Raw genomic sequence first — 72,089 nt, forward strand, 5'->3', positions numbered from 1 at the left:
GAAGCTAAAATTTTTATACTAATTTTTAACCAGAGTTTAGACTATTAAAAACAATTATAACATTATACAGTTTATAGAGTCAAGGCCAAAATACAGAGATATAGGACTTCTGGGAAAAGAAGTTAAAACACGCACAACAGTATAAGGTACTACCTTTACTTTACTTGTATTTAGAATTATTACATTTTAGTTTCTAATCTCTGCATGTAAGACACCATAATAGCTGTTTATTATTTCTTTAGAATGCACAACTTAGATACATTTTTAATTAAAAAAAATTTTTTTTTTAGTTGAGATGACATTAAACTTTAGTCTTTTTACAATAAGGAACAAAATGTAAACCTGAAAGTTTAGTAAATGGTTAGCAAATTTTTATTATTAAACTTAGTAAAACCTTAGTTTAGTTTTAGTTTTTCCTTAGAACTGGAATTTTAAGTCAACTTCAGAGTTGCCACTGTAACAATTTTATATACCAAGTCTTTTTCCTTAGGCAAGCACTAGATATGTTACAGGGCAGGGAGAGGGGCAGCCCAGACCCCCAAACCTGCCTGTTCTAAATAGGTTCTGCCATCAGCTGCATCAACACAAAACATACAAGACTTTAATGGAAGGAACTTTAATACAATTAGGAGACAATACAGGAAAGGCAAATAATTTAGTTTCTAAATTAAGCACCCAAAGTGGGTAAAACTCTGTACCCTCGTGGGTAAAACTCCGTCCAAATGGGATTCGCCCAAGCCAGGCCCCAAAGCCTGCCACAAGTTTAAGGCCTCTTCCAGTGAGGACCCACAGGAAAGGGTTAGAAACAACCAGACAAGCTCGGAAGGAAAAGAGCAAAATTAAAATCAAGATAAAAGTTGCCATTGTCTCCTCCCCACGGGTCTCACCCACATCTGTGTTACCTAGTCCACAACCAAAAGGCAAGCGCAGTTTTTTCATGTGTCTCTAGGCTCCATGGGCCTCCTCCAGGTCTCCTTCTGGATTTTTTTTTTTTTTTTTAATTCTGCTTTTTTTTTTCCCTTTCTTGGGCAGGGAACCTGGAATTTCCCCCTTTCCTGGGGACCACCCTGTTACAGATAGATTGACAAAAGCAAGAAAGAAAAGGAAAAAAAAAAATAGACACCTAATACTATATACATTTTTTTTAGTAACTTGTCCATATGGCTTTAGATGTTACCTTGAATTTTGCAAAGAAGTTTAGTCCTTTACTGGGAGAATATATTGTTTTTTTCCAAGGGGAAAAGACAAGTAGATCAGTCTTCCTGGAACAAGATCTTATCAAGAGAAGTTTAGATAAAAGCCTAGAAGTAAGTTTGTTTGTTAGCATAGGCCAGGTTAATTATTATTTTTTTCGTACAGCACAAGTAAACATATTTAAACAAAGCAAAGCACCAATTTTTTTTTTTAACACTTAAACCTTAAGGCATGTATGCTTTAAACCATTAAATTTTGAATTAGCTTTTGTTTACTACAATTTTAGATCGCAATTTTAAAATTTAGGATTTTTTTTTTTTTTTTATAGGCGCCATTTACAATTAATTCTCCGGAGGCAAAAATTAAGAACAAAGAGATTTCTTAATTTTTATTTGAATTTTTTTTTTTTTTTTTTGCCACATGCACTAATTTTAAGAAACAGTTATTTTTACCAATATTTGCAAAAACACTGAGAAACTACAATTTAGTAAACTTTAGTTTTTTTTTTTTTTTTTTTTAAGGTGGACAAAGGGACAGACTAATTTTTCCACAGCTGGAAGGCAGCAGAGATATACCAGTGATCTCAACACTGGAGAAAATGTCCAGGCAGCTGCTTGTTGAGATCAGAGGCAGCGTTTCTTACCAGCCAGCTGTGGTGACTTTTTAGTCCCCAGTATTTTACTTTTTGCCTTGACTGTGTCCAAAGACAGTGGAGTAGGCATTGCCTGACCCATGGTTACGAACACACAAACGCAACAAAGACAACAAACACCAGGAATAAAACAAAATTAGTTTTTTGTTTTTTTTTTTTGAACTTTCCCCAAAAGGGGGACCTGCCCCAGTGCTGCCCCACAAGGGGTACGGATAACCAATTAGAGGTCCCTGGGTAGAGACAAACACCAAAGTTTTAAGAATAACAAACACACTAAACGAACCAAAAAACAAATTTTTCAAACGGGCCCCATACAAATGCTACCCCAGTGCTGCCCCACAGGGGATAGCCATTCAGGTGGTCCGGGGACGTCTCCCCTGGTCCACGCCAAGACACCTACCAGCGCATCCACTTAAGTGTCTGGCTACCAAAATTACAGGTTTGCAAACAATTCCACAGGTACTGAGTACAAAAAATACAAATACAGGTACTCAGTACTTTTACAGGTTTGCAAACAATTCTACAGGTACTGAGTACAAAAAATACAAATACAGGTACTCAGTACTTTTACAGGTTTGCAAACAATTTTACAGGTACTAAGCACAAAAAATACAAATACAGGTACTCAATACTACAGGTCTGCAGACTCAAACTTCACCACTCACCTGTGCGCTTTAATGGCTCCCTTCAGCCGTTTGGTGGTTGGGGTCTGTGCTAGCCGATCCCGGACGAGCCCCCAAATGTTGTGCCCAAGATCAGCAGACTCGGCGAGCATAGCCTCCAAGAATCCAAGGACAGCTGATGCAAACGCAAAAGGGAGTTTATTACGGGCTCGAGACCGGGCCCTCGACACGCACCGATGCAACGGCAGAGGTCGAGAGCCCCGAATAGAGGAAGCAGGGGTATCTTATTGGGTCGCGAGTGACGCGAACTTTGCAAGAAGCTGGCAATTACTCATTGGCTACTACAAAGGCATTTTGGCGCGTGCGGTTAGTTTCAAACTGATTGGACAGTTAGAGATGCTGTCCCATTTATGGATAGGACTGCCCTTATTGGTGGCTGGGGTGGTCTGCTTTTTCGTCACCAAGTGGAGTGAGGGTTGTGACTGCTGAAACTATCTCCGGAATGCGGCTGGACAAGGACTAACATAGCAAGGTGGAGGATATACAAAATGGCGAAACCTCGGCTAAGCTTGGTTCCACACTTACTGAGAAACACTTTTTGAAATTAGTTAACTCCTCATGTCCTATTTCCATGTTTAGCAAACAATTCTGATCATTTGACTTCATTTAGAGAGTGTATAATTTAGAGAGGAAAATGCTGGTCAGCCTGAGTTGACCTCAGTTTCACTTCAGTAGTTTTCTTCTTGTGAATTAATATTGACAATATGATAGCATTGCTGGAGCATTGCTTCTGTGTGCTTGGTTAAAGGGAGTCTGCCTCAGAACATAGAATCTTCTCCCAGTGTGTACAGAGATGTAGTTTCTGAAAGCAAATGACTAGGGTTCAATTCTTGACTTGTATTTACCTATGTAACTTTGGGCAACATTACCTAGCAACCTACCATGCAATCCTTTATGCCTGTTTTCCTTATTTGTAACATAGAAAATAGTACCTTCCTATGAAAGCAGTTGTAATAATAAAATGAGATAATGTACAGTGCCTGGTACAAAACAACCTCTTAATAGATGTTAGCTTTTAAGATAAAGATCGTTAGATCTCAGGCCAGGATGAAACCATGCCCTGTAGTGACTAATCAAGCTAAATGCTACCTAGTTAATAAATAAGTCTAGCTTCCGTACCTACTGCTTGTCTATGGGTCATCTTGACATTTGAAACAAATTACTAATGCATAGTCGCAGCTATTTACATGTATTAACTTATTCAACACTTTCTTCAAACCTAAGAGGTAGGTACTACTTTTTTTTTAAAGATTTATTTATGCATACAAGAACTGGGGTACAGGCCAGAGGTGTGTGGGGGGGTGAGTGAGTCACCAGAGACAGAATGGGGAACAGAACAGGCGGAATGACTGAAATACACTGCTGAGGGGAGCAGCACGCGAGACAGGAGAGGTCTGCTGCGCCATGTGGGTATCTCCCTGGCTGGGGATCGAACTCGCGCTGCAGTGGCTGCGGATAGCTTCATAGGTTGTGTCTTAACCTCTTCCACCACCAGGGAGGCCCCATAGGTACTATTATTATACCTATTTTACAGATGTGGAAATGAGGCATAGGGAAAATATTTGCCCAAGCGAGTAAATATTGGCTCCCACCCCAGGAACCAGCTTTTATGACTTGTTAAATAGAATACCTCTCCTCAGTTATATCATTAAATTAATGAAGAGGTATTTTACAGTGAGGGATTCAAATCTCATTTTTCTCTCATCTATAATGTAGTTTTTGCTTTCTTAGTGAACTTTGAATTCATCCATAAATGTATCAAGTAGTTATAAAACATGGTGGGTTGCTTTATTATTTGCAAAAAAAAAAAAAAAAAAAATCAAGCCCAAGGTTGTTCATCAGCTATTTCATCGGAGTGATCACAAAACATGCCTGTAGTTGTACTTTTCCCCATCTTCAAGACTGGCTTACGTGCTCTCATATTTCAAAAAACCAGAAGGTGGAGCAATAAATGAATACTGGCACTTCCTCACGAAGTTATTAATGTGTGTAAAGCCGAATAAGCATGCATTTATGAAGGTCCTGGCAGTTGGTATTGTACCTAGGGAACCTGTTGAGGTAATAAACGAACGTTTCTGTGGCTCGTTCAAGAGTTTTTCAGAAGACGCTTACACCAAACAGTAACTGCAGCGCTGAAATGATAACAGAAGCCTCTACTTTTGCAGCTCTTAACGCCTGCAATCGCGAACGTTTGAGCACAGTACCTACCGCAGCTTCCCTACAACGAACCTGCAGACTCGGAACTCTGTTTCTGAAGCTCTCGGTTCCGGGGGGGTGGGGGCGCCCGAGTCGACGAGCACGTGAGCGTGCGCAGAAGCGCTGCACACCCCCGCCCCCCCGCCCACCGCCCCGGCCGGGCAGGCGCGCTGACCCGCACCGCCTTTCTTCGCCTGACAACGGGAAGCGAATGCGCGTCGGGGCGCGTGCGCAGACGCGGCCGGCTGCCGGGGCGGTGGGTTACGCCTGGAGAGCGCATGGGCAGACAAACTGTACGTCCATTTGTCCGGAGCCGAGGGGAGAGTGGGCGCCATCTTCTTCTAGGCTCGCTGAGGGCCCTGCCTGCGCTGCGGAGGCTGACGCGACGGAGTGGCCCCCGCCCCCGGCCTTGTGTGTCCGACGCGGCAGCAGCGGTGTGTGTTTATTGCCAAGTGCGAAGCAGTTACCCTCGGGGCGCCGGGGCCGGGCGCGGGTGGCGGTGGGGCGGCGGGACAGGGAAAGGCGGGGCCGGCGGCCGCGCCAGGAGTTAGCGTAGCTTCTGCCGTTAGGGCCCCCCTTGCCTTGCCAGGCGCCTCCTCGCTCGCTGTCTCCATGTGCTGCGCTGTGTACGCTTCCCAGTCTTCTTGACAGTGGAGCGCTGCAAGGATTGCATAGGTATTTTTTTTTTTTTCCTTTGCTATGTCATCGTAGCCAGGCGTGGTGGAAGAGCACGGAAGGCCGGGCTCGTTAGCGTTGCGGAGGGCCCGAGTGCTCGGCCGGGTCGGGAGCACCTCGCCCGGGGCGATGTAGGGTGGAATATCTGCCCTTGAGGGACGGCGTAACGGAAGGGCGCGGAGGTTGGGCGGTCCAGGTTAATTTGAAGGCTGCTTTCACTGAAGGTCTGGAGACGGCATCGGATCCCACGTAGCAACTTTGGCCTGGCGCGAAGGAAGGAAGCTCTGAGCCCCGGGAGTATGGACAAAAGCTTTGGGCAATAGAAACGCTATCTTCGGATGCTCCCCGTTTGAGGAGGACGGCTGTTATGGGAAACGCTGTGCCTGTGGATGCGTCTTCATTTGCAGTTCCTGTTGGGGACTACGGCTCTCTGTCGACTAGCCTTTGGTTTTTATTTTAATCATCTACGTTATAAAATGCTAAAAGGCACATCATCATAAAAGATAATTGTGGACCGGGGTAGATTATTTCCTGCAGGATAAACGAATGCGTTTAGGGTCTGTACTTCAGCATAACTTGAGTTTTAGGATATTGTCGCATTTTTCTTAACCTCACTAATTCTGGAAAATGACTTGTTAGTCTCTAGTTAATGATACCTATTTAAATTCATTGGTCTTCCCGTTTTCCGCTTACTCTTGCCTTTGCATAATCTTTACTGAGAATGGTGATCACGTGGGATGAATGGTTGGATAAAATCAAAATTAACGTGAGCTTATCAAGTGCTCAAATAAGCCTGTAAGGACCTACTTCCTTTTATTCGTAGGTTGAAAGACCTAATGGATAACTAAAATCATCAACACAGTCACAAAAATAACTTGCATTCATAAGTAGAAAAAATTTAAGTTCAGAGTACTTTGGGGGTGTTTTGGTGTGTTTCTGTGTAATGTTCTAGAGTGGATTTTCTGCGGAATTTGCTTAAGGAAATAACAGGGAGCTATAGGAAAGGCAATCATTTTGAGAGCTGGTCTGTTGTGTAGATAGTTTTCAAGGTGTGTTGTAGAAGGATAAAAGAGGATAAAAGGTACATTAAGGTACTTAAGGGCAAAGAAAGTTTAAGCATTGGTTATATTTAACTCACAAATAGAACAATTATTTTAAATTAGTCTGCTTGAATTGGAATTAATGAGATTTGTACTCATGTACTGGTGAGAATTGTACTACTTAAACATTGCTTTTAAATGTGGTGGCTAGAGAGGATAACTTATTAGAGAGTCTTAGAATTTGACATAAAATTATTCCTTGACACAGTTCAAGGATACATTTATGTAGATACATTTATGTCCACTGGTCAAATTCCTTCTACATATGTTAAAAAATGTGTAGTAGAGGCAAATGAAGGGTGGCTTACACTGCTTTCTAAAAACACATTAAAAGCCAAAAAGGAGCAAAGCAGTTTGCATAGGAAGAGAGCCCTGGAATTTAAATATGAATAATTATTTCAGAAGGCATTAATAGTTTTTATTACAGTATAGCTGGGGATATTGGTTTGTTGAAGGAACTAGGCTTATACTGAGATTCAAAATTTTTTTTTGGTATTTTTTTTAATAGACATTCTTTTAGAACTTCTTTTTGAACAAAATGTACAAAAGGTAAAGAAATTTCCCTTATACCCCAACTTCCATATATGTATCCTGAAAAAATTTTAGTAGTAAACCTCACTAATATTTTTGTTATAAACATAGCATTAATAATAATGCAGATGTGGAATATGCCAAATAATTTATAGATATTAGTTTGTAGTTTGCTATTTTAGTTTGTAGTTTAAAAATTATAATTTATGAGCCTTTTTCAAAGGAAAATAAATCTCGCTGACCTCAAAAGATTATGTGGAGGAGTGTTATGTCTAAGTACTGAGTTGAAACATTTATTTACACATGAACATAAAACTTATAATTATTAATTTAGCAGATCAATTATATGGTAAGACTACATTAATATTATTTTGGATATCTCTGAAAGTGGTAGATGTAAGTTTCTTAAATATTAAGTTGAGATTTTTCAATAGTTAACACGATCATCACCAAATATTCCAATTTAATATATTTTTTCTTTTCTACATTATCACTTGTGTTTCCTCAGTAGAATATAGACAGTTGTTTGAGATGGATTAAAGTTAGTGACATTAAACTTTTGTATTTGAACATTTTTTGTTTGGCTTGAGATAGTTTAATAGTAATTTTTAGGAGTTTATGATAAAATCATGAGTAGTAGTAGCTGAGATTTTTGAATTTTGGGTTATTTTGGTGTTTATTTGCCTTACCTATAATGGATTCAGCAAATTTTGGTTTGATGTGTGGAAGTGTGAGCTGTATAGATAGAACATAAAGTTATATCCAAATGATAGCGATGGCTTGGATTTATTTTTTTTTTAAATAGAAGCATGTTTATTTATTTATTTATTTGTTTGTTTGTTTGTTTGTTTATACATGCACTGGGTACAGTCAGAAGCGCAGGAGGGTGAGAGAACTCACCAGAGCCAGAGCGGGGAGCAGAGCAGGCAGAAGGACCGACACTGCTGAGGGGAGCAGCGGGCGGCAGGAGAGGTCTGCGCGCCATGTGGGACCCTCCTCCGGTGGCGAGCTGCCGGGGATCGAACCGGCGCTGCAGAGGCTGCGGGCAGCTTCGCAACCCAGCGCTCAACCGCTGTGCCACCGGGGAGGCCCGATGGCTTGGATTTACTACTTTAAAAATTGGTTTTTGAATTTGAAGCATTAGAGTTTTGTTTAATTGTAGCATTTCAGTGGTTGCCTTACTTTGATTTTGTCCTGTGCTTGAATAGGAAAGGAGACTGGCAAGTGAGTTATTGCAGGATAAACAAATGCATAAAAGATGTTTAGTCTTTTCACTGGTGGAAGTGATAGGATTTTGGCAATTTTTGATGCTTTCAAATTATGATTTTACTTTTAAAAGATTTTTAAAGTAGATATAACATTTGCATATAGTGGAATACATAGACCTTAAGGATAGAATTCATTCAGCCTTGATAAAATTTATACACTTATGTAACCTCTCCTCCAGTCAAAATATTTAACATTTCCATCACCCCTTTCCTCATAACACTTCCAATCAAGGAATTACAATTTTAGGTAGGTTTTTTCCTTTTTAAAAACAATTTGCAGATGTCTGCTTGGAATATGTGCCTCTTTCTTGCTGAAGGTTGATTAATTTCCCTTGGAACAAAGAAGACTATTTGTAATGCCCATAGTTGTGATTTCTTTCTTATCTTGCCTCACTTTTAATAGGTAATTCTGAAGTGAATATCATAATCTGGCGTTGTTTAAGCTCAATTACAGAGTCCAAGGATTAATTATATTTCATTTTCTTTCCACAGTTAAGTTGCTTTTACAGAATTAACAGGTCTCCAAGAAATTAAAAAAAAAAAAGGTAAGATATCCAGAGCTTAAGGCTTTTCACAGAGACTTGAAAAAAAAAATGTAAAGTAGAATAGTGCATCTAGGTACACATGGATTCTGAACTCTTATGTCTGGTCAGTGATTCATTAGTGGGAGGCAGTTTATTTTGAGCAGAAATTATATACTGACCGTAGATGGCTTTTCTGAATTTGTAAAATTTATTGTGGTTGGTAAAATTCTTTAATACACAAAGCTTTCTTTAAGTTTCAATAGAAGATATGTTTCTAAGTGAGTCTGAAAATAGTTTGGTCTTGTTGTGAAGCAGCACTTGGCAGACTTATAAAGATTTGCTATTTTCGATGCTCATACTGTACGGAATAGGTGATATGAAATGTTTCTTCAAAGTAGTTGGTTTATTTGTATATTTAGAATGGGAATTTTTTTAAAAAGAATTTTTAAGTCAGTTATTTGTGAGCTTATATCTTGCTTTCATTTATAAAAGCTGAAGGTAGGAATCAAGTAATTTAAGCTAAGTTTGGGATAAGGTACTTCAAAAATAAGACTTGCTATTATGTGTACCTTTTTGTCTACAGGTCATTATTGCTGTGGTTTGAGCTCAGCATGGCTGTAGTCATCCGTTTACTGGGGCTTCCTTTTATTGCGGGGCCTGTGGATATTCGCCACTTCTTCACGGGATTGACTATTCCTGATGGAGGAGTGCATATAATTGGAGGGGAAAGAGGGGAGGCTTTTATTATTTTTGCAACAGATGAAGATGCAAGACGTGCCATAAGTCGTTCAGGAAGGTTTATCAAGGATTCATCTATAGAACTCTTTCTTAGTAGTAAGGCAGAAATGCAGAAGACTATAGAAATGAAAAGAACTGATCGCATAGGAAGAAAGCGACCAGGATCTGGGGCATCAGGGGCTGGCAGCTTATCTAATTTTGTTGAGGATATTAAGAAAGAAACAAGTAATTCTGGATATGACTCTTCAGTTAATCAAGATGATGGGTTTCATACCAATGGTACAGGACATGGTGATTTAAGGCCAAGAAAGACACGGCCATTGAAGGCTGAGAATCCTTATTTGTTCCTACGAGGTTTGCCTTACTTAGTAAATGAAGATGATGTACGTGTCTTTTTCTCTGGTTTGTGTGTGGATGGAGTAATTTTCTTAAAACATCATGATGGCCGAAATAATGGTGATGCCATAGTAAAATTTGCTTCGTGTATTGATGCTTCAGGAGGTCTTAAATGTCATAGAAGTTTTATGGGTTCAAGATTCATAGAAGTAATGCAAGGCTCAGAACAACAGTGGATTGAGTTTGGTGGTAATGCAATTAAGGAGGGTGACATTCCTATGAGAAGTGAAGACCATTCTCCACCAAGAGGCGTTAATGATAGGCATTTTGGAAAACAGTCATGTTCAAAATCTCCCAGAAGAACACGTTCTCGTTCTCCTTTTGGATTTTATGTTCACTTAAAAAATCTGTCCCTAGGTATTAACAAAAGAGATTTAAAAAATTTCTTTAGAGATACTGATCTGTCCAGTGAACAGATTAAGTTTTTATATAAAGATGAAAGAAGAACAAGATATGCCTTTGTGATGTTCAAGACGCAAAAAGACTATAACACAGCTCTGGGTTTACATAAGACTGTTTTACAGTATCGCCCAGTTCATATTGATCCAGTTTCTAGAAAACAAGTGCTGAAGCTCATTGCATGTTATGAAAAGAAAAGACCACCATCAATAGGGAAAGAGAGGCTTGGACATGTTTCTCAAAAATATTCTCAAGAAGGCCACTCTGGCCAGAAGCTGTGCATCTATATAAGAAATTTCCCATTCGATGTTACAAAAATTGAAGTGCAGAAGTTCTTTGCAGACTTTTCGCTTGCTGAGGATGACATTTACCTGCTTTATGATGACAAAGGAGTTGGTCTGGGTGAAGCACTGGTGAAATTCAGGACAGAAGAACAGGCCATGAAAGCTGAACGGTTAAACCGACGAAGATTCTTGGGGACAGAGGTATTACTGAGACTTATATCTGAGGCACAAATGCAGGAGTTTGGTGTAAATTTTCCATTGATGTCCAGTGAGAGGATGCAGGGTCATTCGCAGTCATGTGATAGAGAGGACCATTTTCATTCATTTGACTCAAATGATCCACCAGTACACCCAGTTGGCCTTTCTGAAAACTTGAGGCATCAGCAAGAGGACTTGAGACACCTGGATAATTTCAAGCACCCTCAGTCAGACAGGCGCCCTCCAGAAGACTTTAGACATTCCCCAGAGGACTTTAGGTGCCCCTGGGAGGAGGACTTCAGGCGCCCTCGGGAGGAGGACTTCAGGCGCCCTCGAGAGGAGGACTTCAGGCACTCTTGGGAAGAGGACTTCAGGTACTCACCGGAGGAGGACTTCAGGTACTCACCGGAGGAGGACTTCAGGCACCCTCGGGAGGAGGGCTGGAGGCGACCACCTGAGGAGGATTTCAGACGGCCTTCCAAGGAGGACTTCAGGCGACACCTGGAGGATTGGAGGCGGCCTGCCGAGGGAGACTTTAGGCGGCTACCTGAGGAAGATTGGAGGCGGCCTTTTGAGGAGGACTTCCGGCGTCTTCCGCAGGGGGAATGGAGGAGACCACCTGAGGAAGACTTCAGGCGGCCCCCTGAGGAAGACTTAAGGCGTTCCCCCGGGGAGGACTTCAGGCGGCCGGCCCAGGAACACTTCAGGCGCCCACCCCCAGAACACTTCAGGAGGCCGCCCCGGAGCACTTCCGGCGACCTCCCCAAGAGCACTTCCGGCGGCCATTCCCAGAGCATTTTAGGCGACCTCCTCAGGAGCATTTCAGGAGGCCACCACAGGAACATTTCAGGCGACCCCGAGAGGAAGATTTCAGGCACCCACCAGATGAAGATTTCAGGGGTCCTCCTGATGAAGATTTTAGGCACCCTCCTGATGAGGACTTCAGGAGCCCCCAGGAGGAAGATTTTAGATGCCACTCTGATGAGGACTTCAGGAGGCTCCCTGAGGAAGACCTCAGGGAAACTTCAGAGGAAGACCCTAGACTTCCTGACAGTCTTAGACCCCCTGGAGAGTTTCGGAGCCCACCTGATGATTTTAGAAGTCATCGACCCGTTGTGAATTTTGGTCACCCAGAAGGTGGCAAGTTTGATTTTGGAAAGCGTAATATGGGAAGTTTTCCTGAGGGGAGATTTATGCCTGATCCAAAATTAAATAGTTCAAGTAGAGTAACTCCTATTAAGATAATGAATCTTCCATTTAAAGCTAATGTTAATGAAATTCTAGACTTTTTCCATGGTTATAGAATCATACCTGATTCTATTTCAATACAGTATAATGACCAAGGATTACCTACAGGGGAAGCCATTGTTGCTATGATAAACTATAATGAAGCTATGGCTGCTATTAAAGATCTAAATGATAGGCCAGTTGGCCCTCGCAAAGTTAAGTTAATTTTGCTCTAGAGAGCATTTCTAAGTTCAAAATTAACCTCCTCACACAGTATTGATGCAGTAAAATGCATTTGTTATTAAAAGGTGTTTTTTTTTAATTAAATGAAGAAACGATTTTATTTTGATCTGTGAGTAGAACAAATGTAAATATTATGTGAATCTGTTTTCTTTTGCCTGCAAATTGCCGTTCACCTTTTCTAATTTAAAATTATATATATATTTTTCCCTGCGGGTGGGGGAGAGAATTCCCTGAGTTCATTATTTTTGTTGATGCCTCAAGACTTGTGTAAAGTAGAGTTGTATTTGGGGAGGATGAATTTTATATTTGCTTTTGTTTCCATTTGTCGTTTACATCTTTTACTCAAACTATATAAGGAAAATGGTCAGTGACTATTGTTCAGGTTTAGCATTTTTATTGATATTGGCTGCAAATTAATGCCCTCTTCCTTGTCTTGAAATATTACTGTGTTAAGCCTCCTGTTAACTATATATAGTTCAAAATGGACAGACTGTGAACTTAAAAGTTTACGTATGTAAAAAGCTGAGGAGATTCTTAAAGTTTCCATGTTCATAACTTTGCGAAGTTTTATAAAAATAAAAAAGATTGCAACTGAATAGACCAACTAAGTAACTGTACTTGTATTTATATAAAAAGAAAAAAGAATTGCAGCTTCTTTTATGAAGATTTTCAACAACTACATAAAAACAATATTTATGATAGATGGGACCAAATATCCTATAATAATAGTGTAGAGTGTTGTATATACTTCCATGGTTTCCTCAACATCTCATCAACCAAATTTGTAAGATTAACTTAAACTACTTAAGTCAAAGATAAGGATGTAATTATAGGTACGAGGACACTTAAAGGCTTGTGCTGGGAAGAATGTGACAGATGGATATAGTTTATATAGCTAGGAATGATTCACTGATAATTCATATAACGTATATTTTTAATTAGAACAATTTTTAAAATTTGAAACTTTGTACCCATTTAGTTTTTTTTTAAACCCAGTAACTAAATATGATGCTTATGTTGTTGAATTTTGACTTCTTTGCTTCAACATTTAATGTAGACATTTTGTAAATACTGGATTTAATTTTCTGTATCCCTAATGATAATATGGTTAACATTTACTGGGCACTTAACTACATGCCAGAACAGTAATGAGCACTTTACATGCATAATCTCAATCTTGATTCCCCAGGCAGGATAGAGTATTCTTTACCTTTGTTTCACAAATGAGATAATGAAGTTTACATTGGTTAAGTGATTTGCATAAAGACATTGTTTAGTAAATTAGACTAAACAATGGTTTAGACCATTGACTTCATGTTCCTGATTTTGTTTAAAGTGTCACATTAATTTTAGTAAGAACCATGCTAAAAATATTTTTAAGAATGATACCTTCTTACCTCCACTGTTTTAAAAGTAGCATTAAAAAAGATAAATTTACCATGCTGTAGCATTGTTAGTGAAAGACAAAGTAACTTTAAAAGTTTTTATATATCCAGGTTTCTCTTGCATACTAACATTTTGTGTGTGTGTGTATACATAGATATATACTTCTAGTTGAAAATTGTTTATTAAACATGATTTGACTGGTATTTATAGTTTACTTAAAACACAGTTAATTTTTCTCAATGCTGTTATCCAGAAATTTCCCAAAATGAACATATAGGCATAAAATTTGAATTTATATATGGTAGTTTAGTCATTTGATAATAGGATTTTTTCAGAAGTAGGATACTTTGTCAGTACTTAGTCAGTTAGTACTATAAATATTTTGGATTGTTTTCAGTGATTTAAAGAAGCCTAGGAGAAGTCAACCAAAGTTTCTGTGTTTTAATAACATATACTGCTTCCTAGTATAATGAATAAGCTGGTAAATTTGGTTCAAAAAGGCACTTTAATAAGCTTACAAATAACTGGGGAAATGATTAAATGTTTCAAACCAGCAAAATGAACAAATAGGAGTAAATATTCTAAATGCCTAATGATTATATAGATGGTTCATTTGATCAGCCCCTTTAAGGGATATATAGAAGACTTAATGAATTCTTTTCAAATATCAAGCTGATACATATGCTCAAACTAAGCTGGTGTGGGATGATGGTAGAAAAGACCAACAATAGTAAAACACTGGCTTTGTATTTTGGTTTCAAAATGGATGGGTTGACAGGAATATTTTCGTAATCTGTTTAAGATACTTCTTAATTAACTTTTTAAAATCGCTTATATAGGAAGTAGGGTTCTGCTGATGGGAGCCTTTTTTCACATCTTCCAACTTTGTCTTCAGTATAATGTTGATAACTAAAATTGGCCATGGTAGGAGTATTTTACACCACGTAAATTGGCAACTGCAGTGCATTGGGGCATTTTCCACCCGAGAGAACCAGTTTGCCAGCACACTGTCAATTTCAAATACGTAAGAGAATATTGTATTAGATGCTTATATACCCAGCTTTAATAATTATCATTTCATAGCTAGTTTGGCTTCCTACTCCCAGATATATTAGGTATACCAGGGGTATATTGGGTATCTTAATTCCCAGTGGCATTTTAATTATCTTAGAGACAAACTTTTTATCTAGAAGTTACCTGAAGCATAGCATAGATCATGCTTAAAAAATAATTCTATAACCAAGAGATAGGTAAGACTCATTGTATTAGGAGTGCTCTTTTATCCCTTACTGAGAAGGTTGTTAAGAACAATGGCTTTTTTCCCATCTATGCCTATAAAGCAGTGACCCCATCTTTGTATTAAACGTAAGCTGTCATTGAGCTGCATTACATGGTTTATATTTGTGGTCCGTAATTACATATGAATTGACTCACTTTTTTCTCAATAATCCTAAGTATTTTAGAGATTAGAAATGGAGATGTATAGGCTAAATGACAGGTCAGATTGGTTGCTTTTTTACAAGGAAACTAAGTTTTTACATTTTTAATTGTTTACATCTTAAATGGTTATGTAAGTACCCATGTTTAGCCTTGATTTTTTTTTCCTCTGGACTTAACAGTGAAAAAAAATGTGGCTTTTTAAGAAAGTTTGGCAGCCTACATCTGGTCTACAAGAAACTTATGTTTACATTGTTAAAAGTATTATCATGGATAGTATTCTTTTTGTGTTTAGAATATTTCTCTGAGGTTGGCAGAGCATATATTTTATGTCAGAATTATTTGCTGTTTGCTTTACATCTCAGGCACTGTTTTAACTTTACAAATCGGGCAACAGGTGCTCAAAAGGAGTGAATTGCTATAAACAGCAAAAGAAACACCAATATCAAATTTAAATATTGAGAAGATGAAAATGCAATATCAATTTTCTAAGAGTATCCATATTTAGGGTGTTAAGAGTACTGAAATAATCTTATGTCTGTTCTCAGGAAGGAGTGCTTTGTTAAGATCAGAATGATGAGTGACAGTCAAAAAAGCTTTCTAGAAAGTCTTTATTTTTCTGATATAATTGCTTTTTGTGGTTATCCCAAAAAAATTTTATAAATTTCATTATTTTTATATGCCTGACTGGAATCCATGAAACAAAAGTATCAGATATAATGAAATCAGATACTACAATGAATTTTTTTATATTTTCAGGAATAAAAAGTGACTGTATACTCTTAACAGGGGTGACAGTTAAAATTTTTCATGAATTTTTAATGATTTATGGTTTTCCATTTCCATGTTTTCTTTATATTCCATCAAATTAAAACTTTCCAGGAATTGTAGAACCATTTAGCATGGTAGCATTTTAAAACCATAACTAGGCAGAATGTGGCTTTTTTGAATCTAAAATGTACGCTCTTTGTATTTTATGAAACTGATATCCTAGTGTCCCATTACCATAAAGAATGATTATTATGCTTTTTTGCAAAGTAAATTTCTATATACTAATGGTAAAATTTCAGGGTTTCGTAAAAGTGGAAAAATTAAAAAAGGTAAGATGTCTTTTGCTTAAAGCTTTTACAGAATTAAATTTGTATTTAATCAAAAGGACTCTCTAGAATCCTTTTCTGGTGATAAAAGCAGGGTATTTTACTTAAAGGAAGTGGAATTACAAGATTTTGGGTTGTTTGTCACCTACTACTTCAAGTAAATACAGTGCATTGGTATGAAATACTTTTGAAATAGTTAAAAAAAATGGAACACTACAGAACCACATACTACTAGGTAGGATACTGAAATGAATGACTGGAAAAACTTTGTGTATTTTTTAAAACCTTCATTTTTGGTCAGCATGAATTTCCTTTAATTATTTTTCCATTTCCAGTAGAAATTTAATGTATCAAGTCAGTATAAAGTTTTATAATTTAGTAATCCTGAATTCCAAGTCATTCAAGATGAAAATGGAAATATAAGTTTATGTAAGAAAATCAGTTTTCTTCTGTAACGTCTAAGTCGTCTTCATCATCTTCATCATCATCTGCTTGTTGATCCTTTCTTAGTCGACAAGTGGATACCTATTAAAAGTTAACACATTAAAAAATACTTGAAAATATTTTTACATGCTTTGTATCTACTTGTATGCTGTTATAGGAAAAAACAGAACAAATATTTCAGAAAAATGTCCATATGTAACAATTTTTAGTAATGTAAAATTCCCTATGAATTATTGTATTTAAGGTTGAAAACAACCACAAAGTTTTTCATTCATCATGTGTATTTTTTTGAATAAAAATTTGAAATTAACCATTTGATTCTAGTTGAATACCAGTATTTCAAGAACATAAAAGACTTTCAGTACAAAGTATAGTTTCAGTTTATGATTAGTGTGAAAAATGGCCTAACTTAAATAACTGTCACAAAAAAAACAGGTATTTGAGAATCATCAAAGCAATGGCAAAAATAAAATATTTCAACTTGTGCAGCTGTAATACTAAACTTTAAAACTAGTATGATTTAAATGGAATGAGTTAAGAAATTTAGGCTTTAGGTTGTGATATTTATCGCTTGGCTCACCTTGCCTCCATACCTTTTTGAGGGTGAATTATAACTCCAGGGGACATTTGGCAATGCCTGAAGACAGTTTTGATTGTCACAACTGGGCATGTGTGCTAGTGACATCTTTTGGGTAGAGGCTAGACATTTGTGCAACATCTATACAACGCACAAGACAGAACAGTACTTACCCTCCTTCGTCAGGTTATCTGGCCCAAAGTCAATAGTGTTGAGGTTGAGAAACCCTGGGATAATGCCTAAAGTGCTACAAAGATGTTAACTAACTTAGGGTAACATTCTAAATAGTCAAAACTTTGTACTATGATAGTAGTTTGGGATTTATGTGTTAGGAACTTACTGCTGGAATAATAAAAATTTGGTTGAGGGGAGAGATGTATAAATACAAAGCAGTAAATAAATGGCTAGAGGATAACCAAAATAGGTGTTGGGTCAGTTTTACCTCAAAGTTGTATTTTGAAAATATTTGGCTCAAGTTTTAATTCTGATGGCTAGATGAAAGGACACACCTCTCTAGATCAGGAGGAATTGGCCTCCTGTTTATTTATTTATTTATTTGTTTGTTTGTTTTGTTTGTACATGCACTGGGTACAGTCAGAAGTGCGGAAGGGTGAGAGAATTCACCAGAGCCAGAGCAGGGAGCAGAGCAGGCAGAAGGGCCGAAGTACACTGCTGAGGGGAGCAGCGGGCGGCAGGAAAAGTCTGCGCGCCATGTGGGACCCTCCTCCAGTGGCCGGGGAGCAGCCGGGGATCGAACCGGCGTTGCAGAGGCTGCGGGCAGCTTCGTAACCCTGCGCTCAACCGCTGCGCCACCAGGGAGGCCCTGGCCTCCTGTTTTTATAAAGCTTTCTTATAACAGCCGTACTGACTTGTTAATATATTTATTACTACTCTTAGACCACAAAGCTGGTGTTTTCTCTGACTATAGGAAAAGGTTGTTGACCCCTCATTCTGCATACCAGGTAACTCAAGGCTTTTGGATGTAGAGTGAAAAAACAGGGTCATTATCTAAAGTTCTTGATTTATGAAAATATTCAGCATAAACTCGCCTTAGGTATAATTTCCAATAACTCTTAATAGTGGGATTAAACCCTAAGTAGTTTGACTTCATAATCTGTGTTCTTCATGTTATACTAGAGAATAAATATAGATTAGCATTCTTCTATCCTTTCCAACCTCTGTTCCCAAGTACTCTGCTTTAATGTGTATTATAGAAAGGTATAAAAAATTACAGATGCATCTAGTGCACCTGTCAAAGAAGGTAAGAAGAGGGTAAATTAAAGAGGTCATATGATAGAAAGAAATGAACAATTCCAAAGGAGCAGCTCATACTCCTTAGATGTTTGGTTTCTAGCTCACCTGTCCTGTTCCAGATACACACTTAGCTGACAGTGATCTCTGAAGAGGTGACTTAGAATTTGCTCTTACAATATCTAAACGAGATGAATAATCTGGTGGATACAGTGAATTTCGGAATACCTGTTGCAAGGATAAAACATCAAGTATATACTAAGCAGTCAAAAGTAGAAAGTCATGTTCAGTTCACGTCTATTAACACTCTTAAAACACACCCCATAAATAAAACTTCAGTTATAAATTTGAAACAATTAAAAGGTCTTAGTTTAAAAGAGCAAAGTTAAAATATTCTATTTGAACCATGTAAGATGAAGATGGGTCCTGAAACAATCACTTGAGAGGTTTTGCTGGGGAAATACGAAAATTCTTACCTTCAAAGGGAAAGTAGGTCAATACGGAGGCTTTAAATGATACCTTTGATTATTTCTGTTCTGCCTATCCTCAAATTTTACCAATTTAACTGCACTGAAGGACTTTTATACACTATCACATAATAAATTAGAATCACTATAATTTATGGATTCTAATCTCAGGGATCTGGAATACTATTACTTGTCAGTTCTTTTTCCTTAAAGTAGTAGTGTCAAAAATCACCAGTCATCTTTGTCTTCACTGACATTGTCCTGAAACAACATTTCCATAAATGATATTTTTAAACTCTTCATGTTCTGGGGATACTATTTATACTCACAGCTCTGTTCTGCTTTTTAACATCTTAAATATTTTTATTTTTTTTTATTATTTTTTAATCTCAGCAAAAATCCCAGAAATTTTTAATAGAAATATTTAGGCAATTCCAAAATAATATCTTAAATATTTTTAAAGGGTTTTACTTGAACCTATTTTTATAAATTTCTCTGAAAGATCTTATCACAGTGTTTAATGGTCATTCTTCAAACAGTTCTCTATACTCTTGTGATAGTCATTTATGGTCCCAACTATCTTTTGTTTTCCTAGACCTAGTGACTATATTAGATTGACCCTTACAATGTAAGGCCTCCCCATACACATAGTAGATCAAGCCAGAAGCCTGGGTATTCTCCCTAACTTTCTCACCTGATGTATGTCTATTTTAATTTACACATCTCTATTTGTAGCTTATTTAGAATTTCCTTAATAAAGATCAAAACACAATGTTTATTAAAAAAGAAAACAAAACTTTGTGGCTCCTGACTACCCAGAATCCAAATGCCTTTTTTATTTTTTATTTTTTTTAAGATTTTTTATTTATTTATAGAAGCACTGGGTACAGTCAGAAGCATGGGAGGATGAGAGAATTCACCAGAGCCAGAGCGGGGAACAGAACAGACAGACTGACGAAACACTGCTGAGGGGAGCAGCGGGCGCGGCTGGAGATGTATGTCGCGCCATGTGGGGCCGTCGCTGGCAGCCCGGGATTGAACTGGCGCTGCAGAGGTTGCGGGCAGCTTTGCAGCCCAGCGCTCAACCGCTGCACCACCAGGGGAGGCCCTCCAAATGCCTTTAGTAAATCCAAGGCTTGAGATCACCCAAATTTGGGCATCCCTGGTGGCGCAAGGGGTTAAGATGCAACCTATGAAGCTATCTGCAGCCACTGCAGCACGAGTTAGATCCCTGGCCAGGGAGCTACCCACTCACCTCTCCTGACTCGCCTGCTGCTCTCCTCAGCAGTGTATATCAGTCCATCTGCCTGTTCTGTTCCCCACTCTGTCTCTAGTGAATCCCTTCACCCCCCCCACACCTCTGGCCGGTACCCCAGTTCTTGTATGCATAAATAAATAAATCCTTAAAAAAAGATCGCCCAAATTTACCCACCACTTTTTACTTAGAATATTAATTGTGGCCTGTATACCTATATGCAAACCTTACTACACGTGGTTACTCAGCGTGGAACCACAGCAAATTTATTCATCTTTTAAGAATCAAGTCAAATGCCACCCTTGTTCTGCTTTCCCTTTTCTTCAGTCAATAGTTCCTACTGTTAATACCCTCAGTTCAGCTTTCATCTCTCTGGTTTGTAACCACACCTTTCCATAACTAGTTGTAAGTTCTTTTAGAGCTAAGAGCCCTGTTTTATCTTTGAACTCGTAGCTTAAGACAATAAGCTGTTCTAAATTCACTTTTGCCGAATGAGTAATATTACCCAAGCAAGGGAATGTCTTTACACGTTTCTTTAAGTCTTTTTTTTTTTTTTTTTTTAAAGATTTATTTATTGGGCCTCCCTGGTGGCTCAAGGGTTAAGCACCGCACTATGAAGCAGTCCACAGCCTCTGCAATATGAGTTCAATCCCCGGCTGGCCAGGGAGCAACCCACATGGTACAGCAGACCTCTCCTGTCTCGCCCGCTGCTCCCCTAAGCAGTGTATTTCAGTCAGTCTGCCTGTTCTGTTCCCCACTCTGTCTCTGGTGAGTCCTCTCACCCCCTGCATCTCTGGTCTGTACCCTAGCTCTTGTATGCATAAATAAATCAATCTTAAAAAAAAGATTTATTTATGCATACAAGAACTGGGATGTAGGCCAGAGATGCAGGGGGTGAGAGGATTCATCAGAGACAGTGGGGAGCAGAACAGGCAGATCTACTGAAATACACTGTTGAGGGGAGCAAGGGGTGAGACAGGAGAGGTCTGCTGCACCATGTGGGTTAGCTCCCTGGCTGGCTAGGGATAGAACTTGTGCTGCAGTGACTTCTGATAGCTTGATAGCCCTGTGTCTTTAACCCCTGTGCCACCAGGGAGGCCCATTTTTTAAGTCTTAAGGAATTGCAGAACAGAAAAGGAATCTGGATGAAACAATGCAAAGAATGCTACTTGTAATGAGGACAATTCAAATGTTACATTAAGAGGTTACTGAAGACCCAGTTACTTTTTCATGTGCACCACTGACATCCTGATAAGATATAAAAACTGGATGACTTATTAACTGATATTTGGAAGGGGTATTTTTGTTAGAACATTAATTTTTAAACTTTTTCTAGCAAAGATAAGATTAAAAGAGGGAAATGGAAGACAATATATAAACTTTAGGAGTCTAAACTGGTTAAAAATTACAATAGAAGAACAGCTTTAGAGAAATATTAATATGTGAGCAATAGTGTATGTTCCAATATGGTCCAAGATCTGTAGGAATGAGTCTCAGTCCTGAATAAGCTCTGAAGGAATTGAATAGAGATATTTAAAGCTGAAAATGATAAGCTTTTTATGTGAAGAACATAAAATGGTTTGCAATATACCTAGAGACCTAATTGCAAAAAGTTACCTAAATTACTTTCAACAGTTCTCATAGATTGCCGAGGAGACTATCAAGTTATTTATTTCTCTGTCCTTTCTGCATATTTTCTCTACTTGTTCCTAAGAAACCTTGTATTTAAAGGACCCTTTCTCTTGGTACCTGTTTGATATAATCTTACTCCCTTGGTTCCACAACTCTTCCCAAACGCCTCCCCTTTTCTCTTTACAATTTCTGTCTGGTCTAATAATAATAGCTCATTACCTATAGTTCATTGACATTTCTACCTCAGGATCTTTGTATATCTGTCTGTGTCCTCTGCCTGAAAATTGTTGCCAGGCATCCTCTTGCTGATCTCTCAAGCTTCTAATTAAGAAAATCATTGGTTCTCCACCCTATTTAGAATCCTATATCACATATCCACAACACACCTTATTTTTTCTTTATGGGGCTGGCTGCATTATAAAACTAGAACAATTAAATGTCTAAACATCCTGGTAGATTTTTAAAGTTTCTGCTTTTACAACTTCGGCCATTTCTAACTTAATAATGCTAAATTCTCAGTATTTAGAATGGTACCAGGCATATAATAGGTGCAAAACAGTTGTTGAATGAACATGTTATAAGTACTAAAAAATCTTTTATAGATAAGGAAACTGAAGAGTGAAGAAGTTAACTTGCTAAATGTTGCCTCATGAGAGTGTGGGGAAGTGAATACTCAACAAATGTATCACACAGCCCTGAGACCTTTAGTTTTTCGTGAAATCTTGCCTCTTAGAAACTACTTAGCTAGCTGATTAGGATTTGGTCGTAACAGTTGTGCTCTCCCCAAGAATATTAAAAAAAAAAGTGTGACAAAAAGATGTTGATGGCCTCTGGAATAAAAGGAAAACTTTGGGGACCAAAGGGCTTGAAGAAACTTTAGTATCAGTTTATTAGAAAACAGATGGCATGTCAAGGATATTAGACAATGGAGACTATTACACCTGTAAAGGGAGCTCCAGTCTTAGGGGTAAAATGCGGAATCAATTTTGAACCTGCTACTCAATGCAGTGTTGTTTCTTACAGGAAACATCATCAAGAGCCATACTTCTGGTAGTAGAGTGTTGAGAGGATGAAAATACAGCATCTATACCAGACTTTTGGGTTTGGGTCCCAGCTGTGTTACTAGCTCTGAGAACTTCTGGGAAGTTTCTTAATCTCGAGGTATCTCTGTTTTTCATCCGTAGAAATGAAGCATAGGTATTTTTATCAAGTTGATGGGAGGACAGTAGCTGACCCAAAGTAATCACTATTAAAATCATTTCTTGTTATTTTACAAATGGCAGATTAAAGATCATGTTTTTCAAAAAGTAAGACATGAAAAGGAATAAAAATTAAGAAATTTTAGAATTTTGAAAGAATGAACATGTAGGAAGCCATCCATTGGCAAACAGCATAACTGATGTAGCTGTGAAATCAGATTTTGGGATATGTACCCTTCTTCACTTTAGTTAAGCTATAATCTGGTTTTACTGAAATAAATTTCCTGGAACCAGCTGAATAGCTAAAGAGAAAGCTGAAGGCTTTCATTTTATGAATAGGTAAGTTTGTAAGAAAAATAATTGGGGAATTTTCAAACTTGTCAAATAGCAGGCACTTTTAAATTCTATCTCTTAAAATAGAGAATTCTGCTTACATCATGAGAGTATATAGCCTTTTTCAGTAAAAAAGATGACATTATTTCTAGTTAGTTAAATGAAATTAAAAAAGTTAAATAGCTTTATTTAGATTCTATTTTCCTAGCTATTAATAAATTAACTCTTGGAACTTTACCATGGTTAATGTGAAAAAGTTGAACAGAAAATCACAAAATTCCAATGTTTGGGAGTGCACATAGTTACATAGAAACCATTTCATTGCTCTAATTTAAGGTATTTTACCCACATAAACTAATGTTCTCAGAAACATTTCCATATTAACAGAACTATGCTTATACATAGGCCTACCTCTAAATCTTCTTCTTCATCAATCTTCTGTATATTTTGGAAGGCAGCAGTATAGACCTCCAAAGCTTTGCCATGAAATAACATTTCAATGGTGATAAATTCTGAAAATATAGTCTGAAAAAGAAAGATCTAAATTTAAATAATCATAATTTGCCTTGTGAAGTGAGTAATTATAACTTACTGTAATTTTGGCATTTTATGAAATACAGAAGTACCTATTTTTCTAAAGGGCAAATAAAGTACAAATGATAGCTGCTAGAATAAAAAGTTACAAAGAAATTTTGCAGCATGTCACCATTCACTTTCCTTCCCCTTTTATAATCAATTCTATTTATACCTTGTAATTGACATTTTTGATAAAAACAAGTTTGACTAAAATGTATGCCATTACGTTACCACTTGCCTGTATTAGAGCAATTCAGTTCTGAAACTGTTATTTTAGTAACTAAAACAGATATTTAAAAGAATGCTTTTTGAATCCCATTAGCTTTTTTCTGAGTATATGTTACTTGTATTCTCTAACCACAAAGGAATTACAGGGTAATAATGGTATTTCTACAGCTGATAATGGCACTTTTGCATAGAACTTTCTAGTTTATATAACTTGTCAGAGTTACTGCTAGAATGTTGACAGTTGGATCTGGATTCCTCAAAGGTTATAGCTCTTACTGAACTATGCTGTGCTTGCTGGAATCAACATTTCTCTCACAAATAAACTGTGCAGGTAGACACTAACTATGATGAAAACTTGACAAGAAGATCATGAGTAAAGAGAATGAAGATGTTTAAATGGGGGTGAGATAGTTTATAGATAGGGAAAGGATGCAAATCATACAAGTTTCCATTAAAATTGGATCTGTTTTTTTTTTTTCACCTTCTTGTCCCTTATCAAAATAAAAAAACAGAGTTATCAATGTAGAAAGAAGTGGGCAGAATAAGAACTGGGTAGTAAAAACCCAAGCATCGTTCTTAAAGGGGCAAGATGGAAAGTATGGGTTAGGTAATAAGGCAATAGTCACAGACCCTCTTCCCTTCATCCCTGTTCTGCTATAGTAACCACCCACACAGGAATGACCTGTACTGTGGTAGATAGCAGACTGATATTCATCAGGGTCCTATGATTGTTTTTCTCCCCCCATTTCCGTTCTTAAGGATTAGAAAAACATTTGAGAGTATTAAAACAGGGTTCCACCCAATGGAAACATCTGTAGTTGAAGATATCCCTTTTGTTAGGCACTTGTATCAGTCTGTACAGAGTGAGCTCTGGTATAAAAGACTTAAAACTATGACTAATAATGACCCTTCATATAGGTCACAGAGGGCTTTGGCATATTGGACTAGCAACTGACTAGCAGTAAACAGCATTATGCAGATCTAGACTAGCCAAAACAATCTTAAAAGGGAACAAAGAAGAGAACTCACACACCTTGATTTTAAAACTTATTACAAAGCAGATGCTAATCAGAACAGTGTGGTATCAGGATAAGGACAGACATGTAGAGCAATGAAAGAGAATGAGAGTCCAGAAACCATGTCACTGGTTTTCAACAGGGGTATCAAGACAATTAAATGGGGAAAGAATAGTTTCTTATACAGATGGTCCTGAAAGAACTGGATTATGATGTAACAGAATGAGGTTTAACCTTTAGCTCACACCATATGCAAAAATTAACTGGATCAGAGACTTGTATGTAACAATGAAAACTATAAAACAGGATAAAACAGGGATAAGCCTTTAATGATAATGGATTTGGTAATAGATATGACACTAAAATCATGCACAGCAAAAGAAACTATAAACTGGACCATCAAAATTAAATACTTTTAGCCTCAAGGGACACACCAAGAAAGTGAAAAGATTACCCACAGAATGGGAGAAAATAACTGCAAATCATATCTGGTAAGGTACTTGTACTAGAATATTTAAAGAATCTTACAACTGAATAATAAAGACAACCCAGTTACAATATTGGCAAAATGTCTAAATAGAAATTTCCTTAAATATATACAAATATCCAGTAAGCATCAGCAGGGAAAGGCAAATGAAAACTACAATGAGATATGACTTTACATCTACTAGGGAGGCTAGAATGAAAAAGTCTGATGAACAGTGAGGGCTGGTGAGAATGCAGAGAAACTGGGACCCTTATATACTTTTGGTGGGAATATTCAACCACTTTGGAAAACAGTCTCACAGTTTGTCAAGTGAGTAAAGATAGTTACTATATGACCTAGCAATTCAGCTAGGTATATACCTAAGAGAAATGCAAATTTATGTCCATACTAAAACTTATGTTATAAAATGTTATAAATGTTATAAATCATAAAAGTCAAAAGGTACAAATGACCCACGTATTAATCAACTGATGAATGGATAAAATGTAATATCCATGTAATTAATGGAATGTTATTGAGCCATGAAAAGAATGAAATACTGATACATGATATAATATGGATGAACTTTGGAAGCATTATGCCAAATGAAAGCTAGTTACAAAAATCATTATTTTATGATTCCATTCATATGAAATGTCCAGGATAGTCAAAACCATAGAGATTTGAAATTAATGTTGGTTGCTTTGGGCTAGGGATATGAGGATGCAGGGAGGCAAAGCTAAAGTATACTAGGTCTCACTTTGAGATAATGAAAATGTTCTAAAATTGAGTGGTGATGATTACATATAGCTGAACAAGCTAAAAACCATTGAGATGTACATTTTAAATTGGAATTTTATAGGATATGGGTTATATTCTCAATTTTTAAAAAAGGAGGTTTCTTTTTTTTTTTTTTGGTGACCATGCGAGCCTTCCCTTTTCCAGAGACAAATACAGTAGACAAAGAGAAAAGCTTGGAAACTCTCTTCTCTGTGTACTCTCCATGGCAGTCCTCTTTCCATGTCCTTTTATTTTGGGGAATTAAAGGCAGTAGGAACTGTAGTTGGAAATCTGTACTCACTCTTTTTGTCCAGTTTAGTTTTATTAATTATTGGTGTTCAGGAAATTAACAACATATATAGAAGGTTCAGCATACAGGTGAACACTGTAGTGAGTAGGCACAAAGTACCTTGTATAAAAAAATCTGGAGGCACGAGAAATTGTGGTGGAGTGAGGATTCCTATCACTAAAACCCTTCACTGGAAATGAAAGGGCTCACACCTCATGTCTCCATATTCATTTTTTAGGTTAAAGCTAATTATTTAAATAAACTTCCTTCTATTCTCCCTCAATTTTAGAGGGGATTTCAGCAACTGCCTATACTCTGCCACCTCGGTGAAGGTATTAGTCCTAGGAAGCTTCCCTAAGTAGCAGTCTACCATTACACAGCAGAGTGTAGAATGAATTAAGAGGCTTTTTAAAAAAAAAAAAAATGCATACAAGAACTGGGGTGTAGGCCAGAGGTGCAGGGTTTGTGTGTGAGAGGATTCACCAGAGAGAGTGGGGAGCAGAACAGGGAAATCTACTGAGATACATTGCTGAGGAAAGCAGGGGCTAGACAGGAGAGGTCTGCTGGGTTAGCTCCCTGGCCAGGACGAACTTATGCTGCAGTAGCTGGTGAAAGCTTGATAGCACTGTGACCTTAACCCCTGTGCCACGATGGAGGGCCTAACCCCCCTCCCATAAGAGGCTTTTAAATACTTTTTGATCTTCAGGATCACACCAGAAACCTCTGAGCCTGGTTTATCAGAAAAATCAAAGGTTTGAAATCCTTTTAAACTATGATAGGAAATTAAAAAAAAAAAGTACAAATGAATGGATTTTTGTTTTATGGATTGTGGAAAAAAATGATGTAAGTGGCAAATGCTGCTTATTTTATTGATAATATAACTTCTGAAAGCAGGATTTTTTTGGTCAATAGTTGTAAAATCACAAAAATGCTTTTTTTTTAAAGCTTACTCCAGGAAAATTTGCAGTGAGCCAAAGGCATCTTTAGATGAGTTGTTTTAAATGTTTTAAGATGGTCATAAGCAATTTTTAAAATCTTTCCAAGATGCCTATGAAAAAGTCACTGAAGACCTTGTGAGGTCCATGAGCCTGAGGTTTCAGATTTAGTAAAGTGTTACAAAAAAATAAAGGTGACACTTAGTGTGATACCACATCACAGTGGATGCAAGTTATATGTTGGCTACCATTATCCTATTTATTGATGATATACAACTATTAGAAAGCTTTATGCTATAAAGTTAATGATAGTATATTATAATGGAAAGCACAGCATTTTAAAATACAGTATTGTTTTATAGCTCAGCTTTGGGCTGTGACATTCTGGGTTAAGTTACTTTATATTTCTGCATAATTTTTATATAAAATATGGTAACATTACTTCATTCTTATGAAATTGCTATATAGTTTAAAAGATAATTTATGTCAAGGGACTGGAATAATGCAGAATACATAAAAATAATAATTGTTAGTTCCCTTTGATTAAGTATTATTAGTGTTAAAAGTAGGCTATCTGGCCTTTGTTTGGGAATGTAGCCCAAACATCATTGATTCCATAAGAAAAATAATATCATTGATTCCATAAGAAATATATACATCATTGATTCCATAAGAAAATAATGTTTTCTATATTTTCACTTGTATTTTTCACATGGGCTATTTATGGGCTAAAAAAAATCATCATAGTATTTTAAATTTTTTATAGTTAAATAAAGCAAAAATATAAAGTTAGGAAACATGTTTTGAATCGAAGAGTTACTTTATTACCTTTATATCCTTTATTTTCTGCTTTTCAAAATTGTCAATAGTTTCCTCCAGATGTCGAGTTGTTCGGGTAGCATCCATTGTAGCTCTTTGTAATTCGGTTTCTGCCTACAAAAGTGTTCCCCAACCAAAGATACAGAAAAATCAAGTTGGAATTTATTCAGCTGAGTCATCTGTAAATGCTATCATAGCACTACTGGCTTTTTGGCATAAGTGTAAATTGTTCAGTGTATTTTGCTGCATAAAATAAAAATGTTCTACATTATAAACACATGCAGCAAAAGAATTTTAAATCTATTAAGTGACATGGTCATGATCTCAAGCAAAAGAACTCTTTCCTTTCATAAAATAATTTTTTTCAATATCACCCTTGGACAATTTACTACAGAACAATATTCTATATTTCTGCTTTCACCTGTCACTATCTGTCCCATTTGTCATACTATTCTTTTTATTCACTCTTCTTACCCTTTCTCACCCCAAAAGAAAAGACTTGTAACATAAGTATTTTCATAAATATTTTTAATTTTCTAGTTCTCCCAGTGTATTAAATGTTTCTAACACTGTAATATCCTCATCAGATAGCTAGAATAAATTACAAATATTTATTTTAATATGGGATTTCTATTTGAATGTTCTTATAAGCTAATAATTACTATAATATATATATTATAGCTTATAATTACTTATAAGTTATATTATTAGCTTGTAATATAAGTAATTATATAATAGTAACAATGTTACTGTTTAATTAATACCTATTACAAAATATGTATCTCAGAAACTAATAAATTAGATGGCAAGTCTAATGCTTTGCTTAACACATGCTAATGACAAGTATTGATGCTATCTAGGTCAATGTTATATGATCTGTTTGGTGGCCACTAGGCACATGTGGCTACTGAAATTTAAATCAATTAAAATTACATGAAAATTTTAAAAACTTGTTACTCATTTATTCTAGTTACAGTTCAAGAGTTCAAAAACCATATATAATGGCCACAGTAAGATATAGAACAATTCCAATCTAATCATGTATTTCTGTTAAAAAAAGCATCTCTTCTTTAGAACAATAGTTACTCCAAAATATTTAATTTTTTTGTTAAGCAGTTAGCATAGAGATTAAAAAAGACATATTCCAATTTTCTGGTTAAATTCTTTCTAATAAAGTTTTGTTTACTTTGCTAGTAGTGTATCACATATTATCATTTAAGAGTTAATTCATAGAAAAAAGCTTATACTTGTCATCAAAGTTTTGCAACATATAATATTCTGACATTTGGTTTCTTTCCCAAGAAAATGTTTAAAATGAAATAAGTAAAAGGGTTTACTACAAGGGTCCATCTCTTGACACACCACTTTATTACCCACCTGTGACTGAAATTTTTCATAAAGGAAAAAATACATTTCAAAGAACAATTTTTAAAAATAAATTTAAATCATATACCCTTACAAAATTCTATGTTCTGCAATTAGATCATTACAACTTTGTATTAATTGTACAGTCTTAAAATTAGGTTAATTCAAATACACAATTTCAACATACTAAGCATTAAAAAATATATTCATACCTCAAAGATTTCAAAGTGTGTGTTTGTGTGTGTATACATTTGTCATGTAGGGTATAAAATTTTTAAAAACCATATAAACTTGACTTTTAGTCATAATCAGTAATCAAAAACAATTTATTATTGGGCTTGGGATTTTTAACAATATAAACTTACCATGGGAAAATCAAAATGAAAGTGATTTCCTTTGAAAATCAATATGAAAAATTTCTAAGTTACTTGATGCATGTCAAACTTTTACTAATGAGAATACTCAAGCAGAGTAATTTCCCAATACTGTTTATTACATGGACTGATGTAATTCTTTCAGCTACTTTTGGCTTACATATTTCCCCTCCATTTGAGAATTCTGTTAAAATTTTTACAGGTTGTTAAGAGTTGGCTAAACTAGAAAAGTGTGGAAGCAGAACTCGTGGCTGAGATATCCGTATCTTAATATTTCACCATCTAGCAACTTCTTAAAGTCAACATTTCTTAGTCTCAAATTCTTTTACTTCAGCATTGCAACTTGCCTACACACAGCTATTTTTAGCAAAGAGGATATAGATTTCTATTATTGAAAATTCTTCAAAAATCCTATAATGTACCAATTTGAGTAGGAAACACTTTTGATTAAAATATACTATATGACTCTAAGGATGTAAATATATTTAATGGAATAAGTTATGAGTGAACAATGGTTTTAAATAGGATGAGTTAGGTTAGTGTTTTTCAAATTTTGTTACAGGGGTTTTGGGGGCTGGGCAGGCAGTCTGGGAACAATTTACCCCATCCTCTTCTATCAGAGCTACTTCATTTTATTTTACACATTGACTTTAATGTGCTTCTTTTTAATAGATGAATTCTAAGGGTTTATCTAGGTAAACATTATATGATGCTATGATTGCATATTTTTATATTTGTATTGAATACATTATATGTGTATTTACACTGTCTTTTATTTTCTTGTCTCAGATTGTCAAAATCAACTGGAGTCACAGATCTTTCCCAATGAATGACTCAAACAATTCACTGATAGTAATAATCTATTCAGTTGTTATTTATTTCCCCCCATATGAATACACAGACATGATTCTAGGTATAAGACTACCTCCTCCACAGTAGTTTTTATAGTAGAGCATCTAAGACAGCCAGATTCTTTGCCTTACAAGCAGATTTATTTCTGTATTGACTGTCCATCCCAATACCCTTTATTCAGTCTTGCCAATTGCTCAAGATTCTACATTTAGATTTTAGGTTTCATCCTTCAGGTACTCTCCTCCAAACAAAACGACAACATACTAACCTCTGGCTTAATTCTTAAATCTGTGACACTCCCTGGCCACACCTTATTCTCTAGTTGTCAGTTATGAATTTTCTAGTATTCCTTGGTGTGTCTGATTTGCTTATAGAGTATGTCCATACTCTGTAATCTCCAGTTTGCAGATGTTAAGTCTCAACTGCATTCTAGATGTTCCTATCCCAGCCTTCAATGGGCAGCCCCAGCCCTTTGGCTGCCCACTTTTATTACAAGGTTGGGCTTATGTACCTTTGGTACAAAGGAAGGAGGACCAGGCAATTGTCATAGAACCAATTCGCTACCCTCAGGAATGGAGGTGTTCTGGAATCTCTAACGCCCCCAAAGAATCACTCCTCAAATGGTTTCTGGCTGAGCTGGGCAGTAAAAACCTTAAGGAAGCAGGAAGGAGACATAGAAGAAAGAATAGGAAAAAGGCAGTGGGAAAAATTAGTACTTTCTATACAATTGTACCTCTCCCAGTGCTGGCAAGTAGGTATTATTTTCTATTCCATTTTGTCATAAACAAAGCACATTCTAAGTTAAGAAATAGTCATTCTTAACAGAAGAACCTTGTAATAGTAGATACTCCTTAATCTAGATTTGTTTCTAGCTGTGGAATCTCAATTATACACCTTCCTTTCTCAAAAGTAGGGCAGAGAGAGTACTGATATATTAAGATTAAAGATAGATCTTTATACATTCATCTTATAATTAGTCATGTGGGAAAAAGCTCCAAATTTTGAATTTGGATGCTCTATAAAGCATCTACATTTATAAGTGCTTTATTTTTTGAACATCTATTATGAAAAACAAGAAAGGGGATTGAATTAAGTGGTATATTTTCTTTAAAATGAGCTTTTTATTTATTTATGCATACAAAAACTGGGGTGTAGGTCAGAGATGCAGGGGGGGGGAGAGGATTCACCAGAAACAGAGTGGGGAGCAGAACGGCAGATCCACTGAAATACACTGCTGAGGGGAGCAGTGGGTAAGACAGGAGAGATCTGCTGAGCCATGTGGGTCAGCTCCCTGGCTGGATGTCGAACAGAACTCATGCCTCAGTGACTGGGGATAGCTTGATAGCACTGAAACTTTAACCCCTGCACTACCAGGGAGGTTCTAAAATGAGCTAATTTCTGTAGTGAGAATTTCTAAATGCATGTATTTCAGTTAATCTTTATATTCCAATCTCTGCCCATTTAAGAGTAGAAATGTAAAATTTCAGTATGTATTTACTTGTGTATGCATACCTTACAAAACATTTTTTTAAAGACCCAAATTCAAAGGATACAATAACATGCCGATCAGATGGATTGCGCTGGCGTGTTCTTTCTAATTGAGTTAACTGCTTAGCTTCTCGATTCCTTGCTGTTAATGTTGCTTTGAGGTCATCCTGCAAATAAGCATTTTTTGGTTAATAAAAATCTTTGATATAAGAAATGAAATCCACACATTGTGTTTTAAAAATAGGATAATCCTCTTTGTTTTATGCAGGTACCATCCCCATAGTAATCATTACTGTTACATAACCAGTGTGTGTGTCTTTGTGGGTGAGAGTGTATACATGTGTGTTATCCTCTCAAAATAGTAACACAGACAAGATTTCAGTGCAAACTTATAACTATATAGACTATTATATGTATTTATGTAACATTTGGATGGTTATGGCCATTACATGTGTATATGTGTTTGTTAAAATGCAAGGAACATTTAAAAGGGGAGAATTTTACTGCATATAAAAAATACCTCAGTAACTTAAAAAATACAAAGTTTGCTACACTCATTTTTAGCCTGCATGTTATTGTCAACTTTAAAATAGAAATGCAAACATTCGTTTAGAAAAATAATTTGTCTATATATTACTCATGACTGCAAACACAAATATTTTAGAGCTTTCACAATAATGCTTCATGTTGCTACATAGTACATTTAGTAAGTTCATTTAAAATATTCCATTAAAGGATTAAAGAACTAGACATAAGACCTGAAACCATAAAATACATAGAAGGAAATACAGGCGAAACACTACGTGATACGCACATCAAAGACATCTTTACAGACACATCACCCAAAGCAGTGATAGTGAAGGCAAAGATAAACAGCTGGGACTACATCAAATTAAAGAGCTTCTGCACAGCAAAAGAGACAATAACAAAAACAAAGAGAAACCCCACAACTGGGAGAACATTTTTGCACACAACACTAATGATAAAGGACTGATCACAAAAATCTGCAAAGAGCTGATGAGACTCAACAACAACAAAGAAAACAGTCCAGTCAAAAAATGGGCAGAAGAGCTAAAAAGAAACTTCTCGGAAGAGGAAATGCAAATGGCCAACAGGCATATGAAAAAATGTTCAAATTCACTTGTAATCAGGGAAATGCAAATCAAAACTACCATGAGATACCATCTTACACTAGTGAGAATGGCACATATTAAAAAAACTAGCAACAACAAATGTTGGCGAGGGTGTGGAGAAAAAGGAACTCTCCTGCACTGTTGGTGGGAGTGCAAATTGGTCCAACCACTATGGAGAGCTGTGTGGAGATTTCTGGACCTACTAAACATAGAGCTTCCATATGATCCAGCAATTCCACTCCTAGGTATTTACCCAAAGGACACAGAAACATCAATTCCAAAGAGCACCTGCACCCCTATGTTTATAGCAGCACTGTTTACAATAGCTAAGCTTTGGAAACAACCCAAATGCCCAAAAATAGATGACTGGATCAAGAAGATGTGGTACATATATACCATGGAATATTACTCAGCATTCAAAAAAGATAAACACATGCAATTTGCAGCAACATGGATGGCGCTGTAAGGGATCATGCTCAGTGAAATAAGCCAGAAAGAAAAAGAAAAATACCGGATGGTCTCACTCATAGCAGGAATCTAGAAAACTTAAATAAGGGACCAGGAAAATGAATAACTATAAGAAAGTGAAAATCAAAATCAACAAGCAACTATGAACCAGAGACACTCTATGGGGGGTGGGGGGCGGGGAGGGGAGGGATTGGGGTCAAAATAAGGGGGTTGCAATTGTATGGGGAATATAAAAATAAAATTTATTAAAAAAAATTCCATTAAATTCTAAGAAATGATGCTCCAGAGTGTGCAGAAAGAATGATTCAACACTATTTTGTGTATTTTATTAAAAAATATTTACTGGAGGGCCTCCCCGGTGGCGCAGCGGTTGAGCGCTGGTTTGCGAACCTGCCCGCAGCCTCTGCGGCACCGGTTTGATCCCCGGCTGCTCCCCGGCCACCAGAGGAGGGTCCCACATGGCGCGCAGACCTCTCCTGCGGCCCGCTGCTCCCCTCAGCAGTGTACTTCGGTCCTTCTGCCTGCTCTGCTCCCTGCTCTGGCTCTGGTGAATTCTCTCACCCTCCTGCGCTTCTGACTGTACCCAGTGCATGTATAAACAAAACAAGCAAATAAATAAATACATAAATAAATAAACATGCCTCTATAAAATTAAAAAAAAAAATATTTACTGGAAACCTCATACTCTTTGCCAGAATATTTGCTAATAGTAGAAAAAAATGAATTTACTTACTCGTTTCATTTTTACAATGCTTCCATAAGCTTTCAAAGGTTCAACTACTTTGGCTTCAAGTCTTTCAACCTATTAAAAATTATTATAAAATATAACTGAAAAGAAATGTAAACATCAAAATTCAAATTCTGAAATAAAACCCGTGTTATAACAAGAACATAATTACTACACAGATTTTTTTTACAAATTTTGATTAAAATGTTACAGTTTAACTTGACTTTATAAATAATTACCAGAAGTGCGTAAGATTCTGAACTAAACTCACATTAAAAACCATTAAAATATACAGTAAACACACATGCAGAAAAACACCTAGTATTCAATATGACAAGAAATGTCTCAGGTTACCAAGGAGTTTATTCTTGCTACACCATTATCCCTGAATTATTACTTTTCTACCTTAAAGTAGTAGCTCTTAAGTAAGTTTTGAAGACATCTCAGATTTTAATACAGCTACCACTTTCAGTGTGTACCATGGTGTTGACTACTATACACACATTATCTTTGAAATGTAACAGTCCAACTTACCAGATAAGAACATCAAAGCTGAAAGATAAAATGTATTGTAAATATTTAGAGCAACACAATCCTTGAAAGCAACAAAGCTAAGAGAGACCACTGTATTCACTACATATTTTTCCTGGGAAGTCATTTGTAAATTATCAAAGTTAGAGATCATGATAAATGGTCTCAGTGTTGCTGAGTTGTCAAACTATGGCTGATCTCTCTTTAATTTTAGAACTAAACAGTTTTTCTTACACATTACAATTTTTATCACATTTTGAGTAATGGCTTCTTTTACTAATAGTACTAGAAGAAGGCATTGAAGAAACATAATAAAGGTTAAGTATATAACTATAACATAAGAAAAATAACTCTTGGATATTAAAATTTTCTTTTTTAGAATAGGTAATACAGGATGATCTATATTTAATAAATGATCATATATTATTTTTGTAGCAGGAAATCCTTTTTTAATACATGCATATCTAATTAATGAATATATTTTAATTTCATATTGATTTTTCTTTAGTTTCTATAAGCAAAACGTATATGAATATTTCATTTTGAAAGATTTTAGGAAAATGAAGAAAATTAACCTCTCATTGAGCATTTAAATATTAGGAAGCTTAAAATCAAAACGATGACTATTCAGGATAGTTTATACCATTTCTAATAATCCATACACTGACTTATCAGTGTATGGATTATTCATCCTTTTTCTGTTCTCCTTTTTGTTGCCTACCTTTTGTTCATTGTTCATTAGCACCTCCACCATTTGGTAAGCAAGGGAAATAAAAAGGAGAACAAATGTAAATCAATTCACTTTGCTATTTGATAATGGCATCAAAGTTTTCTAGAAAGAGGCATTGGAATTATTGCCGAACATGGGGTTTTAGGATTATCTCTAGGTATAAATTATTTTCGAAACGTTAAGTCTCCAGTTATGTATAACTGAGAGTTGCTTATTCATTACAGAAGAATTGTCAATTGATAAGAATTCAACATTTTCCCAAAAAGTATCCCCAAATGAAATTACTCCTTAATTTTCTATATGAATAGCAATTACATATTCAAAGATCTTCATCCTCTCTATTTGATAATTGAAATCTCTCTTTTAGGCTTTAAAAAAGGACCCAAAACACTGATGAGTAAAATACTAAAAAAAGCAATGCAGCTCTAACAGGGCAACTTGTGACACCTTAACCTGTTTCTGAAACCTAATATAAATAAATATAAGAATATAGGGAAAGTGCTTATGAGGTGTTAAAGGAACAAGGGGGCTTTTAGATAAAAACAATTACAACAGAACCTTGCTTCTTTCCCCAGCAGCAAAACAAAAACAAAAACCAAAGCAAAAACCTCCGCAAATTCTCAGTACTGGTTTGCATCCACGATAGAAATCAGAGCTTCTTTTTCAGGTCACCTTTCCAGAGCAAAGACCTCTTGTCCATTTATTACTAGTTCACCCACAGTACAGTTCCCAACATCTTCCATTTCCAGACATAACGTTAAAGCATACTTACCTGCACACAAGACACAAATCATGCTTCTTTTCTTCCCTATGGGTACTGTGTACCACCCCTCTAAGTAGCTACCCTTGGCCAAAAGTTGGCAAGTGGGGAAATTCAAGACTTCAAGACACCCTAATGTTTAGCGTGAAAAATGGTAAAATCGCTGAAAGCTGCCCTTTAATAGACTCACACAATGTTACAGACATGAAAATGTGTGTTGGCCACTGAAGTTGGGCAGATTACACGTGAAAAGTCTTCAGGGGTGCTTCATCCACAACTTCAGGGCTCATTCTTAACAATGACGCCGAGACCTCAGGCCATACCTCTGCCTGTCGATAATCCTGAAGTTTGGCAAACTCGTCCGCAAAGTTTTTCAGTCCCTGCTTTAAATGTGGGGTCTCTGTAGAGGCATACATGTTGATTTCATTCACCAGGAGGTCTGCTTTGTCTCGCAGTCTGGCAGTTTTCCGCACGTAGGCAGCAAAGATTTGGCACAGCTCTCCGAAATGCTTCTCCACGTTGGTGACAGCATCTTGCAGTTGTCTGGTCTGAGCGTCCCTGGAGGAAAAAGTGACACAAACATCAATTCTTATTAGAGACGAGATGGCTTCCTCTTCACGTCCCTCTGACAGGCAAACATTGCCGGGTCATTCTGCAGCTCCCAAGGCAAACGCCGCCTACGATCTCACCGGCTCCCGTCCCCTTGGCCCTCCCGCCGGGCCTGGCCTCGCCTCTGGGCAGGGGCGCGCAGAGAGGCCGACCCGGCCCGCCCGCCGCTGAGCGGGCGGCGGCGGCCCCGCTGCACCCCCGGGCACCGGCCCGCCCGGCGGAATCCGCACCGCCCGGAACCGCGCTGGGGCCGAAGCCCGGGGCGCACGGGAGCGGCGTCCCCCCGGCCCGGGGCGCCCCCCGACCCGGCGGCGCGCTGCAGCCCGGGGAGCCAGGCCCTGGCGCGCAGGGGGCCCGGCCAGCGCCGACCCGAGGGAGACACCGGGCGCGCAGGCCCCGCGGAGAGAGGCGCCACTTCCCCGCCCGGGTCCTCGCGCGGGGGCGTCGGGCAGGTAGGGCCCCGGGGCTGTTACCGGCTTTCCAAGCTGCGCCTCAGCATCTTGCCCCGCGGAGGCCGGGGGACCCGGGGCTGGGGCCCAACGACTGGGGCTCCGCGGCGCCGGGCTCGAGCTGCGGCCCGAGCCGCCGCCGGCAGCCAGAGAGCCCGCCCCGTGCGCCGCCGCCGCGCCGGCCCCGCGTTTCCACGGCAACGCGGCGCGCGCCCCCGCGGTCAGCGCGGGTGGCGGCGGGAGCGCGGCGGGGGCGCGGGAAGGCCCCAGCCTCGCGGGGAAGCCCCGGGCGGGCGGCGCCCCCTGCGCGGGGTCCTGCGCGCCCCGCAGTCTGGATCCTCGCGATGGCGGGTGCCGGCTCCTGGGCCGCCCTTGCGTCCTCCTGCAGCCCGGCGCCCGCCAAACACCCGCCTCCGGCTTCTCCAGGCTGGGCTGCGAGCACAGGAGGTAAAAAGTCCATCAACCAGGCACTGGGACGGGACCAGAAAGCTTAAGGTCACTGGGGAACCAGTCTCTACTTATGTGACATCTAGTCTCAGAACTTGGCAGCTTCTCTGTGGAATCTGAAAATGTGGGTACTGGGAAATTGCTTTTGGAGGAGCAGTGCTTACTTTGTTACCCTTAACTTTTCATTTATTCAGCAAATATTTGGTTACACCATCCCCCTCCTCCCTTTTATTTTGCGGAAAAAATTGTGTTAGATGCTGGGATACAAGATAAGGATGCATCCTTCTTGCTCCCACCCCACACCAAAGGACTTAAGAGTTTGATCAGGAGAGACACAAACCCTAACAGTACCCCGAGAGAAGCCAGAGGCACCCATATCCTTTCGCTCCTCTTCCCTTGGTTTAGGAGGCTCTCTATGACCCTTGACAACTCCCATGTTTCCCCTCTTTCAGAGGGCTGGCGATAGGACCCCCTTTTCTGTAGTAGACTCTGTTGATTCTGTGCCATCTCTCGTAGTCTAGACTTTGTGCTCTTGGAGGCAGAGGTAGTGTACGTAGCGTTTAGGTGGTGGTTGCTATTTGTATGGAGGCATCAAAAGTTTATTTTGGACAAATGGATGTCCATGGGCCTTGGTTAGCTCTCTTACTGTCTCCTGTTACAATGCATACCTCTCATCTTCCTTCACATTCATTTGGCAAGTTACCTGTTGAATGCCTGTGTGTTCTGGGCATGTTGGGCACTCAGCGGCAAGTGATAACCTAAAATCAGCAGTCTTAGCTCTTGTAGAGCTCACTCTCTTGTGGCAACCATAGACAGTGAGCAAAGGGACACACTTAACAGTGCCAACGAGGTACTGGCTATGTATCAGCTTTTGCTGTGTAATGAACACTAGGAAATATAGTGGCCTATGACAATTCTTTAGCTAATTCAGGCTTCTGTGAGTAGGCTGGATGGTTCTTCTGTTTTGGGTTGCTAAGCTGGACTCTCATACCTTTCTGGTCAGCTGCTGGGTGTGCTGGTAGCTGGGTGATCTCACATCACCTCAGTCTTAAGTCTGGAGTGGGACAGCTACCAGCAGGGCCAAGTACTTGTGCAACATATTTTTCTTTCTCCAACAGGCCAGCCTGCCTCTTTTGCATGGTTACAGGATTCCCAAACAGCAAGGCAGGATGTGTCCTACTTCACAAGAGCCTTTAGAATCTCTGCCTGTGTCGCATTTGCTGCTATCCTGTTGGTTAAAGCAAGTCCTATGGCCTAGCCCAAAGTCAGAGTGGGAGGGCATTCAATTTATTATGGGTAGGGGTGGTTGGTAGAGGGACGGATGAATTAGTGGCCACTTTTGCAATGCAGCACAGGTACTAAGGACCCTGAATCATTCGTTTTCCTCAAACAAAGCTTTTTATTGGCAAGTGGTGCCATCTTGGAGAAGGGCAGTTAGTACTTAAAAAAATCATCTCCCCAAGGAGAGTGAAAGAAGATTATAAAGGAAAGAAAGAAATGAGGAGATATGTGCAGTGTGGGGTGTGGAGGAGGGAGGGTTCTTCAGTTTCAGGTATAGGAGGGTGCTGGGTCCTCCAGGGATAGTCTCACATAATTACTGATGGCATTTCTGAAATAGTTGCCCTTTTCTGCATCATCAATTTAAAATAACCCATGGGTGTTCATCAGACACTCATGTTATTAGCATCCTCAGAAGGAACAGAAATATTTCATTAAGCACTGAACAGCCCATTACTATGGCCCTGAGGAATGTGATTCCTAAGACAGGGATCAGGTCATGGTCCTTCACTCAGGCCCCAGAGTGCAGAATCTCTGGGAATTATCGTTCCAGTGGAATGAAGGGTCCCATGGAGGCAAAGAATTACATTAGCATCATTCACTTATTTATTCAGCACCACTTACTGAGAACTTGTGTTGTGCTGGATTTACTATTCTTCAATTCAAGAACACAGCTGGATCAGTTTTCAGACTTTTTTTCTAGTCTGATTTCTTTGGTACTTTAGAGAAAATGATGTCATGAAAATTAGACTATTTTATTTAAATTACATTATTATTTTACTAACCTAAGCTTCTGCTCTCCTCCCCACATTTCCTATTTAAGAAATGAAAGGAAAAATGTAAAGTGACCAACTATATATGTATTTTTGGCATAAACAGCAGGTTCATGCCTAAGCAATAAAACTTCAAATGCAGCTGCTCTGTGTTAGGTAGTTTGTCAGTTGTTTTAATGCTGACAGAAATTAAAACTTCTCTCAGGAAATAGATGTAGTTTTTTTGTTTCTATTTTCTTGTTCCTTAAGTATTCAATATTTTGCTGAAGTTATAGTGACTCCCTCTGGTGGTGAATTTAACCCTGAAAATTTGTTAGGTCAAGCACTGAATCCAAGGAGATAGAATAAAACTGCACGAGACTCATATAGAAATCACCTATAACTGGTTTTATTCTTGGTGTGTTAGGGAGGGTGTATCATTAAGTGAAAGTACATGCGCTTTGATGGGCTCTGAGATTTCACCCTTGGATTTAAGCATAGACTCCATCTCTCAAGCATTAACGTGTATCAGTAAGTCTTACCTCGAGGGCATATTAAAACACAGCATTCTAGACTCCAGCCCCAGAGTTTCTGATTCTGGTGGTCTGGAGTGAGAACCAAGCATATGCTAATGTAACACTTTCTCAGATAAATACCTGTGCTGCTGGTGTAGGAACCACACTTTGAGAAGCATACTTTGAGATACATAGAGTGATGAAACTAAGCCTTTCTTTCCTCAAAGTTTAGCCATTGGGTGATTTGAGGATCAGTAGTGCATTGTGTGGTATCTGACATAGTAAGCACTTTATGGAGGTTAGCTCCTATTAATATCATAGAGTCATATCATTAATATCATAAGACTAATGGTGGTGACTAATGAAGGCATGAAGACTAAAGGTGGTGTCCTGAATGGGACAACCCATAATCATGCCTAATAATGTTGAACCTCTTTTCATGCTCTTATCAGTCGTTTGTATATCTTCGTTGGAGAAGTATACATTTAGATATTTACCCATTCATAAAATGGGTTATTTGTTTTTTTATTTCTGACTTACAAGAGTTCTTCACGTATTTAGATAAAAGTTCTTTATCAGATATATGATTTGCCAATATTTTCTCCCATTCTATAAATTGTCTTTTCCATTTCTTTTTGGTGAATGGCACATATTAAAAAAATTAGCAACAACAAATGTTGGCAAGGGTATGGAGAAAAAGGAACTCTTCTGCACTGTTGGTGGGAGTGCAAACTGGTCCAACCACTATGGAGAACTGTGTGGAGATTTCTGGACCTACTAAACATAGAGTTTCCATAGGATCCAGCAATTCCACTCCTAGGTATTTACCCAAAGGACACAGAAACATCAATTCCAAAGAGCACCTGCACCCCTATGTTTATAGCAGCACTGTTTACAATAGCTAAGCTTTGGAAACAACCCAAATGCCCAAAAATAGATGACTGGATCAAGAAGATGTGGTACATATATACCATGGAATATTACTCAGCATTCAAAAAAGATAAACACATGCAATTTGCAGCAACATGGATGGCGCTGGAAGGGATCATGCTCAGCGAAATAAGCCAGAAAGAAAAAGAAAAATACCGGATGGTCTCACTCATAGCAGGAATCTAGAAAACTTAAATAAGGGACCAGGAAAATGAATAACTATAAGAAAGTGAAAATCAAAATCAACAAAAAACTATGAACCAGAGACACTCTATGGGGGGTAGAGGGCGGGAGGGGAGGGATTGGGGTCAAAATAAGGGGGTTGCAATTGTATGGGGAATATAAAAATAAAATTTATTATTAAAAAAATAAAACTTAAAAAAATAGATATTTACCCATTCATAAAATGGGTTATTTGTTTTTTTATTTCTGACTTACAAGAGTTCTTCACGTATTTAGATAAAAGTTCTTTATCAGATATATGATTTGCAAATATTTTCTCCCATTCTATAAATTGTCTTTTCCATTTCTTTTTGGTATCTTTTGAAGCACAAAGGTATTAATTTTGAGGAAGTCCAGTTTATATGATTTTTGTTGTTGCTTGTGCTTTTTGTGTTGTGTCAGAGAAGGTTTTGCCTAACCTAAGGTCATGAAGAATCACTCCTATATTGTCTCCTAAGAGTTTTATAGTTCGTACATTTACATTTGTGTGTATGGGCCACTTTGAGTAAATTTTTGTCTACATTGTGAAGAAGGGGCCCAGTTTCATTCTTTTGCATGTGGATATTCAGTTTTCCCTTTCATTGAAGAGATCATTTCCTTCCCCCCGCCCCCCCCCCATTGAATTGTCTTGGAGCCCTTTTTGAAAATCAATTTACCATTAATAAAGGGGTTTATTTCTGGGTCTCAATTCTCTTCCATTGATGTATTTGTTGATATTTCTGCTAGTACTGTATGTCTGATTACTGTAATTTTTGTAGTAAGTTTTAAAATTGGGGAAAACAGGATATTTTTTAAGACATTGTTTTAAATTAAAATGTTTAATTTTATTGCATTTAATCAGAGAAAAAGAAAATACAGTAAAACATAAGGGTGTCTTGAAGTTTAGGAAACAAGTTTCTTGGCCCACAAGATGTTAGTTCCTAAAGATTGCTCTAAAAAATTAAAGGAGATTAAAAAAGGGGATGATAACAGAAGTTACCAAGTAAGTGAAGTTTTCATATTTTGTAAACATGTAGTTCAATTTCAGATGATGTGATTGCTCTCTCCTAGGAAAAAATAAGGAAATTAGCATCTTCATGTTCCCATCCCTTCCCTTTCCTTCACATTTTGTTTTATTAATAATTCTATTATTTTATATTATCTATGTTACTAACAATGTATTTGAAACTATAATACATAAAGTAGTTTAATTGCATTGACTCAATAATACCTAACCATCCATTTGTGCACTTGTAAAATTGTCGACTTTATAAGCACATTTTAGCTTCATGGTTCTGTTCATATGTATTTTTTAAAAATTGATTTTTGTCGTTGATATGAGTTTTTCTGAGTTCTCCTGGGTGTTTTTAGTGAGACATTAGATTTCTATTTAATCAATGTATTATAAGTGATTGCAGCCATCATTATTATTTTTATTGTTTTTTGATGCTCCCATTATTCAAGCGCTGACCAGTGGGAGCCCTTGCATTTGGCTTATGTTTTTTCACATATTCCCATTTTTCTTAAATGTGCTCTATGATCTGCCACAGAATGTCCCAGGTTAATCTTGTACCTTCTCTTTCCAGTACTTGGAGTCAGCTACTTCTCTAAGGAATAGCTAGAAATCACTTTAAATTGAAAACTCCAATTTCCTTACTGAAACATAATCTTAAGATAATTTTGGGAACAGCTAGCCTGCTGAGTAAAGAGTTGAAATGATCTATTTTGATGATTAGCAGTCATGGTCACTGAGACAATGTTTATCTTTTTTAGCCACAGAATATCACAAAAGATAGGTTAAATCATAGCTAGTTGTACTCTTCTATTTTTATTTTTATTCTTGCAAGCTTATTAAGGAAAAGAAGAAAAGAGACATCTACATAGACATAGGCGGGCAGAGAGCTGCCTCTTCTACTTTTAACTTAAAGTAGCAATGTTCTAAAATAATCTGAGATAAAACACTGTGCCATTAGAGGCACTTTTGTGTAGTTTAACATACAAAGTTAGTATAATAGGAAGAAAGTAGAATGTTTCTTCAGATCATCAGTTTTTGGAAATACTTCTCATTCTGGTAACAGAATCTAACGAATACAAAGTTTATATGACATATACTATGAAGCAGAAAGTTCAGCCATTTATCAGAATGTGTCTGTAAATATTTTTTAGAAATATTTACTTTTCCTTTAGATAATATTATAATATAGAAAAAGAAAATTATGTTTCCATTATTGAGAGTATACCTCAAACTTTTATAATCTTTAAAAATTCTCACATACTTATTTTTCATTATTGCTGTAATATTTATAATACTTTTTCTTTAGATAAACTGGACCTCCTGCACTAGTGCTTAGCATTTTGAGTATGCTAAGTATCTTGAGTATCCCTAGAATTGATTAGTATTTATTCATTCATTCAACAAACATTTATTGAAGGCTTGCTTATTGCCCTGTACATTGAGTTGGGTACTGGATATACTCAATGATAACAAAACAAGTCTGTTAGTTATTTATGGTTCATAGAGTTTTTAGCTTAGTGAGGCTACAAATAAGTAAACAGGCAATTACATGGAGATGTGATATGTTCCTTGATGGGGACACAGGTCATGTTCTAGGGGGCATGGAAAGATATGGAAAATCACCCTCAAATCCACTCTCAGCTAGTAGGTTGTTGAATTCTTTATACCCCTTTTTTGTGGGTAAAATATCCAAGGATCTACCTCATGTAGACTCAGCCCTCTGGAATGGCTCTATCATTATTGTTAGCTGACAGAGGTGGTAACAGGAGAGATTTGGGATCTCTGTTTTCTATGTTAGACATTGGCAATTCTGAATCAGATCTTAAAACCCTTCTTAAAGTGGACACAAACTCTGCTGTTCAAAAAAGAGTTTGGAGGGGGTGTATATGGGTACATTGAAGCTCAGGAGGCAGTGAATTCTCCCACCATCACATTCTCTTTCTGTGTGTCGGGGAGATCTTTTTGATAGGCTCCCCCCAAATGCTCCACCTTCTGACTTCAGAGTCCTGGTAACATTAGTGTTGATCATTCTGGGGACCACTGCTATGTGGGTTACCAACTCTGGCCCTTTAGTCTTCCTGTTAAGTCCTTCTTATGGTCCCCAATATCCTGGCTCCTTAATGACCTGTCTACCAGCCTAGACAAAGTGACAGTCCTACCAGCTACTGTGCCATGATGGTCACTGTTTCTCATTTGTTTCATCTAAATCTCTAGCCAGTAGAAAAGAAATATATGTTTTCTATTAATGTAGCAGCATAAAATAATGTAAGTTTATTTTTTAATGAGATTGTACTATGTAGGCCATTTTGTGATTTGTTTTAAGAAATATTGGCAGTTTATCTTGGAAGTTTTTCTCTAACAGAATACCTATACTAGTCTCCTTCTATTTAATGTTTCTGTAGTGCTCCACAACATGAATGTTCCATTAGATATTAACCTACTGTAAGACTATACGTTCAGGGTCATTTCTGTAGCTAATTATCATTACCGTAGTGTTGGACATTTAGATTGTCTACCATTTTCTGCTGTTACAAATAATATTTAAGTGAGCATCTTATTAATCTGCACAAATGTATGCAATCTGTAAGAAAAGTTCCTGGAAATTGAACTGTTGGGTAAAAGTTTCAAAGTATAGATTCATAATACCAAATTGTCCTCCAAAAAAGGATGGTCAATTTCTGTTTCCTTCAACAGTGTGTGAGAAAATCTACTACACCCTTGTCTTTAATGAACATTATTCATCCTTTACATTTTTGCCAACATTGGAAAATGCTCTTTGTTTTTATTTGCATGTCTTTACATAGTAGCGAATTTGAATGTCTTTTAAAATACATCATTTTTTGTCCTTAAAAAAAAAAACAAACCTTTGTTCGGAAGTAATTTCAAAGCTACAACTAGGAAAACAGTACATGGGACATATGCATATTCATTACTTAGTTTGTCTATTGCTAACATTTGGCTTCATTTGTTTTATCATTTGCTCCTTTGGGTATATTTGCACGGGGGTACATTTGTGTGTGCATAATTTTTTACTGAGCCATTTGAAGGTTGCGTAATTATAGCTCCCTACTCTTAAATATTTCCATGTATATTTCTTAAAAATAGGGATATGTTTTTTACATAACTGCAATAAAGTTACCAGAAAAATTTACACTGATAAAATCTTTTACTCATATTCTTTTTAATTTTATATATTCTATTACTCATTTTAAAATTTTAATCTATTACTCATATTCTAAGTTATTATGTCCATTGACGTAATAATGTCCTCCATACCATTTTTTCTCATTCCAGTAAAAGATCCAGTCTAGCGTAAGGTACTGCATTTAATTGTCTTCTCTCTTTAGCTTTCTTTAATATGGTACCTTTTCACATGCCTTCTCCATCTTTTATGACATTGACATTTTATAAGAATGTAGTCTATCTCACCCTATCTTTTTAATAGAATGTTCATTTTGTGGTTGTCTGATGAGACTATGCATTCTCAGCAAAATTATTGCATAGTTGATGGTGTGGGTTTCTCAGGGTGTCATATTGGGGATACTTATTGTCCATTTCTCCCTCATTGGTTATGATAATAGTCACATGTCAAGTGTTCATGGTGTGAGTACTGGGGATTATGGTCTAGAGAGGAAGCAGAAATGTAATTGAAAGAGGACAACCTCGTGTATTGAATGCTATAACAGAGGTGTGAGTAATGGAGTAACTGAACCTACCTTTAAAGGTAACTCTGGTCAGAGAACGCGTCACAGAGATAAGTTATTTGAGAACAGGGACCATGTTTATGTATGTTTGTTTCCTGCATAGCATCTTGCTCTATACTCATTAAATAAGTATTGAGTAATGAGTGAAAAAAATCTGTGTAACTCCAAATAAAACTGTCAGACATAGTACATAAATATATTTGATTTTATCTCTCTGTTTAGCTCACCATTGATTAACAGAGTTGAATGTTTTAAACACTAAGAAAATATATTTACATGCTGAGAGAAAATGCTTATAGTAAATTAGGTACAAAAATGTGGTTTACAAATTTATAAGCTTTCCTGATATAGTTTTATATCCAGTTAGAGACCTTGATTACAAAATTGATATATGTGCAGAATCATAGATCTTGTTGCAAGGAAGGATTTCATGAATGCGTCCGTTCCAGTCCTACCTCTTCAGGCAGAGGTCAGTTTCACAGATGAAGCCAGGGGGTCAGAGAAGTTTAATGCTTCAACAAAATCCAGGTTATGTGGTTATCAAGAATCTATTGTGCTGATCCAGTGACAAGCAAATTCTTGGCAATAAATGGTGCTTAAGTCATATTTGAGGAATGATGGTTCTTTCTTCTTAGGGCATTGTCTTTCCCACCACACACACAGAACTATTAGGAATCCCTAGAATTGCAGTTTCTATTTGTGGTCTCTTGGGGTCATGGCCAATCTTTCAAGTTACACCCTGAAGTCATAAGTTCTGTTGGTGGAACTAATACCACTGTCTAACAGAAATATAACATGAACTATGTTAGAAATTATAAATTATGTTGTACTTATATTAAAAGGAAGTCTATACATTTTACTAACTGAATATATCCCAAATTTTAGCACTTCACATATAAATGATGTACAAATTACTGATATATTTTATATTCTTTTTTCATAATAAGTCTTAGAAACACTGTGTGTGTTTTACATGTAGCACATCTTACTTTGGACTCACTACACTGGAAGTGCTAGAGAGCCACATGTGACTAGTGGCTCCCACATGGTCTGGTACTTAACAACACCGGTGTGTGCTGGACAATGCAGATGTAGCATGACCTTTGTTAATCTGTTATTTTTATGCTTTGCTTTGTTCATTGCCAGCTTCTAACAGACGAATATCCCAAAGAAGTGTTTCTTCTCTCCATGAGACCTGACCTTGCCATAAACTTAGGGTGTGGTCCAGATCTTTATATAGTTCTTTCATAGAATTGCAGAATTTTGGAGGGGGATTAGACAATCTGGCAGTACTTTAATAAACACATACACACCCACTCATCTATTTCTCATGCTTAGGACCTTAATAACCAGTTGTGCCGTTTTCTGATCATGACTAATATTTTTAATTAAATTGATCTGCATGTTTATGATTGATACATCATAGCACCGAGATGAAATTACTCTTAAATATGAAGGGAGGAAGGGAAGACAGTTTTGATGAAAACTTAAAACATATTTTAAGTTCTTTATTTCATATGTTGCTAGGGTACGATTTTCTTAGATGCTATTAAAGACAGAAACCGTTAAAAGATAACATTTCAAACTAGTGGATAACGATAATATTTTAATAAATTATCATGGGACACTGAGTGACTGTAGAGCTGCAAAATAAGAAAGTTGATTTCAGCTTTTCTTCTTTATCAGTATCAGGATGTGGAGCTAGGATATATCGTTTCGTATATTCACTGGTGGAGTGCAAAACTGAAGGACAATTGGGCTATCTGTCTCTCTCTCTCTCATTGAGTTAACATTGGTTACATCACTGTCTGTGATCCAGAGGCACAGGATCACACCTCCTCACATGCTTGTCCTCATAACACACCCACCATTAGGGCACCCATTGTCCTCCACTTTAGCCCATTGGACCCTCTCTACACCCTGCTGTCCACTCTCTCCCTTCCCCACTGGTAACCTCAGTTCTACAGACTGACTTCTAGTGTTTATTATTGGATTGATTTGAGTGACCCTTTTTTGTGTGTCTTTATATTTTACATATCAGTGAAACCATGCAGTAAGCAAAATCTATTTAAATAGTAAGTTTCCACCTCTAAAGATTTATCGAACATATATATTCGTATATGTGCATGAAGAAGTATGTAAAATGCAATTTACAGTAGCAATTATTTATAATAATAAAAATTAGAAAACTTCCAAAATGTCTATGAAAATAGGGTTAACTGAATTATCCTATGTCCAGAGAGTAGCTTATTATATATTCTTTTAGAAACGAGACCTCTGTAGGATCCTGGTATAAAACTTACTCTAAAAGATATTAAGAGAGGGAAAACAAGTTACAGAACAGTATATAGGGCAGAGGTCAGCAAGCAATCCAACTTGATGCCTGTTTTTGTAAATAAAGTTTCATTGGAGCACAGCTTCTTCCTTTGTTTACATATTATTTATGACTGCTTTTCTTCTGTAGTGGCAGAGTTGAGAAGTGGCTGCAGAGAATATACAGACTGAAAGGCAGAAAATATTTACTATTCCGTCTTCTAGAAAAGTCCTGTATGCCCGTCAAAAAAGAATACAAAATACAAGTCAAAAAAGAATACAAAATAATTGGAAATTATCCCACCTCCTACATATCCACCTTTTCACAAATATAAACTTGAACACCTCAATGGCATCTTCGTTGAAATTCTCTGCCTTTAAGGCAGGTACAATAAAAATCATCAAGGATACATTTCTATGTGACTTTTAATATAATCAATGCATGGAAGGAAATTCCATTTCGCTATGACAGAATCTATATTGAGCCAAGAAAAGCAATAGGAAAGGTGGGAAAATTCAATCAAACAATTCATTATTTTGTGTACAGAGTACCCTTCCACTGGTTTGAAGGATTTATTTTTCTTCCCTGAACTCACTGTAACAACTGCCTTGCCTGCAGGCAAGGTGGCAGAGCAGTGTGAGACAGTATTTAGCTGTGTGACTAACATTGCCAACTCTCAGAGTGAGAAGAATGGACATGATGATTGTTCGAACCCAATGCTGAACTAACACGATATTGTTCAGTAAGCTCTGGGCTTCTTGTATACCATGTCAGCATGCTTGCCTGCTGGATGCATTGCCTTGCCTTTGAATGGGCTGGCACACCCAGGCAGGGATCATCTGTTTGAATAGCATTCTGTGGGCTGGTTTGCCCTCTTTGGACACAAGGACCCTGGCTGCAATGTTAGTTAAGGTCATGCAGTTCAGCTTCCCCTTCTTAATACCAGGAGAAACTGACTTGAGATTTTGGAGACATTGAAATAATTGTATGTGTACTGTGGAATACATTATACTTAAGATAACCAGGGAACTTAAGTATAAAAACATAAATAAAACAAATTTGTAGTAACATCCATAACAATGGGGTGATTCTAGGTAAATGTTAAATCCTCTTCATTTGTGTTATTCTCATGAGGCCACTTAACCAGATTCTCTATTGTCGTGAGACTGAATCCTTTCTCTTCTTTAGCTATCCTGACGCTGGCCAGTCTCCCTCTATAGCTGGTGCTGGTTTTTCTAGCATTCTGGGCCATAAAACTTTCTTTTTAATTAATTAATTTTTTTATGACTTAACCCATTGATTTTTCATATAGATATATTAATGATGTACCATTATTTTACATCCTTGTTAATTTTTTCACAACATAGGATTTCTCCCCTCAGGTGTGGTCATCATAGTTGTCCCACCACCAGAGCACCCATAGTCCTCCACCATAGCCCATTGTGCTCTTCCCCTCACCCCCTTTTACTCCCCAGGACCCCCTTTTGGATCCTTCTGATCTATTTTTAATTTAACAAAATATTTTGTAATACTTTGGACCCCCACACAGAATAGAGCCATAGTTATCTCCTTAACACCTTCCCCTTGACTTCTTTTGACTTTCATATCTTTGCATTTCCTGGTTCTTTCATGGTTCTCTTTCAAGCTGTTCCTGTGCGCTCCACTCAGAGAGAACCTCTCATTCTAGCTGGTTGTCTCTAAATCTCCTGGAGAAATTTATATGCTCTTGTTTTCAATTCTCAACACTTTACTCTTAATTCTCTTTACTGCCTTGGAATTGTTTGTTTTTGTGCCTGTTTGCTCTTTGACCGCAGATCGTGCATTTGTTGCTTCGTATAGCAGACCCCTGAACAAGAGGCCACAGAGTAAGTCTATAACCAAAGGCCCCTGAATGAATGTGCTGTTGTTGAAAACTCCTGGCAACCTTAAGTGTCTAAGATTCTGTGAGCACCAGTGAAACTAGGGCAGCAAAGGGATTCAGTAGACAATATTTATTAAGTACCTATTATGTGCCAGACTGACATATGTCAGAGAACAAAACAAAGATCCCTGGGCTCTTGAAGTTTATTTAGTGCTGAGATGCAGGCAAAGACTAATAGACCAAGTAATTCAGTTTTATAGTGTGTTAGAAGATAAGTGCAGCAACAAAAGTTAAAAATAGAGCAGGGTCAGAGAGTAATTGTGCAGGTGTCACGGTGGATGATTTCTGGTCTCCTTACTGTTGCTGTTAAGTATGGCAACTATTGATATCCAACATTTGAGTCAGCCGAAGTACTTTAGGAGCTCATTCAGTTCCTATACTAGTCATATGGGATAGGTATTCTCCTTCTTTTACTTTCAATAGTACAGATTAGGGAATAAAGAGAGGTTCAGTAACTTCACTTAGGTCACACAGCTAGCGCATGGCAAGGGTGGGATTTGGACTCAGGCAGGGCATAATAATATAAAAGTTCAGGTTCGTAATGAGTATTCAGTCCCATGATATTTATGGCAGGTGATAATTTCCTAAATTCTTCACTTCACTTTTTCAATCTATAGTATTTTTTTTTTCTTTTAAACATGATAATTTCATTGAAAGATAAGGACTCTTTTTACAGCCAGGGGGCAGCAAATGATTGCGTTTGAACTACATATAGGGCAAAGGAGCAAATGCTGATAGATTTTGAGGACCGTGCACACTTTGGTGGTGAGAAAATGATGGTGACCACACCTGAGGGGAGGAATCCTGTATTGTGAACAAATGAACAGGATGTTTAAAAAATAAGCACATAAATAATTGTAATTAGTAAGCCACTTGATAAGAAAATTGGTATCTTCCCTGAGTTTGCCTTTATTCTTCTAGAATAAAACTAATCACTTTCATGCTAAAATTCACATTTAAAAATATTACTTTTAAATAATAAATTTAGACATAGAAGTCATGATATATTGATCTGAATCTTGATGGTAAATATCAGCATTTACTTTGATTTTATAATATTTTAAGATGCTAGATATCTGTATTCTTCATAGATATGTTAATTGCTGTTTTCACAACTAGAGAATGGAATAAATTGTGTGTGTATTTATGCTCATATATTTCTAATTAAAAATAGGTTTTATAATTCATGTATGTAAAAATTTTTTTTAAAAAAGAACTCAAAAAGGAAGAAATTGGTATGGAAAAATGGCCCCAAAATACTAATAAATATTTATTCATTTAGATTTTCCAAATGTAAAAAGGTGTATTTGTTACATACTATACCTGAAAATTTGAGAGTGCTTTAGCACATTTTAAGGGATAATACATTGAATAGCACTATGGGGTATTTGGTTTTCAAGGAATCTTAACAAAGAGCAACTCAATTCTTGATGACCTAATTGGGAAAATTGAGTCCTTAACATGTTATTTCCCCAAATCAAAGGAAAGAATTGGACTTGGGCGCAGGATCCCTAACACTCTGATGGATATGAATTTTAAAACTGAGGGAATGCATGATTCTTTATTAATTGTAGTGAAGAAGGCAAGCACACCTTTGGGGAAGGGCAGGGCAGCCAGGGGTGAGAAGAAACTAGGCAGCCTGGAGGCGAGGGTGGGGCAGAACCTTCAGTGGGTTTAACTTGAGCCTGCTGGGTGAGGGGAACAGGCCCAGTTCTTCCTCCTTGACCTGGGCTATCTGCTGACCCTGCCCACCCAGGCCAGCTCCACCACTCATGTATTCTCTAAGGCCCCTGCTCCTCTCAGGAGGCTATGACACAAGGTCCCTTTCTTTTATTTAGACCAACCTCTTTAAAAGTAGTTAATGTGTTTGAAGGAAAGAGAACACATCATGCTACCTGTCAGTGCTAACACTTTCAGATAACTGACTTTGTCCAGGTTAGGAAGCAGCATTGAGTCTTTCTCCCAGTGCTTAGCCTCCAGGTTTCATTTATCAACCCTTTCCCCCCTAGGCCCTTCCTGAACCCCCTCTCTACTGTCACAGCAGGGTGTGTCATCCCTGAGATCTGGCCATGGTTTCAGTCACAACTGTCTCTCTCACATGTGGTGAAGGAACACATCTTTTATATTCGAGTCCTTCCTGACCCTAGCACATGCCTGGCTATTTGACAAAGAAATTTCCACATTTTTTTCCAATAAAAAATAGAAGTAACCCTTTCCATATATACATTTGTATAAGTCAAACAGTTTATGTACAATAAAAGTATTATATAATATTCATAAATTTATATACTATATACAATTATACATCTACACAGAATTTATATCTTTTTCCAGATTTGGACCTAACTCGCCCTAACTCAAACTGGACCCAGAGATGCTGCTTCAGCACCCACATACTCTGTACACACTCTTCAGATTGGAGCTCCTCTATAGACCCCATCATAACCCCAACCCAACCTCACCCTCCTGGTGCTTTCTTGACTATGTTATTTCTGTGGAATCAGAATCACTCTGGAACCACGTTTATGTCTGTTTCAACTCTTCCAGCAATCTACCTGTTACTCCTTTTGGCACACATGCATCCTGAACTCCTTCACTAGGCTTTCCCTCTTTGAGCTTATTCATCTTTATATTCTCGGCAGCACTTAGTGCTGCACATACCATCCTCCTCCCTCTGGGTCTGTCCTTGCGCTTCCCTTTGTCAGGAGTGTTTTCCCCCAGATACCTGCATGGGTATCTTCCTTTAGATCTTGAAACCAAAGTCTCCTTTGCAGTGCCTAAAATCCGTCCCCAGAGCACTTTGTAGCAACCGTTTCTGCATTAGTCTTTCTCCTTAGCACATGACGCCGCTGACATTCTATGTATTTTGCTCATATATCTGGTCCATTTTCTGTCTAAATTATAAGCCCCTGGAGGATAGGGATTTTTATCTGTTTTGTTCAGAACTCTATCCCTAGTTCTTAGTGCACAGTAAGTGTCCAAAAAATATTTAACAAATCAAGGAATATAGAGAGTTGCATTAAATACATTCAGTAGAAGTGAACCAGAATATACAGGCATTGGATCTGAGCCTAGAACTGATGTCAAGGGAGATGAATGATTCTTCCCAAGATGTGTAGAAGGGCACTAGCTAAACCAGTTCACATTTACCTGGATCTGTTCAGTTTATGAAAAGCCAACAAATTGTTTCATCAGTTGTTTACAACAAACTGTTTAAAAATAAAGAGTACGCAAAGACTTCCTACTTATTCCCATAGACCGAAGGGAAACACAGGTCTTTGTCTCCTCAATTGCCAGAGAAATGATCATGCTTCTAAGACATCTGTTCAGCTCATCATTTTTGTTTCCTCCTGTGGTTTATACAATTGAGCTCATCGGTACATATTTGTTTACATGAGATGGCATATGGTATTGGTCAGTTCTGACCATGGAAATGTCCTGAAGATTTGCGGCAGTCCTGGGCCTTACAATATAGTTTTGTTATTGCAATATTACATTTCTCTCCTGGTAAAACAATGAAGTACTGAGAATGTTGATAGGAATTCTGAATAAAGATATTTAGAATTCTTACCCTGCTGTAAAATAGTGACTTGCAAGAAGATTTAGTGAGCTCACACTAAATAAGTTCTTTCACTTATCAAAGGCAAGCTTGGAGCTGGGCAATTTCAGGGAACTTGATACTTCAGAATAAAACTTGGAAAAATATTGGAACTTTTAGTAGAATATATAAAAAACAAAATAATTTCACTTTTCATTCAAACACAAATATTTTCCAGAAAGATTTGCCTTTGAAAAATTTTGAAATTTTATCTTGGAGTAAAGAAAAAAAGCATGAGTAATACAAATACCCTTATGAAAATTATATGATTTTGCTTCTAAAGCAAGAAAACTCTCTTATAATCTTGATCTGTTTTATTTAGTCATTTTGCCTCAATTTGAATTAGAGTTCTCGGTTTTGTTAAAAAAAAAACCCACAAAAAACAAATCTGGATGTAGGAAAGACTTTATTTGAAAAGATTATTGGAAGGGGGAGGAGACTATGGAGCGCTCTGAGAGGCAATTGTAATACGAAGGAGGGTATGCTCGTGAAATCTGCCAGTGTCTCAAGAGTTAACAACAGGGTGTTTATTTTTTTTAGAGTGAACAAGGCTAGCAAGAAGTGGGTGTGGGCAAGTGGGGTGAAAGGCTGCTATACAGGATGATAAATCCTTGATACTAGCTGAATTTCTGGGAGGGCCTACTAATGGGGGCTGCATGCTCTCCCAGTCTGAGGAGACTCACGTAGAGGGGCCTTAAGAAAGGAGAGAAGTGAAGCAGCATTTGGTTAACAAGCATTTTGTTTCAGTTGGTCAGTGGGGACAAGGGACTCAGCTAATCATTTATGAGGCAAAGGCTGACCTTGTCCTTGGAAAACAAGAGCAGCATCTGAATCCTCTCTAAGTCAAATAAGAGGGGCGGTTCTTTGCAATAAGCCATTTCCAGATCATAGAAGTCAGATTTCTTTTAATCTTACCTGTTCTCCAGGAATGCAGGGCTCAGGTAAATTCCACATTGTCAGCTTCTATGCCCAGAAAAGCTTTGGAAAATACTCTGGCTGAGTTCTCTTTATAAAAAAGGACTACAGTGAAAAGCAATCTGGTGGGTGCTAATTTTGACATTTGAAGTTTTCTCTCTGAGGTGTTCCTGGGAAAAAGGGTGACTATATGAAATATCTTACTAAGATAGGAAGGTTATTGGAGCTTTATATTATATATATATATATATATATTAGAGCATACACACATATTTATGATTTATAATATATTGTTTTTTTTTCGTTATTGAGGTAACATTTGTTGGCAACACTGTATATGATTTAGAGGATTGATTCAATTTCTTCAGATTATCCTGGCATATATTGAGGGATGTTATTTACTGGTTTATATGGTAGCTGGTTTGCAGAGGCATTGCATATTTAATTTTGTAAGTGAGAATTGAAGGAGGAAATACATCTTTAAAACATTGATTAATCAAAATTAGCATTTAGAAACTTTACCAGAAAGGTAGACACTAGTTCCCCTAAATTGCTTGCTTTACAAAAAAATTAAAGGGTATTTCCTGACTCTTTTCTAAAAAGTTTTATTTTACAATGAATGCCATTGTTGTGGCAGAAAGTTACATAAGGATAGAAGGAATTAAAGTTAAAAGGTAAGTATTTAGTTTTGTTGTGTTATGTTTAAAAAGTCAATTAAAAATCCCAAATTTAGATTCGAATCATTTTTTCTTTTTGGAAACATGTTGCATTGGATGCATTGCTTAGAGATAACTTCCAGATTTATTTTCTCCTGTAGCTATGTGTTTATATTAAATTCTGATTTTTCTCAAAATAGCCCAAAGAAAATGAGGAAAGTGTATATGAGAGTTAAATCATTTTATTAAGCTTCTGAAATTGCACACATATGCAAAACAAATTAAAGCAGGCTGGAGGTGGGGAGATATTTGAGAAAGCTTCTGTAGGTGTGACCACCTTGCAGGAAATGTGTTCTCCTTGGGAACCACCCATGAGGAACCTGGTATCGTGTCCTAGTTCTGTCACTGACCAGTGGGGTGACCTAAGTTACTTACGTTTTCCTTCCTCATCTGTTAAATGCAAGCTAGCTGGTCTGTAAGGAACAATCTAATTTTGAAAGCTTATACTATTGTCGAAAAGCAAAAATTTCTTGATTTATGAAGGTAATCAAAAAAGACTTGGATCAACGGATTTCCAGCTCTGAAAGATTTGCAGGAGATGCAATTAGAATGGAGAGTGAGAAAGGAGATAATTAAATTATATAAAGCCAATGGTATAGGAGAGATTTTACCTGTAAAGAGCAAAGTTCTGAGGGGAAAAAAATAATTCTTACTGGTGATACTTTCCTCAATATCCTGCCTCCCTCACAACCTCTCAGAGAGCCTCATCCTGGCTAGGTATCTTTACAGGCTCACTTAAGCCAAAGGAATTCCTCTCTTTCTGTTTGTCTTCTCTCCCTCCTCCTCAGTTTCCGATGGATACTCAACCTCTCATCACCTACGGCTCACTTTGGTTTCCAGAATTAGCCACTTCTGTGACAGCTCTCCACTCTCCAGAATCCAGCATTTACCAGGAATGAGGTGGCTTCCGTTGCTATTCCTATTTTAGGCAGTAGATGGCGCTGGTTTACCGTCCAAAAGGTCTTCCAGGTTGTCAACTGTATCCCCAGGTCGACTAGATGAAGTTCGGTGTTGAAACATCTTAGAGTTAGAAACGTTTCGTTTTCATTTATTTATAATCGTATCTCCTAGGCAGTAATTCCACAAACTTATGTAAAATTCGCAAATAGTGCTTCCCTATTTTAGATACTTCTGCAGAGGAGTTATTCTCTGATTACGATGTCAGTGCGTAGGGAAAACTTAATGGAAATGAGCTTAAAAAAAATAAAGTGTGTAACTGGCAATATCTTCCAGCTAAACCTTTGTAGTTCTAGTTGTAATTATTTTTAAAGAAACTTTTCAAATTGTGTCATGCATTTTATTTTTATGTCTTTGTATTTTTTCTTTTATCTGTAAGCCATAGCATCCTTTAAGGATGAAGTTGAGAATTGGTTGTCTTGGAACTGTGTGCCATTTTCTTTCTAATGCTGTGGCAATAAGCCAAAGGGAGCATTGTAGCGCAAATGTACACATCTCCACTATTTTCAAAGGTGCCTTTCTTCATTGTGAGTGTCTCAAGAATTTTCAAGGAAAACAAAATTATGGAGAATCTGAAGAAAAATTATCTTATTAATAAATTTATAATTTTTGTAATGAGTGACTGATGTTCCGACTTAACAATTTTATTCTTTTCACTGAATGTACGTGTTAAAACTTGAGTGCTTTTGTCATTTTTTATTTTTTTTTTTGGTATTTGGCCAAACACCACTAAAGCCAAAAACCTAAATGCATAAATTAAAGAGGGTTTTAACTGACACTGAAAAGTTCTTTCTTATATTTTAAATTGTGCTTTTAATTTTTTATTATTTTCTTGAGGTATGATTAATGTACAAAACCTTTACATATTTAACATCTGCAACTTGATGCATTTGAAGAAAAATATACACCCATGAAATAGTCACCATATAAATACCCTAATCTTTATCGTCACCTCTAGAAGTTCCCTCCCACCCTTTTTTATGATATTATTTATGTAGGATGCACCCATGTAACGTGAACAATTCAATATTGTTAGCTATATACACTATCCTAACCTCTCTCTAGGACCCACTCATCTTGCATAGGTAAAACTATGTACCCTTTTGTCAGCACTCCCCAATTCCCCCTCCCCTGCCCATGGTGACCACCATTTTACTCTGTTACCTGTGAGCTTGATTATTTTAGATTCTGGATATAATTTGGATCATATAATATTTTGTTCTGTGTCTGGCTCATTTTGCTCAGCATAATATTTTTTAAGACCATGCATATTATAGCATATGGCAAGATGCCCATCTTTTTTAAGGATTAGTAATATTCCATTATATGTATATACCACATGTTCATCATCCATTCATTTGTTGATGAACATTTAAGTTGTTTCTTGGTCCTTCTTATTGTAACTAGTGCTGCAGTGAACATACGAGTGTAGATATATCTTCAAGGTACTGACTTTAATTCTTTTGAATATGTACTCAGAAATTGGATTGCTGGATCACATAGTTCTTCCTTAATTTTTTAAAATTATTTTTCCTGAGGTAACATTGATTTATGTCACTGTTTATGTTTTAGGCATATAGGTTTACAACTCTATAAATTTATGTCATCATACTATACCCATTGCCAAGGTCCCAGTTTTCATTCACAATAGTCCAAAAGTTCTTCAAAACTCATAGTTTTTCAAAAAAACTTTTAATCATATTGGTTTTACTAGAAAATGTCTATTTAATGAAAAAACCAAATCAATTCTTGGTGCTGTTGTATAAGAGGATAATCTATTTCTGGAGGTAAATTTTTTCATGAGTTCTGTGATTAGCGTAAAAACACTTGAATGTCATCCATATACTTTAAATCTGGTGATTTTGAGCAGATTACAATCTAAAAATAATCTGACATCGTTCCCAGCAGTGGGGTCCTGTCATTTCTCTGTTCCCTTCTTATTCTCCAGTTACCTGAAGGCCTACACACTGAACACAGCAGCTCCCTGTTTAGATGATGGATTTGTCTAGTGTCAATTCTAGATTCATTTCCTAGTTTGAGAAGAAGCTGTTTCAATATCACATGCCCTGTAGATCTCTCAGAAGGAGCAGAAACTATTCATCTGAAGCAAAATATTAGTCTATACCTCACATGCCTGTGATTCTGAAAGTATGTAGGTTTTTTTTTTTTTTTTTTCCTAAATAGAGTTAGAAATCTAAAATGACAACAGAACTTTCCTAACTTCATCCTAATTCTGTGATTTGCTGTCTGGCAACAGTCACAGCCAAACCCACAATTTAAATTTCAAACTTACTAAGTGAGAAATCGTTTTCCAGAGCCAGAACACACAAAGCAGCAGTTGCAACAATATCCTTCTACAACACATGTTAGAAAGAACATCACAAACACATTGCCCAAATTATTAATTTTTGAGAAGAAAAACACATGAAGCAAATGTTCTTGTAGAACTAATAGGGTACATGCCTTAAAAATTGCTTTAACAATAATATGTAGTTAGTGAATTATATATTGAAGACATTGGAATTCTTGTTAATTCATACTTTAACTGTTTTATAACTAAACATACCTGAGGAAACCAAATACCTTTAAAAGCTGAGGTTCTGAAAACTCAGAAAAATTTCTGGAACCAGACCTGTTTCTTTATACCTGGAATAAGACAAGAACAGATACAGATTCAGGCAGTATTTCCTTTTTCTCCCTTCTCCTTTGTGTTTCTTGTAATCAATCACGATTCGTAAAGCAATTTCACTCAGATGTTCTGTCTTCAAGTTCCATATCCAGTCACAAACCAACCTTTCTCTCTTCCAAACTACAGTTTTTTAATCCCTTGTTTCTGTCTCTTCCTTCAGTTTCAAACACCAGTAGTTTTTTGGAATCTTGTTCTCTTGCTCTCTCCTTCTCTACTCTCATGGCCACTGAGTTCTTCCTCTGAAAATGTCACCTCTCTTCCATTGCTAAAAAAATGTTTTCATTCTCTGTCACATCTGACTTGACAGGTCAAAATTCAAAATTCAAATTAATCTACTTACATTGTTTTTTTTAATGTTTTCCCCTCACCTTGCCCAGAACTTAGACTCCAAATACAGATTTTGTTGGTAGATTTTTAAAAAAACTTGACCCAACTGGCATGACCCTCACAGTGACATGGCCTCACTAGCTCTCTCCTCCTCTTGGTCTCTGGCCATGCCATCCCTGGCGCTTGGCTTTGCAATGCTTCTCACATCCCTCAGAGTTTTCTTTTTAAACCATAGCATCAGTTTTGGGTTTTGCATTGTTTCCCAAAGAGCATCCAGATGGCCCTTGTCCTCTGATGTTCTTTGCTGGCATCTCTAGTGCACATCCTGTGACTTGACTTTGTGTTCTTACTATGACCTTGTGTGGTCATGGTACATCGCCAAGAATATTTCAAACTACTGATTATCTTTTTCAGAACACCCTCCAGACTGTTGTTGTTGTTGTTGATGGTGTTTGCTGTCTCTCCTTCTGGATCCTGATGACTGCTCCTGAGTGATCTTCACATATGAGACTGTGGCAATAGTTCATTTGGACATCCCTCCATGTGTATATGTGGGGGTGGGGAGAGAAGATTGAGGCTTTAAAAAGCCCCTAACTTTATTAAGACATAACTTATATTTTGTAAAGTGCACCTGTTTTAAGTGTACAAACCAATGAATTTTAGTATAGCTACTGAGTTAGGTAAACTCCACCATCATATAATTTTAGAACATTTGTATTACCTCCAGAAGAAACCTTGTAACCATTTTCACTCATTCCCTTACTGGTTGGAATACCTGTATTTTAAAATATTGACTGCATTGGAATATCTCCATTCAATAGTTTGGCTATGGATGGAGAAAGCCGTTAACCAACTTTTGATGGATCTTTTAATCTATCATAAAATTTCTCATCATTTACTAATGCTTCAAACTACTTGGTTAGACAGTCTAGTTGAAAATTTTTTTTTTTTTATATAGGAATGGTGATTTTTCAAAAAAAATTTTTATTTATTTATTTATACAAGCACTGGGTACAGTCAGAAGCGCGGGAGGGTGAGAGAATTCACCAGGGCCAGAGCGGGGAGCAGAGCAGGCAGAAGGACCGAAGTACACTGCTGAGGGGAGCAGCGGGCGGCAGGAGAGGTCTGCGCGCCATGTGGGACCCTCCTCCGGTGGTGGCCAGGGAGCAGCCGGGGATCAAACCAGCGCTGCAGAGGCTGCGTGCAGCTTCGGAACCCAGCACACAACCGCTGCCCCACCGGGGAGGCTCTCTAGTTGAAAATTTTTTTTTTTTTTTTTAATGCATCAAACTCCAGTGCATAAGAACTTTTTTACTCTTGTATAATAGAAGATCACTTCTTTTTAATGATAAACTGTGTCAACAGGACAACTAATTCAACCATTTTGAATGAACTGATGATTAAATTTAGTTCATACAGTGTTGTTAAAATGATTATTTGATCAAGAACACTTGGCATTTTATTTTGATTTTCAAATAATTGGGCATGTAGACATAATCTTATAACTGCATTAATTAACTTAAAAATTGGTTAAAAAAAAAAAACAGGACATAATGGGAAAAGAACTTCACTTTGGAATCTAGCTATGTATCTAGTTCCGAAGGTCCATGTCCTTCTTGAAAACTGACAATAGTTTAAAACATTCTATTAAATAGATGGGGATAGTTCAGTGACTAAAGTCATTGATTTGTGGACAGCAAATCAGGATCTGCAGTTTATGTAAGTAACTTAGGCACTGGGGACTACTTCTGGCATTTGGAAACTCTGAGTCATAGGCTGAGCTTTTGATATCCATTTATTTTGTTATTCATGGTTCTACGTATAAGCTTTCAATTTTATTTGTAAATATTGACCCAGACCTTTTATCTCCCAGCTCAACTCCTAGATGTCTCTCTCTGAGATTTTATGCTTAACTTGTATTCCTGCACCCCTTCTTATGCTCCTTCCCACCAAACCTTAACCCCATTAGCATGGCAGCCAGCATGATGTCTCAAGCCCAAATCCAACTGCTTGGGCTCCCTTCAGTGTATTGCCACCACAAGGTCAAAGGAGTAGCTTAGCATAGTCCACAAGGCCCTCCATCCTGTACTCTGCTAAGACCTAATTTGCTGCCAAACTCTGAACCTTTGATGTTCTGGTATCACTTTGCTGCTGGATGTGTCTCTGCACCCACACTGATGTTTCCTGCATCTCTTTAAGTGGTTATTCTGTCTGCAGTGGTTGCATTTCCAGCTTTCTTTGCGTAGATAATTTTGATTCTTTTTTTTTTTCTCTTTTGGCCCAATAAGCATCTACCTCATGCATCAAGTCTTACTTCAGTGCTGCCTTTCAGCGAAGCCTTTTATGGGAGTCCACATCCCTTTATCCTTTGCCCTCATGCTTCTGGATATAACCTATTTATAATAGCTTTATCCTGTAGAGTAGTTATTTGTATTTGTTCAAGAGCTCATTTCAAATGTCTCACCAGGGGTAGGAACAGTAGAGTTCATGAAATAGCTGTCAAAATAGGGGAATGGTGAGGTAAACACTGGCATATCCATAGGGGAGATCACAATGCAGGTGTCAATTGTTGACATTTCCATAGGAAAAGCATTCTTTTTTTTTTTAATTGATATTAGATATAGGTGAGTCTTTATTTATAATCTTTTTTTCTATTCTGTCTATCTATCTATCTATCTATCTATCTATCTATCTATCTATCTATCTATCTATCTATCTATATCTATCTATCTATCTCTCTATCTTCCAATCACCTACCTACCTACCTACCTACCTGTCCTTTAGCTGAATGAATTTTGGTTCATTCTTAGGGACTGGTCAGGTATCATCTTTTCCAGAAAGCCTTTCCTTTCTGGAAAGCATGTGAGGCAAAGTTTCCTCTTTTATGCTTCTAAAGATGCCTTGCCTCCCTTTATCGTTTTTGAAATGACTTAGCTATGTGTCCCCACTGGCGTGTAGATTCTTTGATGGCAGGGAATATGCTTTAATCATTTCTGTATTCCTAGCGTCTGGCAGGTAGTAGGCACTTTATGAAGGTTTGCTGACCTGAAGTGAATTTTATTGTTAAATAAATAGCTAAATTTCTTGACTCATGAGCCACTTCTGGTTTTTTTTTTGGCACTTTCATTCTAAATGCTTGTTCAATTCGATATTGTCACTCTAATTTATAAATGCCTTTAAAAGAATTTTATGGGTATAAATACTTTTATGATAGCTATAGTTGTGGATCATGTCTAATCTTAGGATTTAAAATATAAAATAAAAGTCTGTGTGGTATTTCTTAAATGAACTGTAATGACTGGGTCAAAATCACTCTACAATAGCTTTAGTGTCAAGCTGATATTAACGCCCTCTATATTTATATTTACATTTATTTGTTGATCAGACATTTTTTAAACTGAAAGAGAAAAATAAAAATTATGATGGTTGCTATTTCTTCATTTATTGAGAATGGCAGCCTCTGTACAACACATTTCCCATTTTTTATACTTAAACATCCTATCAGCAAATGTAGAAGAAATTGTTATTCCCATTTTACATGCAAGGAGGCTAGGTCTCAGAGAGGGTAAGTAGGTTGCCCAAAGTCACCCAGCAATGAGTTGCACACTTAGGATTTAAACCCAGGGGTGTCTACCTCCACATCCCATGTCCTTTCCACTTAGTCTCAGTACCTCCTGGAAAGGCAGTTTCTGGAAGAATAAGCAACAAAATAGGTTAAGTTGTGAGAGTAAGGAGGTAGAGAATGGGCAAGTCAGACATCACCTAGCAGGGATAAATGTTAAAGTAATAGGTCATGACCAAGTGGGGGCCAGAGTGGGTGTCCAGAGGGCAGACATCCTAGAACTATGGGGAGGACATGAAAGGGAGGTGAAGGTGTGCCAAGATGTAGTCCTCCCAGCCCCCATTTTTCAAGCAACTGGCTCTGAAAGGATATATTTTGATGCTTACTGTTCGCTGCATGAACTAGGAAAATCTGCAAATGAAGAAATCTTTTCCTGACCTTGAATTTTTTTTTCAGAAAAACAGGAAAAATATTTAAAGAAAATTATATATAGACTTGTGAAGAAATAAAGAAAAAGGGTTAAGAAATAATTATAATTGAGGTTGGTCACCAAGTAGTTTTCTGTGCAAATGTCAGGTCTTCTTGGAGAATTCGTCCTTTCTGAAATATCTTGGGAGTTGAAATTTAAGAAAAAATTATCAGATTTAATTTGAACTTTAATTTTTTTTTAGTACATTTTTTTTTTTAAATAGAGGCATGTTTTATTTATTTGTTTGTTTGTTTGTTTGTTTGTTTATACAAGCACTGGGTACAGTCAGAAGCGAGGGAGGGTGAGAGAATTCACCAGAGCCAGAGCGGGGAGCAGAGCAGGCAGAAGGACTGAAGTACACTGCTGAGGGGAGCAGCGGGCGGCAGGAGAGGTCTGTGCGCCATGTGGGACCCTCCTCTGGTGGCCGGGGAGCAGCCGGGGATCGAACCGGCGGGCAGTTTTGCCACCCAGCGCTCAACCGCTTCGCCACCGGGGAGGCCCTGAACTTTAATATTTAAAAGATCTGCAGTCATTCTTTTTTATACTTTATGACTTTTGGGATCCCATTTTCTTGACATTTGACCAAATTATTGAAATAGAAATGGAAAAGCATGAATTTCTTCCAAATGGTGTGAACATTGTTTTATAAGTTGGTTAACATGTAAGGATGACAGAATGCTCTATACTTTTATGTGTAAACTCTGAGCATGGAACTTCAGTTTTAAAATGGGCATCATTTGTGAAAGTTATTGCATCTTTTGCTTCTAGAATTTTCATAATAAATGCATATTTTTTCTCTTTTTTGATACAGAGTTAAAAACTTATGGTAGGTGAACTTTTTCTTAGTATAAAGGAAGATTTGAATGTGCAGGTTTTTTTTTAATTGAAAGGTGGTAAGTAACTATATTGATAAATTGTGTGATAAATTGTTGTGTGAAACCATGAACTTTGCATGGTGAATTACAATTTAAATAGGCTTAATTTTCACATATATAAGGTATATATGTGTATACATATATAGTACATTTTGAAAGGAGTTTATTATAAAACCAGACAACAAAATTTAAAAATTTTACTCAAGAAAATTGAACAATGGGAGAATGAACTTCCTTTGACCTGGGATAAATGAAGAAGTGATTTCAACCAAAAGTAATGTTTCTCCCTGCAGAGCAGGAAGGTAATATATGGAGATACCTTTGCAGCATCCTGACATGTGATTTCAGGATGCTGCCAGATGTTGTATGTGCTCCAGGAGACCTCACAGAATTGGGTAGGAGGCATGGAGTATGCTGCCTGAGCTACACACAAGGAGGACCATGGCCAGGAAGGAAAGACTGCTGCAGGAATCACCCCCATCAATAGCTGCTCTAAGATGAGGCACAGGAATCAGATGCTTGCCTTAGTTTACCTCAGCAACAGGAAGCAAGTCGCATTTTGAATTAACTAGATCCAAAGTTTACTCCTAATCCTTTTATCTTGTACCTTGGACATGGGAGGAAAAAACAGGTAATGAAGCAGTTCAGATTATACAGAATTCACAATTTAAATTTAAGGCCTTAATGCTATGACTGCAGTGGTTAGGCTTACCTATTACAGATGTTCTCCTTTTAGTGTTTATTACAAACAGGCTGGTTTGTTAATTTCTTTCTTCCTTCATTCATTTAGCTATCAAGCATTAATATTATTATCATTTTGCTACGAGCTGACAGTGAAATAAGGCAATGCAGCTGCCCACAAAGAACTGGTGAATGGTTGTTCTGCTGGTGGAATGCAGTCTAGTTGGGGATATGGTCAGTCCATTGAAAGAATAGCTTACTACATGTTGTGATGGCAGCCATGAAACAAATGAACAGAATACAATGCAAGAGAACAATGCTGGAAAGGAAATTCCCTAGGAATTTTTGAGGAGGAGACTGGAAGGCCAAACTGAAAGGAGTCAGCACTGCAAAGAAGGAGAGAACATTCCAAGCAGAGGGAATAGCATGTGCAAAGGCCTTTTGGTTTGCACTCTTGGAGGTGTGAAATTGGTTGGTATTTTTTAAGGCACTAGAATATAGCTCTCTCTTCTGCAGCTGGAACTTTTGTGAGTAGGGGGGAGAGTGGAACAAACTGGGAGGAGGGAAGGTCCATGCCAGGTTATGCGGGGGCTTTATTTTTAAAGATTTATTTATTTATGCATATAAGAACTGGAGCACAGGCCAGAGGTGCAGGAGGGGGTGGTGAGAGGATTCAGCAGAGACAGAGTGGGGAGCAGAACAGGAGGACTGACTGAAATACACTGCTGAGGGGAGCAGCAGGTGAGACAGGAGAGGTCTGCTGCACCATGTAGGTTAGCTGCCAGGCTGGGAATCGAACTCATGCTGCAGTGGCTGCAGATAGCATCATAGTGCTGCAACTTAACCCCTTGTGCCACCAGGGAGGCCCATTAAGCAGGTGATTTTATGTCAGGCAAGGAACTTGGACTTTCCTGGAAATGAAATGGGAAGTCCTTCAAACTGCTTAAGTGGGAAGGAATGGGAGGCAATTTATGTTTTGAGAAGGATGCCCGACTTCTGTGTGAAGAATAGATGGAGGCAGACAGGCAGGGAATCCGCAGAGCTGCTCTGGCACTGGGGGATGACTGGGTGGGTGGGGCCATCAGGGACTTCATGGGGATGTGGCCCACTATACGCAGGGCAGGCGGCCCCGGCAGGGCTGTGTGTGGGAGTCGTCTCTGCTGGCAGGCAGGGCCACCTCTGTGAAGCCTTGCAGCTCTGGGAACATAGCTTGAAAGTTACTGATTCATGGAGTATGAAAGTGAGGTTGACATTTTCAGATATGTAACAACTATTTAACTGAACTGGCCAGATTACCTAGTGGTTGGATATATGGTTATTTTGAAGCTAAGTTTTGTCATCTTCAAAAGTTATAAAACAGCTTTTGATGATGGAAGTATATTTACTGAGGTGTATAAAAACTGTTTACCAAACATGTTTTATTTTATTTTGCTTTTTTTTAAAATGGAAAGAACATGGGCTTACAACTCCATGTAAGTTTCAGGAGTGCAGCTTCACACCTTGGCAACACACCACACCACGCCTCCCCCATGTATGCCTTGTTGAAAGTACTCTTCAGAGGAAATAATTTCTCAACCCTTGATTTGCAATCTTATAACTGAAATCATGTGATGGAAAATCCAGATCGAGGGGACAGCGTAAGCAAGGAAAAAAGCCATCAGGAGAAAGAAGGAGCAAAGAAGATTTGAGTCTGTGATAAAATGGCACACACACACACACACACACACAAATCAAACCAAGTCACATCGCCACATTCAATCTCAATTTTTTAAAAGTAGTCTTTCTTTAAATAAACAGTGTTCGAAAGGTTAAGACAATGGCTTTGTGCTTTGGAGGCCCTAGGCAGGTTGTGATTCTGTATTTAATTTTGCTGCGGTAACACATGCCCGATGGAGCACGGGCTTGATTATTGTAATTCTCTTTTAGTAGGACTTCCAGCAGGGCTTTTCTGTCACTTGCTGCTCATGCAGAATGCAGCAGCACATCTGCTGGCTGATTTGAGAATGGGCAATCATATTACCCCATCCTGTATAATTTGATATGTGTGGGTCACCGAGGACTCCAGCAATGTTTCTTTGTTTCTCCCTCTCCTCAAAAAAAAAAAAAAAAGGATTGAAAATTACATTTCTTCTGTATCCCCGCCTATCTATGTTCCAATCATTTATCTTTTCTTAGGGAGAATTGTGTGGCATTTTACCTGCTCTCAAGTCACATGTCATTTTAAGCTAAAGGTATCTGTGCTATTTGTGATGTGAATGACAAGAAAAAAAAAAGATGATAGGGAAAGATAATGAGGCATTGTTTTAATAGATGTTATTTCTACTTCATCAAGGAGGCTTCTAGCTTATGGGAGGATGAAGGGTGATTCCATTCTGGTCTGTTCTGTTCTCTTTCATTCTTCTTCTCGCTGGTTCTTAAGCCTGCCATGAGAGACAGCTGTTCTGATGGTGCAGCTTTGCCTGTAGCTGGTGATGTAACTTCTCACCCATGTGGGGAGAAGACCTTAGGAAAGCTGTGGGGGCAGAGGGGCAGAGGTCAACGTTAGGAATTGTGACACTGTGGAACTCTCTGGCTTACCAGGTACCTCTTTTTATTGTCCCATCGCATCCTCGTTTTAGGCTGTTCAGAATGGTGGGAAATTGAATTGGAAAAAACACCACCAATCTGTGTGCACCACTCAGGGCACCTCCCAGAGGGGAGATATAAGAAAGGAAACAAGCACCCCACCATCAAGATCAGATGGGCGCTGGCTTCTGGTGTCCTTCCCCTGCAAGTTTACTGATATTAAATTGGGCATGAGGAGGAGGGGAGATGGAAAGACTGGAAAGGGTGACACCCAGCTCCAATGGAGGTATCCCACCCACCCCAGATGCCTAGGGAGGCAGAGGGAGACCATCTCCAGGCATCCATCACTATGTCCCATTTATCGAGTATTTTCTGGACAAGTATATGAATCTTTATGATCACCCATAACATTGACTCCATTTACTCTTTTGATACTTTTAGGCATTTTGGTTAATGCTCATCAAACTTTTCAAAAGACTGGAAACAATTTTAGAAAGGAAATAGAGCCCATGTGGAAATGTCACTTTCATTCTTGGACACTGGTGTGATTTGCCCGAACTGTTGACTTAACTAGGTGCAGGCTGGGGTGAAAACCCTAGCTTGGAATCACAACTCCAGTGCTCCTTAGTGTCTCTGTAGACAGGTGACATCTCTGCTCCTCATTTTTTTTTGAAGATTTATTTATTTATGCATACAAGAACTGGGGTGTAGGTCAGAGGTGCAGGGGTGAGAGGATTCACCAGAGACAGAGCGGGGAGCAGAACAGGTGGATCCACTGAAATACGCTGCTGAGGGGAGCAGCAGGCGAGACAGGAGAGGTCTGCTGCACCATGTGGGTTAGCTCCCTGGCTGGGGACCGAGCTTATACTGCAGTGACTGTGGATACCTTCATAGTGCTGAGACTTAACTTCTTGCACCACCAGAGAAGCCTTCTGTCCTCAGTTTTTCATTTGTGAAAATGTGGATGATCACGTCACCCTCTCAGAGTTGCTGTGAGGATTAAATGAGATAGCACTTGGGAAACTCTTCTAAATTAATCTTGAATTCCATTTACTTTGGAAAGACCTCTCCGACTAATCATATCCACAATTTGGTATTTATTAGGCATTGCTACATATGACTAGTGAGTACATATCTTATGATTTTAAATAGACCAGGTAATTTCTAAAGTCTTTGGGAGCATAACATATAACTTGCAATTTTTGGGTGTTGGCTTTTGGATATAGTATGGTGAGTTGTATATGAGTCACACTTAGGATTTATTTTATTGATAACTGGAGTGACTTGTTGACTTTTTAAATTTAGTAGCTTCCCTACAGATATTCTTAGGGAGCCTTGTATAAATCACTTTGTGGTGTCTACAAGGCATTCTCCAAAGAATTCAGCACTTTCTTGGAGATTGGAACCAAGCCATATTGTTGGAGAATTTACTTGCCTCAAGAGAGGGTTGCACAGAGCAGAAAGCGATGGAGAATTTCCATGGAGAATTTTTCCTTAAATATATCACTCCCTTTGGCAGTCCAGGTTTCCGCTGCAATATGATGCCGATGTTGACAGTGACGAAGATAGTGGCGACAGCGATGTGGGTCATGATGGTCAGCACTTGCAGTCCTTACTGTGTCCCAACACTGGACCAAACAATTCACAAACATTTTCATTTGACACTCACAACATTGCTATGAGCCAGGAATAATTATAATCCTCCTTTAACAGATGAGACTCAGAGACATAAAATTTTGTCAAGATCACAAGTAATTTAGGGTCCCAGAGCTAGTTAGTCTCAGTATGTATGAAATATGAAGGATGACTCCAATCCTTTGATTTGGATTGTGTCTCTACTATAGCCAGCATCTGGATATAGACACACACACACACACATACACACACACACGCACACACAAACACACTCATACTGTGTACAGGTATTGTGTGATAAATAGAAAGGAAAAGCACCTGCTAATTAATTTTGATTAATACATTTAATTCTATCCTATAATGAATATTTTAAAAATTAGAGTTAAAATTTTCTGTTATTTGGGTTTGACTTTTATCCTTTGTGATGGATTTTTGTTCTAGGAAATAGTGTTATTCAAACAAGTTTTTCCCTCCCTTTCTCTCTTCCTCCCAACAAACAGTTAAAGCAGACAGACACAAAGTGTTTTCTTATTGGTGTTGAAACCAGATTAGTGATTATGAGACTATAGCATAGTAATCAAATTTTATGAGAACGTTGTGAAAAATGTTCACTTTTACTTGTTTTGTCTTTTAAAATATAGAGTACTGAAGCTTAAGATTATTACAAATATAGTGGAAGCAATGTATTAGAGATTAAAGTTTACTTCATTAGAACGAGGTCGTAGAAAAGCCGAAGAAGCAACAATATAAACAAAAAGCTTTTTAATAGATGGATAATCCCACTAGGATCAGAGAGTGGTTCACAGAAAGTAGGATGGCTATAATTAGTGCTGGATGCAAATGGTTAAAAGCAAGGAAGTCTTATTTCATACAGTGAAAATCATCCTTGCTGTGCAAATATCATCACTTCTGTTGAAATAAATATTGCATCTGTCTCAGGTTGGTGATTAGTGAACCTAATTCTTGGAACACTTCTCAGCCAATGAATAGTAAAGCTCTTGAGCCTCTGGTGTGAATGTTCAAGGTTGCCCTTGGTTTTACACACTTACAATGATATATTGCTGGGCTCTGTTAGGTAATAGAATTGGCTACTGACTGTTAAGGAATTTCAGTTTAAATTTAGAATCTCCAAACCAAGAATGGAACCCCTTTTCCACATTCATTATAAAATAAATAAGTCTTCAGTGAAGCTCTCGCCTTTGTCAGGATTTGCAGGCATTGCTTCTTGTGGATGAAGACATATAACAATAGGATGTGTTTTTAAACAGTTAGATAAAGTTACTTTATGAAAGCATAAAGCATACTTGGTAGTAACCAATTGACTGTTTTTGGGAATACACTAGAATTAGTCACTTTGTGAATTTTCACAAAGATTTTCTCATTAAAATGCCCCCTTCTGTGGCTTCTGCAAGGCATGTCTATCAGACTGTCTGACGGATTGGACACTGATGGATGTGAAGGAGACATTTCCTAACTCAACCTTGAAACAAAAAACAGATTGCACGTGGACCTGAGAAAATTGTTTTCACTTGGGATCAGGAAAGGTAATGCCAGGGAAGTAAGGATTCAAGGCTTGGAAGGGACAGGGTGGACTCAGAGATATCCCAGACGAGTCATTAGATTATGACTTGTTTTGTGGTTAATATGCTCTCTGCTCTTTTATGAAAATACCACGCAGGATCCTTAAAGATATATCTTCAATAAGTTATCTTTTAACTCCTCATATCCTAGATGGAAGCAATCTCACAAGATCTTGAAAGTGATTAGTATAACTTTATAGAAAAATAGCTAGACTCATAGAGCTTTTATTTTGAGATTTAATGAATATTTCAATGAATGTGCAGGATTAATTTCTTTCAGATTTTTAAAAATATATATGTGTGCGTTTTCATTTGGGAAAACAGGGAGAGAATAAGCTAAAATCTTGGGGTTTAGCTCAGCTCTGATTCATTGTTATCATAGCAAATCACTTCACTTCTCTGATCTACAATTACTTCATTTGTAAAAAGAAAGACCTGATATAAGTCCTCAGATGTGTGTGG

At 37.6% G+C, this 72,089-nt stretch overlaps 2 protein-coding genes across 2 annotated transcripts; one reads left to right on the forward strand and one right to left on the reverse strand.

The window, feature by feature from the left end:
• The first annotated feature begins 5,011 nt into the window (after positions 1–5,011).
• On the forward strand, positions 5,012–12,544 carry LOC119239779 (RNA-binding protein 12B-like). The gene is given in 3 exon segments (XM_054692112.1): positions 5,012–5,159; positions 8,792–11,574; positions 11,577–12,544. Coding segments are annotated over 2 exon segments (2,865 nt in total). The 5' UTR covers positions 5,012–5,159; positions 8,792–9,434; the 3' UTR covers positions 12,302–12,544.
• Positions 12,545–16,505: 3,961 nt separating this feature from the next.
• CIBAR1 (CBY1 interacting BAR domain containing 1) lies at positions 16,506–38,103 on the reverse strand. The gene is made up of 9 exons (XM_037504193.2): positions 38,006–38,103; positions 37,247–37,481; positions 34,909–34,977; positions 32,640–32,741; positions 29,873–29,878; positions 28,505–28,609; positions 23,798–23,911; positions 18,609–18,728; positions 16,506–16,753 (listed from the first exon to the last, which is right to left on the reverse strand). Exons 1-9 carry the CDS (start codon positions 38,029–38,031, stop codon positions 16,667–16,669), a joined length of 864 nt encoding a protein of 287 aa, XP_037360090.1. The 5' UTR covers positions 38,032–38,103; the 3' UTR covers positions 16,506–16,666.
• Positions 38,104–72,089: the final 33,986 nt, after the last annotated feature.

The sequence above is a fragment of the Talpa occidentalis genome, unplaced genomic scaffold (genome assembly GCF_014898055.3).
Source record: "Talpa occidentalis isolate TD23 unplaced genomic scaffold, MPIMG_talOcc4v2.1, whole genome shotgun sequence".
Taxonomy (NCBI): domain Eukaryota; kingdom Metazoa; phylum Chordata; class Mammalia; order Eulipotyphla; family Talpidae; genus Talpa; species Talpa occidentalis.

Bases quoted from the DNA above. Each gene is read 5' to 3' on its own strand.
- CIBAR1 (XM_037504193.2), bottom strand. From the start codon at position 38,031: ATGCTGAGGCGCAGCTTGGAAAGCCG. The intron at 23,912-28,504 runs GTAATAAAGTAA...TTTCTTTTTCAG, and splicing joins AGAAAATAAAGGATATAAAG to ACTATATTTTCAGAATTTAT. The intron at 16,754-18,608 runs GTGAGCTAGAAA...AACTTTTAATAG, and splicing joins GTGTATCTGGAACAGGACAG to GTATCCACTTGTCGACTAAG.